Here is a 72,089-nt window from a genome sequence, read left to right as displayed (position 1 = left end):
GATCCGGGTACAAATAAAATCTAACATACTAAACATACAAATAACTAAATAACTAGAGTAATCACAACTTTGAATCAGATTAATAATGTTATAAAAAATAAATTAATGTAATAATAATTACTCTAGTTCAAAAGTTATACAGTAATAATAATTAAGGCCTCTAATGTTAACATAATTACTCCAGTTATTTGTACAGTTCTCATGATAAACCCTACCTAACTACCTAACTAACTAACTAGGGGTGAGCATAAAACCGAAAAAGCCGAACCGAAGAATTGACCGACGGTTAATTTTTTTTTTTTTAAACGAATTTTTGGTTTCAGTTCGGTTTTCCATTTTTGAAAAACTAAAAAAACCAAAGTGGTGATCAAGATTATGAAGTTGATGAATGAAGATTGGGACTAAACTTTTAGTGTTTTTTTTATAAAGAACTTTGTTGAATTTTAAACTCTACTACTCTAGCAACTTTTTATTTGTATGATTCCACATAGCACGAGGGTTGTTCAAAAAGCTCAAGGCTCAAAGCTCGCTCGATAAAAGCACGAATAAAACTAGCTATAAAAAGTTGATCTGAAACATCCTTAGATGATTTGGATCATTTTTGTAACCGAGCCAAAATTGACCCAGGCTCGGCTCGTTGGCTCGATCTTAAGCTCGTTTAACTTCAAAATCGAGCTAGAGCCTAACTAAGTTGCCTCGTTTAATTTTGAGCCCGGGCTCGAAACCACCCTGGCTCGAGTCGGGCTCGGCTCGTGAACAACCCTGGCGCCTATTTTTGTTTTTGAATTCAATATGTGGTGCTATAATTCGCTCTTACAAGCTTAAAATCATCATTTTCACTTTTATAATTTTTTTGCGATGTCTAAATGGAATTGAAAAAAAAAGAAAGAAACAGCCTATAACCGAAACCGGAAATTGAAAAACCGAAACCGAACGAAAAACCGATGACTTCGGTTTAGGTTTTGCCTAATAACCGAACCGTGCTCAGCCCTATAACTGACTAACTAACTACCTACCTTCGGGATCTCCGCCTAGCGGCATCACGAATCTTCCGTTTGCGCATCTCCTGATTGGTCTCGAAGAACCTCCTGCGCTTACACTCCTGAATCACATTCGCTCTGAAGACCTCGCGGCGGAACCTACCGACGAGGCTCTCTTCGGACTCGTCGGGAGCTACGATCACCTGCACGTTGTACGGCCGTTTGAAGAATAGTGTGTTTGAGAAGGCGAGAGATGGAAACAGTACGGAGTGGATGTCAGGAGCGTTTGTTGTTAGAGGTTTGGTGAGTGTTAGGGTTTTTAGTGAGATGGTGGTTGGTGGTGAAGAAGAGAGAGAAAGTGAGGAGAGAGAGGTTATGAGAGATGAAGAAGAAGCTGCTGCCATTGGAGCATCAGGTGGTTCTCTGCTGCAAATGCAATGGTAGTTTGGAGTTTTGACTGTGGTGTTACTTCTAGAATCTGAACCATTTAACCTTTCTATCAAATATTTTATAGTGTAAACATAATTATTTTAAGGGAAAATTGTAAATAAACCACGCCTTTAAAAATTTCTGTCAATGGTTCAATCTTTCGACTATTTTTCTTTAAATGGACCTCCATTAAAAAACACTTAACGTCGTTAAAGTTTTTTTTTCTGAATTTCAAACTGATGTTTTAGGGCTTTTGATCGGAACAAAGATACAAGTCGACTGATGTAAAACTTATGTTGAAACGGTGCTCCAAACAACCAAATAGTGTTACAATTCAGGTGTTTAAACTTCCAACTAACAAAAATGAAGCAATTTGGAGCATCGAGGTAAGATTTACATCAGTCGGCTCGTATTCGCATTCCGATCAAAAGCCCTAAAACATTAGTTTGAAATTCGGAGGAAAAAAAACTTAATGACGTTAAGTGCTTTTTGGCGAAGGTCCATTGAAAGAAAAATAGTCAAAAGATTGGACCATTGGCAGAGATTTTTTAAATGTGCGATTATTATCGTCTAAACATACAAAAGATGAGATCATTTGTTTTCAATTTGTTCAATTTGTCTTTTTAAACGTATATATAGTTTTGCTATATTTTGTAATTCTGGAGTATTAATGGAACTTAGTTTACTATTTCAATTTTTCCATCAAAATATCGATATCTTTTACTTTAAAATAGAAAGCAAAGAGGAAACAAACTACGACACTAATAAACATGCTTGATGTTTGCCTCCACCCATGTAAACTCATTGACTGCTCTGTTCGATTCTTACTTCTTGGCATAGAACTCATTGACTGCTTTGTTCGGTTCTTACGTCTTGACATACTTTAGCTTCATGTTAAAATTTTGGCTTTGTGTCGTGTTCTACCCACTAAATTGCGAACACGACTCATGGCCAAGTGGATCTAAATTTAAAAATGAGCTTTGTCTTCTGAATTGAAATTTAGTTTATATTCACTCCAGCAAATTAAAAGAAAAAAACAAGAAAATTTTGCTACAAAGAAATCTTATCAAATAGAACTTGCATACCAAAAAACCTTTTGTACTTCACATGCGTAAAACCCCCAAATCGAGTTATTCAAACAAGCATACCTTAAATGATATAAATTTCATAGCACGGCTTGTTTTGATCTGTTACCCAACACGCCCACCTCAAAACCAAATCAAGTTAACCGTTAAGCCAAAGTGCCAAACACTTGCACGAGAAAAGGCAACATAAGCAGACATAATACACCGACAGAACATGATTCATTCGTTAGGCCTAAACAACTTTCACATCTTCTAACTTAACCATCTAACATTTTACGGTTTTAAATCAAGTAAACATTTTACGGCTTCTATGACAATCATCCAACTTCTATGTACAATGATAGCACCAGTTTTCACACACTAAAAACAAATCAAGAACGCAAAACGTTATAAGAACATTTTAAGAAAAAATGAACGAAGAATTTAAAACAAACATACCAGGTAAGCAATGCAGTAATTTCTGAAATTAGAACGAGATTTTGATTTTCCCCATCGGTAGATTTGATGGAAGACTTATGCCTCTTGCCTGAATTACACTATCGGACGACTCCAATGCTCTTGATGTTTGGAGGGCCATTTCAGAATGGAGGTGAAGACACGCCATTGCCATCTGACCAAATAACTACCAGTAAGCTATGTATGTTCTCAAATGAACGGTTAATTAGGTTACTTTTTTGTACTCACCGTGTAGCATTCTTTATCGGTGTCTGATTCAGCTACTGAGAGAGCCCGTGTGCGCACCCATTCTAGCCGTCTCGATAGTTCACTGGCTCCTTCAACCAATGCAGATGCTACATAAGTTGGATTAAGAGCCAACAATATGCATGATGCTGCAAATGGCACAGATTTACGAACATATGCTTCTACGTGATGGCTTATTTCCCTGCAATTAATGCCATCAATATAAAAATCAACATACAAGTTACTGAATATGATTACAAATAGAATATTGTCCCATTTTTGTGTGCCAAATATGATTACAAGTAGAACATTACTTGCTTACTTCAACATTAATCTAAATATTTATTTGATTAACCTGACTTAAGAGATTCTATTCATACAATATCACTTTAACGACTTTCGTTCAAACCAAATTGGACCAATTTCTCTTAAGCTAACTTTTTTTAAGTTACGCATTTGACTCATCAGAGATAATGCATAACCCAAATGGGCCCATTCATAAGTAAATGGATTGAAAATACCAATTCTAAAGACACAATTTAACCGATGCAAATAGGCATTTATAATACCTGGTACTCAGCATATCCAGTAACGGGAGTGCCAAAGCCGATGCTTCAGGATGCATGGCAGAACACTTCATACAGATACCAAGCATGTGAATAAGTTTTCCAAGAACAATAAAATCCATACCAAGAAAGTCAACCCCATGACTTTTTTTGTCAAACCCCTGCATGGCTGGCAGCAAAAACGCAGCTGCAAATGGAGGAAACTTATTCTGAGACCATTCCACCCGGTTATCCTGCAACACGTCCATTGACTTAGCACTCCACCGCCTTGACTTTCCTCGTTTTACCTGGCCCGGTTTGCTCGGAAGGTCTCGTTCGTAAGTATAAGTCAAACTCAGCGGAGACACGGTTCCTGATATCTCTTTCCAAACAGTTGATCCTGCGGGCCCAATGCTACTTGGCAGGAACCATGGTTGACTTTCAGCGGTGGTCAATATTTGGGGTTTTGTGGGGTGCTTTTGTCTAGCGGTTTTTGTGTGAGCGAGTTCAAGTGCTGCATCAGTCATGACATCAAGAATCATGATCCGTTGACTCGTGTCAACATTAGGTGAATATAGTAGTTTGTTTATTGGATCTAGAGTTCCTAGTGGGCAATTGACAGTTAGGGCAATTAGGGCTTTTTGTCTTTTTTCTTCTGCAGATTCTTCTTCTCCTTCTAAAGTTGAATCTGAGCAACGAACCTGGACAAGGGTTCTGACTAGATCACTTGCTATAAATGGAAGCTCATCTGGTGCTGCTCTAATAAGCCTTTCAGCAACGTCTAAAGCTCTTTCAACCTGCAAAAAGATTATGTGTGTGTGACAATATCATATATAAATCGGCTTGAGCCATATGAAATAATATTAAGTGAAGCTGCAAAAAGACTATTAAATACAAGTCATGTAATTTTAAAGTTTGAACAAATGATACCTAAGTGGTCGTTCGTTCATTTATGTTCGCGAATGGTCGTTCATTTACATCGTTTATGTTCGTATTTACGTTCATTTATGTTCGCTTAGGCCCATTAAAATTTAGTTTAGTTTTGTGAAATTAAAATATCACACATTATACAATTTAGTCTAGTTAGATTCAAATTTTTAGGCCCGAGAGATTGATACTCACATTTACTTGTAACTAGTGTAAACCTCAGTTATCTCCATTTATATTCATTCATCTATGTTCAGTTAAATTCATTCGTTTATGTTCATATACATTCATGAACCGTTCGTTAATCCTATTAACGAACAAATATAAACAAACATGAACATGTTCATTTCCTTAACAAAGGAGCGCGAACAAGATAACATTTTCGTTTAACTATTCGTGTTCGATCCCCTGTTCGGTAAAAGTTAAACGAGCGAACATGATCATGCTGCGTTGGTGTTTGTTAGGCTCGTTTACAAGCTTATAAGATAACTTCATAAGAAAACGACTTACACCATCAGCATCATCAGACTTCCTTAATGCTCCAACAACATCAACCAACTGCGAAAAATTCTTCTTCAAATCGGTATCATCATCAGACAAATCATATGGTTGCAAGGAAGATTCACTTGATGTTTCAGACACATCATCATCATCATCAATGTTGCTTTATACATCAGAAGTGGCTTCATTATTCAATGTTGCAGGATCAATAACCTCATCAGGATCAACCAAAGTTAATTGCTTTATCTCTTTATTCATATTCTTAGTCTTTGCATCTTTATAACCCTTCTTTTGGTTTACATCCGTTTCCTTGCCATCTGATATTGCCATGTCAGCATTCGCTGAAGTGAACTCCCAATTAATATTCTCCTCTTTGCAGTCATCATCAAGATATAAAGGATTACTCGGGTCTATCACTTTTGAGAAGACTAAAGCAATACTGTTGGCCATCTTGCGAACCAAATGTGAAGGGCTTTCAAGCCTACCTGACATCATCAAACAAAAAAATGAAATGAATAGGAAACAAAAGTTAGTTGTAATTACTTATCAGTTGTTCAAAAGAGATGCATACAACTAACTCCTTGAAGAATCAAATGCATCGCATCTTTGGTAGCATCTAAATCTTCTTTATTTAGCTTTTCTAACGAAAGGCCAATTGCTGCAGTTAAATCTGAATCTCAAGTTAAGAAATCACTATAGCCTATTAACAAGTTGTTAATGTTAGAAAAGAAATTAATAAAGGATACAAGCTTGTTGCTCTATTGGTGCTGACTGGACAAAATCTCGTTTGGACCATACTGCAAGAAGACGTTTAATAGTATCCAATAGATTGCAATGACTTTGACTTTTGACTTTGAAGTCAGTATCAGGAGGACATTGAAGGATCGAAAATTGAAGAATCCATCTCAGACAACATACTGGAAACAACTTCCAGAGTAAAAATCTTTCTGTAAACATAGACCTGTAATATTATCTGTTAAATTAGCTTGCCATATAAAACATTTCGAAGGCATGTCATACCTGATGGAAGATTGGAGCTCAAAAATATGGTGAAACAACAACCAAAGAATCCAGTAAGCTTCAACATCATTAATGTTTTGAGTTGCTAGTTTATGTAAAAGCTGCTCAGATATTCTTTCTACAGCATAAGAATCTATAATTGCCTCCATTATCTTTGACCAAAACTGCAAACCAGGCTTTGACTTAAAAGCCTCGGAAACAGTCAAATCACTGTCGGGCTGCATAAAGGTTTGAACTTGGGTAACAATTCGAGGGACCATTTCGCTTAGAAGCACATCTGCATGTGTTAATTAACAAACGTCATCCTTGATCGAATTAATGCAAATAAAATTAAAGTATTCATACTTGTGAGTTGTGATACCATAACATACCTGTGGACCCTCGCCGAAAAATACGAGCAAATGCTTCCCCAATAAATAAAATAGAACCATCCAAGTCACTTGTATTGAAGTTAGTTGATTCATCATAAGAGTTTTTGTTCCACTCTTCTGCTGCTTGAATTAGTTGAATTGTTATCCTTTTGATGTATAAGCTGATAAATTATTGTCAAGATAAAATAAAATACATGATAAAGTAACAAAAATTAACATCAACTATCTTCTTTGCTGCTACAAATATGGATACTGTGATGAAAGCAAGGTTGAAGCTCCCAATCGTGCTTTATCAGGTACAGATGTAACAAGTTGTGACACTTTAGAGATTGCAGACTTATGTTGCTCAAAATTTATGTTTTCTGGTTGGTGAGAAAAATCTCTAGACAACTGAAGCACCCCATCATTTTCAAGCAAGCATAGTGCAAGCAATCTGTCATAAATATGGAAGTTAGATCTAAACACTATTGCTATGATAAATGAAACAAGATCATTGGCAATACCTCTCAGTATTTGAGCATATGCTTGTTTCAAGTCTCCCATTTGAGTGATATTGCAGATACGGAACTAAAGTTTGTACAACCTCGGATACACTGCCCTTTAAAAAGAATACATCATACAAATGTTTCTTTGCAGAAATGGGAAAACAAGTTAGCCAATTCAAAGCAACATCTGCATATCAAAACACCCAAAATCAGCATCCAAAGAAGTTATATCCTGAATAAAAACATGTAGTTCAGCTTTTATAAAATGAAAGCAACTACTGTTATATACAAAGAAAAAAAAGGAATATAGTGATTACCAACTAACAACACTCTAGACAGTGTTGGAAATGCAGTGCTTTGATAGAACACGTGCCACCAGTTATCTCTTTCATGTACTGAAGGAACTTCTGCTCCAATAACCTACGCAAATCACAAAAACAATCCATTTACCAGAATAAAACAAAAGTAGTCTAAAGGAACACACTATCCAAAGAAATGACTGATGTGACACTAACAAGTCATACAGCCCATATGACCATTTTTCATGCTATCATACGGCCCATATGATCTAACAGACTCTAGTGTGCAGACTTGATTTTACTTCATATGGTCTGAGCGCTAAGCAGTTAATGGGGAAAAATATCGGATATCGGTCAAGGACGGATATCTAGTGAGATATCGGTGGGATATCGGTAATTTTAGTATCATGTAAAATTTATATATATAGCAATTTAACACTAATAATTCAGTATAGTCTCCTACCATTAACAAATTAACCTTTTGCAAATTGCAAAACACTAACAATCGTAGCAAGTAAGAATTGTTTGAGACTTAAAACAATAACATTGAACACTAATAGTTGATAATTAAGACTTAAAACACTGATATCGGGAATATCGGTTATATATCAGTCAAATTTAGTACAATATCAGTCAATATCGTTGATATTATCAGTACCGATATTTTGACTTATATATCGCCAAGGTACCGATAACCGATATAACACTGATATATCGGTGATATCCGATATATCACTGATATATCGGCGATATCGACTGCATAGGTATAGCGTACAATTCTAGGCGTGGTGTGTGTATAGCAGCCCCCTAAATGATTGACAAAAGTATCAACTTTCAAGAGACACACACAAATCATATAAACTGTTTACATGTAGGGCTGTAAACGAGTCGAGCCGGCGTGAGTTCGAGCTCGATCTTGAAATTAAACGAGGCATCTTGGCTCAGGTTGTTTAAAATCAAGTTCTTTTAGCTAAATTTATTCGAGCTCTTATCGATCGAGCTACGAGCCACGAGTTTTTTGGACAACCCTATTTACATGTAAAACAACATAAATGTATACACTTACAGGTAGAGGTGCACAAACTGGTTTAAAACTCAAAACCAGGCTAGGTTGAAACCTGTTCGGTTTGGTCAAAAAAAGTCAAAACCGGTTTATGATCGGGTTTCAGTTCGGGTTGAAACCGGTTTCTTGACCAGGTTATGATCAGTTTCGGGTTTTGACCCGTTCTTGCTCCGTTTTGGCCGGTTTTGGTGAAGAAAATTACCAACCGGTTCCGAACCTACGGTTGTTTCTACATAATCGTATTCAAACCGGTCCGGTTTCGGTTCAATTTTCGGGTCAGTTCGAATAAACGGTTTATTTGGCCACATCTATTTACAGGACCTACTATTTAGAATAATGCAGTATCCATTTTGTATTAGCCACTAAACGAATTCACTTATATTACGAACTTGAAAACCGAAGCAATTAGTAATAACTAATAAACACAAACAAGGAGGATAGTATTACACACCTCATCTCTGTAGCGTTTGTCAATGCTACCTGCAAATATATAAAATTAAAGCCCTAGTTAACACAAATGATAATAATAATAATAATAATAATAATACTGATTAAAGCTAAGTTGAGTAATGAAATAAGGAGTTAATTGACCTGCAATTGCTTGGGAATCGAGCGGGAATATACGGAGGGCGAATAAGTAGAGTGCGTGAATGACTTGATCGACGTGTTTGGATTCGTTGATTGAAACGATGACGTTTCCGACGAACTCGAGTAGTTTGGTATTAGTGTTTGGTTCAGTTTCCTTCGTCCGTGTTCGTTCGTTGTCGTCCATGGCTTCTTCTTGGTGCTCGCCTTCTTCCTAATGCTCAGGTTTTGACAAAATTATTATTATTATTATTGCTAGCTTGTCTCAAGATCTGTGTACCTTCTAAACAGAAGAATTAAAACTTTGTTTTTAGTAGGATTGAGTTAGCTATCCAAAAGAGGTTGCAGCGCAGTTTATTGTCCGCTTACCTGCCACTTCTTTGTAAATCGTTTGGTAGGTTTCAACGAATATAAAGAAAACCATTATTATTATTATTATTACTACTACTACTACTGTTAATGTTACTATAACTATTACTTTAGTAAAGTGGAGTTTTTTCCCAAACTAGTGTCGATGAAAAAACTATTTACTAAAACGGTGTTTCTTAAAAAGTATTTACCAATATAGTGTTTTTATTTATTTTTGTATTTATTTTTCTTTTCATATATACACACTAGATTTTATCCCCCGTATTACGGGAGTTGTTTTACATTATTTATTTTTAATATTTATATATTTATATTTGGATTTTAATTTTATTTATTGTAAGAAAGTTAATAATTAATATACTTGAGGTTTGATGATAAAATTGTTCACAAATAAATGATATGCTATAATCCGGTTTAAAAGCTATTTGGGTTTGGTGATACCCATTACCCATTTATTTTCTTTTTTTTAATAAAATAGATATTGATTTTTAGTATATTCCTATTTTATAGGATTTTCATATCAAATATTTGATGAGATTAATTTTTAATATAATGAGATGCTATAACCCGTTTAAGAGTTATTTGGGTTTGGTGAGACCTTTACCAGTGAATTCAGGTCAAATGCTTGAGAAGTCTTCATTTACAAATAAAGCAATTTGATGGTTTGAGTAAATAGTTGTTTTACATTTTTTGTTTTTTAATATTTATTTTTTGGATTTTAATTTTCTTTATTGTAAGAAAGTTAATAACATACTTAGGGTATGATGATGAAAGGTTTCATAAATAAATGATATGTTATAACCCGTTTAAAAGTTATCTGGATATGGTGCCCAATGACCCGCTTATGTTTTTTACTATAAAATTGTTTATTAATTATAAATAATATCTTTTTCTTTTTAAATTGGATATTAAATTTTAGTATATCTCTATTTTATAGGATTTTTATATCAAATAATTTGTAAGATTAATTTTTAATTTAATGAGATGTTATAACCCGTTTAAGAGTTATCTGGTTTTGGTAAGACCCATACCCATGAATTTGAGTTAAATCAATGAGAGACCTCCATTTAAAAATCAAGCAATCTAGTGGCTTCCATAAAAGAAGGGAGCGACCACATCGTGACACATAGGATTTTAGGGTTTTCGTTTATATATATTATAGATTAATTAATTTTGTTAGTGTTTGTATTCTTTTCTTTTTTTAATTTTGAAGTTGTTCTCATTAACGTATCCATTATAAGTTTTTTCTTTTTTTTTTTCCTACCAAGTGATTATAACTCTTTATTTTTATTTTTAAAATTTTAATAATCCATGTCAATTATAAGAATCAACCAATGTAATTTAAAAAAAATAGAAAACATAAAAGACTAAACGAACATCAAAACTTGACCCGCTAGGCCGCTATCGATCTCAGTATCAAATATAAACAAAATAAAGATGTAAACTACGCCGAATTAATAAAACTCTTAATACCAAATAAAAATAAAAATGTCAAATAAAGTCAAGATATCTTTTTTTTTTGTCCTTTATATAAGTTTTATATATAATTCTTGTAAAAAATATTAATGAGCTATCTTAAGCTTGCAGCATGCAGAGTTCGAGCTCGACTTTTCAACTTATATTAGTTAAAGAGATAATATGAGAAGAAAATACCGAACCAATAAATTCGTTATGGTATTTATTACCCAGTTTTGTTCAAATTTCATACTAATATTTTCGATACCGGTATTGTACTGATCTGATCCCTAATTGTATACAAATATATTTATTGTTTTTTTTTACCTTGTTATGTGAATTTCTAATTTTGATAGTCTTTAATACTAATAATAATAATATATAATATGACAACTAATATTTAAAATTGTGAGACCAGCAAACCTAAAAAAAGCCATGTTTTTTAATAAAAGAAAAAAATACAGATTATTTAATATTTTATTTAAAAGTATTAAAACTAGTTTGTTTTAATAAAGTTAAATGTCATTTAAGTATATTAGGAGTGAGAAAATCAAGTTTTTATTCAAAAACATTAATTTGGTAAATACTTTTGAGAGGACACCATTTTGGTAAATATTTTTCCCCTCAACACTCTTTTGGGAAAAAATTCTAGTAAAGTGTCAAAATAGTTTGATTTTTTTTCAATTTTTTTTATATCTGGACCACTGAACGCACTGCCGTTTAGATCGTTAATTTCATATAATTTTCTCGTTAACTCAAGGATAAAATAGTCTTTTCATTACTTATTATTAAACTAATGAGTCAGTGGGCCCACACTTCATCATCTCAAACCCTAACCCTACAAATGTCGATGACACCACGAAAATCCCACACCCAACAGGCCATCACCCACCCACGGTCACCGCCTGTAACCAAGGTTGCAAAAGTTGCTAGTCAGACCTTAAACGGTTGACTGGGGAGTTGGATGTATTCGGAGTGCTTGGGAAGTACTCATAGAGTACCTGGAAATGGTAAATATAAAGAAAATTAACTTTTGGATATTATATATATGTCAGATATCATAAGTTTACAAATATTTATAACAAAATAAGTTAATATCAAAATAAATAAGATAAATATATTTTTAAATACTAAATTATTCTAAAATTTGCTAATTATTAGTTAAAAAAAGTGATATTCTTTTTTTTATTATAGAAATATGAATTATGTTTTGTTTTTTAAGTAAAAATCGACCCAAGTTGACCGATGAGATGTGATATCGGCTCAGGTTGACCACATTTTATCGATTCTTGGTAACTAGGCGGAGTTAAAGAAACTCTCATCGACGTCATATCTTGTAACGAGTACTCGGCCTTGTAGACCTACTTACAGTCGCCATCTCCTGCGATCTTAGGCAAGACAACAACCATCGCTCGTCTCCCTTATCTCCCACGATTCCATTCCTAATTTCCATTCCAAACCCTAACAATTTTAATAGAATCGGACTCACCAAATACCGTTAACCTCCACCCACTTCAAGACGTAACTGTCGAGACACGTCCGGAATTAGCCGACGAAAGAAACTTAGTTGTCATCGGAAAGAGCCAGTTCAACCTTGTTTCGACATGGCGAATGACTTTGTGGAGCATTATCCGATTTGGTTAGTTGTTACGAACCATGTGTCTGAAAAATCGACCGTTGTGCAGACTATGAAACCTGATGTTGTTGTTGGGCTATGTAGAAGCATGTAATTTTCATTGAAATCCATTTTAATGATGTTATGCACTTTTTCTAAGCAGGCAATGCACCAATTTTTGTGCACAACATGTTAGCCACGAGCCCGACCATGACCATTTGTCATCAGGGGGACATTATCAGCCAAACTCGTCACACTAACCCGTGTTTGAAATGTGGTGCTCAAATTAAGAGAAAATCAAGAGCAATTTGATTTTCGGGCAAGATGGCGGTGTCATGTTGTCTTATACGACGGACTTCTTGTGGTGGTGATGATTGGCTGTCGTAGAGGAGCATACTGGTGGGAAGATAGGATTGTTGCCTTGGTGGTGGTATAAAGGAAGTAAAAAGGACTGTTTTGTCCCTAATTTAACGTTAAAAAGTTAACGAGGTAACGATTTAGACGATATTGGCAAGAAAAGAGAAAACTCAGTGGTCCATATGCAAAAAATAAACTTTTTGGACGAAAGTCGCGTCTTTTTTCAAGCCTACAACGTCGACTTGAAAGCCATTTGTGGGTCCAAATCCTCGAGCTCGTGTGATAACCCTTCTCAGTATGTTAGATGGGGGAGGGGGGACTTCATCTTATTGAAGCTATGCATAAAGTACTTACTCGTATGTTTTTTAGTGGCCCTTTCACTAGTCCCTCGTTCGAGTACTTGTTGAGACGTAAACAACGCTCAAACTAGATGGCAATAAATGTGGTTTTGTGATATCTTATGACATCTAGTATTATCAGCAATATCGATCTATTGTAATAAATAGGTTGATTCAAAGTGTATTTCCTTTTAAAGTATCAAATATACAAAAAAGAAAGAAAAATTAGAAAGGATCAGATGGTGCATACGGTTATTTTTAATTTATAAGCCATCATATATCACTAGTTTTAGAGGCCGTGTCACACACGGGATAATTCAAATTATAAAATTATAAGAAACAAATAATTACATAGTGTATATGAAAAAAAATGTATTACATCTATGCTTGTATCTATACAATGTATACATACATTGATTTATTTATATCACAGAATTATTTTTTTAAATGAACTTAATAAAAAAATGTTCGTGCAAAAACGTACACGTAAATATTTCTTTCTATTGAAAAATACATTCTCGGTGCCATATATGTATTATTGAAAGACTTTTGGTTATTAACCAATTTCAGAAATAAAACTTCTCATACGATGGTAGTTCTAACCACTCAGTCTAAATACAAAAGGAGCGTTACCTTTATTGATATATTTATCAATTTACCACTCATTAAAGGAAAGTAGAACATTAAATTGTAACAATGAATGCTCCTTAAGAGCTATGTTTTTCTGAGTTACACCATGAAAAAGATTTTGATAAATTTCAGATGGCTTCTCGACTTTGTCATGATAACAACATAACAAAATAACATGTTAACCCATCCATTTTGTGAATATTTTGTTTTATTTGAGCATAGTTTTCCATGACATGCTTCCCATACAATGTTCTGATCAACATTGAAGAAAAAATTAATGTTGACATAAATATTTCAAAATTGATAAAAGTTAGAAGTATTAACAGGCATGAGGGTGGTATGTCGAAAGTGTTCGCAATCTTTTCTTACATTTTAATAGTTGAGGGAAAAATAGTCAGTTTTCCAAATTCTGAACCTTTTGATTATTTTAAGAAATGCGCTTAAAAATAAATTTGAAACCCGAATCATGATTAAAATTCTAACTTTCATACTTTTGACATTTTAAAATCAACACTTTGAACCCATAACAAATTTGACGATAAATCTATTTTCCATTCTCAAACTTTTAAAAATACTCAAAATTTTCATTTTTGACCCGTAACAAATTTTGACCTAAATGTAGTTAACTTGTACCAAATAATCTATTTACCAACTTTTGACCCATAATATCAAATTTAAGTTCCATAAAAAACACGAAACAATTTTCATTTGAGAAACATGATTTGTTGTTTATTTTTGAAATTCATCAAGTATTTTGAAATATGTAGTAAAACTAGCATTGTTACCCGCGCGTTGCGGCGGTTCTATCTTTGACACATTCAAAATATATAATAAAATCAACATTTGAGTAGAAAATCTAAAGTTAAAAGCGTAAGTGCTCATCGTTTGGTTCATTCATCTTCCTTTTTCTTAAGTTTGCAGAAAATGTGTATGTTTTCATTAATTTAGGGGGGTGTTTGGGATTTCGTATTTCCACCTTCTTATAACTAAGTTACAAAAGTGTAATTTAAAGCTGATTCATTACAGTATGTCAGTATATTATGAACATAATTAAAGTAAGGTTTCACTTGATTTTTGGCTTCGCGTTGGTTTTGACCAAAATTCGAATATTATGAACAATTTAAACTAAGGTAAAGTTACACTTGAATATTGGCTTTTAGCGTTGGCTTTGATCAAAATTCAAATATTATGAACATATATAATTAATTGTGTCTTAATGTTGCCAAACAACTTATGACTCTTTAGAAAGGTTATAAGTCATAAGGAGGGTAAAATAAAACACCCCTTAGTTCGGGGTGATTTTAAAAAATCAAAACTATGTTATTTTTTTATTTATAAAATCTTTGATGTAATTGTTCTATGACAATTACATTTATGTAGTTATTTTGGCCCAAACCAAGTTGTTTGATTTTTTAAAATCACCCCGAACTAAGGGGTGTTTTATTTTACCCTCTTTATGACTTATAACCTTTCTAAAGAGTCATAAGTTGTTTGGCAACATTAAGACACAATTAATTATATATGTTCATAATATTTGAATTTTTGAATTTTGATCAAAGCCAACGCTAAAAGCCAATATTCAAGTGTAACTTTACCTTAGTTTAAATTGTTCATAATATTCGAATTTTGGTCAAAACCAACGCGAAGCCAAAAATCAAGTGAAACCTTACTTTAATTATGTTCATAATATACTGGCATACTGTAATGAATCAGCTTTAAATTACACTTTTGTAACTTAGTTATAAGAAGGTGGAAATACGAAATCCCAAACACCCCCCTAAATTAATGAAAACATACACATTTTCTGCAAACTTAAGAAAAAGGAAGATGAATGAACCAAACGATGAGCACTTACGCTTTTAACTTTAGATTTTCTACTCAAATGTTGATTTTATTATATATTTTGAATGTGTCAAAGATAGAACCGCCGCAACGCGCGGGTAACCATTCTAATCTTATGACATTTAGTATTGTCATCAATATTTGATCTATTATAATAAATAGATTGATTCAAAGTGCATTTCCTTTTAAAGTATCAATATACTAAATAAGAAAGAAATATAGAAAGGATCAGATGGTGCATATGGTTATTTGTAGTTCATAAACCCTCATATATCGTTATATTCAAAATCTTTTGTAGTAACATGTTTTGATATTTCCTAAACACATTGTCATAGAACAATTACATCAAAGATTTTGTGAACAAAAAATAACATAGTTTTGATAATCATTCAAAGGGTCAATCACCTCAAAAGCAAGCGATATCAACTCGTTAGACACGTTAAGAGAAAAAGAAAAAAAAGGACATCCGGATTGTAAGAATAAATATTAATATATATATTTATTTATATGGCCATCATTATCATTTATATTATAATAGATCAAAATAATTAATTATACCTTATCGTATATTAGTTGGGTAATTGTTGATGGGTCATATTACCTCTAATTAATTAATAAAGGGTTTCCCCTTGAGTGTATATATAGAGAAAATAAATTAACATCATAACCTAATAAAAAACACACATACAATTTTTTATGTGTCCCCTCTCTCCTAAACCGAGTTCCTCTCAAGAACCCTAACACCATCCTTAACTATACATCCTAAAGGGGAACTCGATCAAGATGACAAGCATGTCGACTACGTCATACTTTGCTGCGGTTACTACTCTCCCTACTATAACAGGTTCATAGGTTTAATATTTATCATGTTTTCTATTACTTTCATGAAGAACTGGTCAACACGGACACTTAACCGAATTCACCCAGTCTCATTTTCCAAGTTCTCATAATCTAAAACCAAATAACTAAACTCATATTCACTGATTTCTCTTCTTTCATCATCCAAAAACAACACATGCCAACTTTTCATATATGGGTCATAAATCTTACACAATTCAACACCAACCTCACTTCCAAAATCTTCTACCAAACCCTTAAATTCCAACCCTTTTGAAGTTCTTAAAGAAAGCATCACAATATCCATAGCCATTTCTCATTCATCAACATCATCATCATTTTCTTGGCCCATATTAATTAAACCATCTTCCAAATTCTTCATGTGCACTCTTTTAGCTTTTTTGGTCTTGAATATCTTGTACCGTTTATGTAACTAGCAGAACCTAAACCATATGCGTAAAAAGGTTTGTTATCCAATATGTGTAGTTGTGCTTGCACTCGAAACCGCTTTAATTTTTTAGCAATGCATAAAAAGATTTGTTTAAAAGTCGCAATTTTAGGTATTAACTCTAACTTTTGTTAAATGCTAACATAAAATATAGGACAGTTTTGTCATTATTACCATGATTTCTATGACTATGATTCACTGTTTAAAGTTTTTGGACTATGTTTACAATAAATCGTAGTCAATTAAATAAATACTGGTTATGATGAAAAAACTGTCCTTCATTTTCAATCGAGTAAAGTGCTAAAATGGTGCCTGTAGTTTGGTCAATTATACGATTTTCGTCCAAAAAAAAATTATTTGTGTAACTGGACCATTAACATTTCCTACTTCCTGCTAATTACATTCAAATTGTTAATTTCGTTACTTTTTTAACGTCAAAAGTCAGAGACAAAACTGTCTTTTCATCAAAGTGCATACAATATTGTTTTTAACTCAACAATAATTTTATTATTATTATTATTATTATTATTATTATTATAATAGTGATAAGGACACTCACCACTGACCACCACTTGCCAAACCCCGTCGTCGCCCGTCACCGGCCAAACTTCCTAGGCCCGTCAGAAAACCATTCTTGAACAAAAACACTTACCCTAATCCCTAGACCGTGAAGTAATGGCTTATACGGTCTCTAGTCGACCACCACCACCGGATCCAAACCTAAAACCGCGTTGCTGATGCATAACAGATAACAGCTCACAAATAAAACTTGGACGTAATTGGCAAGAAGTGGAAAGGTCAAGTGTCCGGTTGCACGACTAAAACTTTTTAGACGAAAGTCGCATAATTGACCAAACCTCATGAACGATTTTGGCACTTTACGCTTTTCATTTTCCGTTAACATTTTTAACGGAAGTTAAAGTTGTTACCTAGCATTGTTACAAACTTAAAATCTTAGTACCCATCATGGCCATCTCCGAGAATATATATACCTCGGCCGAGTCGAAATAAAAAAGCTCATAGGTCTAACGGCTAACGAAATATATAAGTTAATTTTTTAAACGACATTAACATTATAACAATAAATATAGCAATAAAATCAAATGCATTAATAGCTAACGGTTAACCATTGATCCTTGAATTTCTCCTAATATTTTTTACCAAATGGATTTTAGTTTTGGGCCTTTTGGACCAATAACCTAAACTTTATCAAATGAATTATAAATAAAAAAAGTTTTTGGACCCAATAATTTTAAGATTATCAAAATCCCATTATTATATATAAGGTTTAGTTTTTAAAATATATATAATTTTGGCCCCTAAAAAAGGTATGCCTCGGCCGAGGGTGCGGCTCACACACTTCAAGAGCCGACCCTAGCATATGTACCTGTGAATTTTAAACCTTAGTACCGAATCTTGTTACTTAAGTGAACGAGAAAGACTAACTGCATTTTTTTTTTATTTTGAAAAATAATCTTCATTCACCAAAACAAGCCACATGCAAGCCCTCAAATCAAGAACCGCATAGAAAACCAGAAATTATAACAATATAAGAGGGGAATCGTACCAATCCTTCCATTCTATACATTTGAATCTAGATCTATTTATAATCCAAAAAAATGAACTAGCTTTAATCTTCGCGATAACATCCACCTCTTTAACTTTCTTCCTTTATAAAACCATCTCATTTCTGGCAAACCAAATACACTATAAAGTCGTTAACACAATCCTGTGAACCGTCCTCGTCAAAAGTTTCCGCAGCTTCAAACCTTTTGCTAAAGAGAGTAAATCCCTAACCTCAAACGCATAGAAAGGAAGTAACCTACACCAGCTTGCAACCCGATCCCACACCTCCAATGCAAAAATGCAAGCAGTAAATAAACGGGCCGATGATTCCGTAGAATCACCACACAACGGGCAATTTATATCTTGTAAAATCATGCATCTCTTCGTCAATTCTGCCCTAGTTGAGAGTCTATATAGTTCCGCTCGCCAAGCCAAAACATTAAAGAAATGTTGAGAGGCCTCGTTTAGAGTCTTCAAAATTAAAGAAATGGCGGCCAGGGCCGACCCAACAAGCTAAGCAAGTAAAGCTAGGGCTTTAGGCCCCTAAAATTCTGAGGCCTCGTTTAAAATAATAATAATAAAAATATTATAAACGTAAGATATATTATATTTACTTTTAATCTATGAATGTTCGTTTCCTGCGTTGCGGTGGTAAGTAGTTGGCGTTGGGCTCATGAAGACCCGTGCTCGAATCTCAGCAGCTTCATAAATGGTTTTTGCCCAAAAAATGTCCACCTTCATTACTGCTACAAATTAGTTTGTTTTTTATATTTTTTCTTTCACTAGCAATCTAGAAATCTGAAATAGCATAGCTATCAGCTATTTTTTTTCCCTTTACTTTTGATGATTATCTATTTCCTAATGCCTTCCTCATGCAATTTATTTATTTTTTGTTTTATTCTCCGAGTAATTTTCTTGCTAGCATTTGTATTATAAAGAAATAATTTTTTTTTGGTACTACACGAGTGTTTACTAAGGCATATTTGAATCAAATTTATCAACCACAACTTAAAGTTGGATTTTTTAACCAATTTACTTATATTTTGTAGTTGGGTATAAAAAGATGGGTTTAAATTGTGTTTTAGGGTTAACGGATCAATTTTTCTTAATGAATCAAATAAATTGAATAATTAAAAAGTTAATCGAATAAAGGCAATACAAAAGGCTTCATGATTTTTACTTTACTTTAGGCCTCCTAAATGATAGGGCTGCTACTAATGGCTGCGTTAAAATTATTGTTATATTATCTACCTATTCTAATAAAGTAAAATAAATGTGGACATTTGTCATGTTTTGGTTAATTCTCACAATTTTTCCCCTTCAAAACTAATATACCTAATATATGTAATAAATCAATAATTATTTACTTTTCTTTTACACTATATTTATATAATATCTATATATTTTTATAAATATAAATATTAACATATTATTTTACTATATATTTCAAAATACTTGGTGAATTTCAAAAATCAACAACAAATCATGAATCTCAAAGAAAAATTGTTTCGGGTTTTTTTGGGGAACTTAAATTTGATTTTATGGGTCAAAAGTTGGTAAATAGATTGTTTGGTACAAGTTAACTACATTTGGTCAAAATTTGTTATGGGTCAAAATGAAAATTTTGAGTATTTTTAAAAGTTTGAGAATGCAAAATAGATTTATCGTCAAATTTATTATGGGTTCAAGGTGTTGACTTTAAAATGTCAAAAGTATGAAAGTTGAAATTTTAAACATGATTCAGGTTTCAAATTTATTTTTAAGGGCATTTTTTGAAATAATCAAAATGTTCGGGATTTGGCAAACTGACTATTTTTCTCTCAACTATTAAAATTTAAGAAAAGATTGCAAACACTTTCGATATGTCACCCTCATGCTTATCAATGCTTAACTTTTATCAAATTTGAAATATTTATGTCAACATTAATTTTTCCTTCAATGATGATCAGAACGTTGTATGGGAAACATGTCATGCAAAACTATACTCAAATGAAACAAAATATTCACAAAATTGAATGGGTTAACATGTTATTTTTTATGTTATCATTATAACAAATTCAAGAAGCCCTCTGAAACTTATCAAATCTTTTTCATGGTGTAGCTCAGAAAAAAAAAATAGTTCTTGAAGAACATCCATTGTTACAATTTAATGTTCTACTTTCCTTTGACGGGTGGCAAATTGATAAATATATCAATAAAGATAACGTTATTTTTGTATTTTGGCTGAGTGATTAGAACTACTATCGTGCAAGAAGTCTTATTTCTGAAATTGGTTCATAACCAAAATTCTTTCAATTATACATATATGACACCGAGAATGAATTTTTCAATAGAAAGAAGCATTTTCGGGTACGTTTTTGCACGGGCATTTTTTTTATTAAGTTCGTTTAAAAAAATCATTTTGTGATATAAATAAAATCAATTTATGTATATATTGTATAGATACAAGCATAGATGTAATACATTTTTTCATATACGCTATGTAATTATTTGCTTACTTCTAATTTTATAATTTGAATTATCCCGTGTGTGGCACGGGCTCTAAAATTAGTTATCAATACAATATTAAAGAAATTAACAATAATTTTAAAGAATATTTTACATAACTTTCACCAAACCCCTCACATCAACTTGCCGTCACTTCTGTTTGTGGTCTCCACACCCTAACGCCGCCACTACTCTCAAAATCATCGAAATCAAGAACACCAATGTTGGATTCCGACCATCAATCGTTGGTCGTGTCCAACGATGACTTATTAACCGACATCCTTCTCCGACTCCCCGTTACCTTCATCCTTCGCTTCAAATCCATATGTAAACGCTGGCGTTGGCTTTTAACTCACCCACGTTTCACCCTCCAATACGATAATAACCTTTCAAAAACCCATGGTCTTTTTGGTCACTGAAGAAACACTAATCGACCCCGAGTAGATTATGGATAATCTGGGGGTTAAGTAATGTTTCCCACGAGGGTTATGTCCGGCAAAGAAGGATGTTCTTCAGATGACCTGCAAAACAGACACCGTGAGCTCGTCACTGAGAATGGGGGGGTTCCTCCTTGTGACCACCCTCCAGCGTGAGAATCAGACTAGATTGCTCTGAATATAAGTGTATATTGAGAGAAATAGCTAGTGAAGGTAAAATACCAGATGATCCTACCTTTCCAAGGTGTTGGAGTATTTATAGCCGAAGGTAGGTTTCCAAGCAGGTACAGCCAGCTGTATAATATTCCTGTTCTACCAACTACGGGCTGCGCACGTGCCATGCTGGTTGGTGGGTAGGCAGCGGCTGATAGTGACCAGGCCGGCTGTGTACTATTTCTTTTCCACCAACTGCAGGCTATGTGCGTGCCACGACAAGGGTTGGTGAGTAGGCAGCGGCTAATAGTGACAAACAGTACTAGAGCATGCTCTTCGTACTGTTTGTCGGTGAGCTGTCACCCTGTGATTGGTTCATGGGCTGCTTTGGTCAGATCTTGTCTATTTTGTCCATACCTTGGCAGGTATAGTACAAAAGATCTTCCAGAAGCATACGGACTGGCTCATTTGGGCGGGAGTATTCCCGCCTTGCTCATTCCTTCAGGTGACACTGAATTATTGAGTTAGTGCCTTGTGCGTGTAGCCTTGCTATTAGTGCGGGTAGCCTTCCCTAATGGCTTGTATTCGCAGCTGCGGGGACAGGCGTGGTACTTCACCATTGGGAGGCTTTCCCTGCTTGAACAGCTGGCGTACTGCGCGTAAGGTATTCATCTCTGAGCATGGTGGGTCCTGCGGAACCAGTTGGTCCTTGCGCAAACGTCCCTCTTCAAGGTGAGTCCTGTGGGTCCAACTGGGCTCTGCTGGGACCTACCTCTTCAAGTCCCCCCAGTCCAATGTTCTTCTCATGAATTGTTAATAAGTGAGGTGAACTTTGGACTTAATCAAGGGGTTTTGAAAAGGACTTAGTTTTAAGGTTGTCCGTGGGGATTCTTCCCGCGGTTTCCCTAATGTCACGCAGAAATTCCCGACTTTTCTGCTTGATCTTTGGGTATGATGCGGGTAGGTGTGTAACCTCCTCGCAAGTCAGGAGCGTTGAGTTCCACTTGTGTAGATTCTCCATGAGGTTTTGGTAGTTTTGAACATAGTGATCAATTATGTTAAAACAACCAATTCCATCTTGGAGCTTCAAACAATCTAGTTCTCGACGTTCCCGCTATGCGGGGATGTTATTCCCGTTTCCGCAAGCATGGCCCAGAAGATCCTTCTTGGTTTCAATTCCCTGCGGAGTGCTAGGTATGTGAAGGGTTTTGCCTTAACGCTGTACCCGCACTCGTCTTATAGTTACTTTACTTCCAAGGTATTCCTGGCTTCAATTCCCTGCGGGTGCTAAGTATGTGAAGGGTTTTGCCTTGACACTGTACTCGCACCTGTCTTATAGTTACTTGGTTGCCAAGGTAAGGGGTATAGTCCCGCTTACTTTTGAATCTTTTTGAATCTTTTTGAAATTCGAAGAGTTGGTGAAAGGATAAGAACAGTCCAAACTGTTGAAACGTCGTCCGACGGTTTCTTCTGACAGTTTCAGGACGTGCAGGAAGTTATGGCGACGTGACAGTACATGGTCATTCCAGACGCTTTTTCAGGCGCGTGGGCGCAATTTTTTGGGCGCGTGGGTGCGGATTTTACGGCGCGCGTCCCGTCAACAGCTGTTGCCAGCTTACTTTTTCCACGTGTCATAGTTTCATTGCACCAGCTCTTTTCTCTCTCCTCCGCATTAAATTCATCGCATTCATTGCGATGAGTATATAAAGGGGGAGAGGGTCCTTGGTAATCCACACTTTCACTTCTCTCTTCTCCTTCTAAGCGATTTCCGGCGAATACTCTTTCTGTCGAGCATTCTCCTGAAATCGTTCTTTACCTCCAAAACATGTCGTCTACTCATGATCCAGAAGCTATCGTCGAGGAGTCTGACTTGTATGTCGAGAACCCGACGTCTACGTCCGATAAGGACGATAAGAGCACTGCTGGCGAATGCCAGTGTGCTCTACCCATCGAGCTTTACCGGTACATCGTCCAGAAGTTCATGCTCGAGCCGTTCGAGCCTGAGTTTCCGGAGCCACACCAGACGGTGTACGATGCCCCCAAGGGCAAAATAGGGGTATATGCCGCCTTCTTCGTCTATGAGAATCTTAGGTTCCCATTGACGAAGTTTGTATACCGTGTTCTGGATAGACACGGTGTGCACATGACGGAGGTACACCCAATGGCGATCGCCAAGATCCGCCATTTTGAGTGGGTGTGCCTCATTCTTGGCGTGGATCCCCACGTCTACCGCCTGATGACCTTCTACTCTTGGAGGTGCATTCAAGGCTGGTACACCCTGGTCACCCGGATCAAGGGTTTGAAGATCTGCGCTACCGAGCGCAGTCTTCGGTCTTGGAAGAGAAAGTTCTTTTACATCTCTGCCCGTGTCGTCCCTATAGCGATGACATTTAAGAACGGGAGAGCTCTCCCCAGCCTTCACGCCTCCAACTACCAGGAGGCGGAATGGTTCTCCAAGATTTCCCGAATCCAGACTCCGGTTTACCGCTTTCCGGAGTCCGGGATGGTGATGCTCGGTATGAGCAGGGTGTGGAAGGATGCTGGGGCGGATGCGCCACAGATTCCCATCGTACTTGAATACGGTTTGAACTTTATCCCTTACGGTATGCTCCGTCTTCTTTGTTGATTTAAGGTTTTTTCTAACTGTTTTTCTTTTTATTTCAGAGGGAAATGACTTGCAGTCCCTCCTGCATCCGCGGGAAGCTAACGGTCCCGCTCGGTCGTGTACTCGCGCTCTTGACGAGAACGAGTTGCCCATCCTTGCGCAGACTGCGGATCGGTTTGTGGAGGCCTACCCGCCAGGCCATGAAATACTGAGCGCCACGCGGCCAGGTAAAAGACTATTTAACCCTCGCCCTCTGAATGCTGAAACCTCTGCTGGAATTCCTCTAATCTTGTCATCTTCTGATGAGGAATCCGCAGATGGTCCTTTTCTTGCGCGGAAGAAGAAGGCTGCTGGCGGGAAAGGCAAGGCGAAGGTAGCCTCCACCGCTGACCAGGTGAACCGGTCTGAGTCGGAGACCAAGAGTGAAGAGGCGGCGGGGAACCCAGGTGGTGTTGAGACCACTGCTCCGGAGGTTGAAACGGTTGTCACCTCCGAGCAGCCCAGGACGACGACGGTGACCGGTACGAAGAGGCCGGCTCCATCGGGTTCGTCCCCGCCTGTTCGCACCTTCAAGCTCAAAAAGACCCGTAAGTGTACATAACTTTAACTTCATATCTTTCCGCTATTATACTTATATATCTTGTCTTCGTGCAGGCGTGGATGCTATGGCATTCCAGAGTGGAGCAGGAGGGAGCAGCTCTGGACCCATGAAGGTAGGTTTGGTCAACCTACCCGAGGCGATGACCCAGGCGGCTACGCCTGCTTGCAGTACTGGTTCAGTTGCTCATCCCGTGGAGCCAACTGTTCCAGCTGTAACATTATCCCCGCCGGCCGTCAGTGCCATTTTCACAGAATCCATCACTGAGCCGGCGGTGATTTCTCTTGCGGGTTCTTCCGCAGCCGCGGCCACGGTTGTGAATTCACCTCCGGTGAGTTCACCTCCGTTGGTTTCCACTGCGGCAGCCTCCACCATGCCTCCTCCGGCGCCTGCGACTACGGTCAGTCCTTCAGGTACGTTTGGGGTCGGGGCGTCTAGCCAATCCTTGCCTCCTTCTCGTCTCCTTGACCTTTTGGATGGATATCCCTTAGGTTCAGGTGATGGGTTTGGTGGCTATCGGCCTGTTGTCGACCCTACAGGTGCGTAGGGTTATTTTGGCCTATATCCCTTTCATCATTTCTCTCTCTTGAACTGTTTTTTGTTTTATTGCAGTTCGTGATTCCAACGAGGTGTACGCTCCTAGGTGGAAGATCCGCCGGGGAACGACCCTCTTGACTGCTGAGGAGTGCGTCGAATGGGCACGTCACGCCGCCCCAAGCGGTGCGCTGGGGGAGGCCATGGCCAGCTACCAGGAAGGTAGGCTGTCCAACGAGCTCCGAATCCTCCTCGCCCGGATGCAGCCGCGCGTCGAGCTACTTTGTCGTGAAAACGACAAGTTAAAGACGGCGCGTAGCCTTGAAGTGGCTCAGGCGCGGGCTATCCGGGAGGAGAATGCGAAGCTTTCCGCCGTTGTTGCGGAAAAGGAGAAGGCCTTCAAGGCCCTCGAGGTTGAAGTTCAGGCCCGGCTCGAGGCCCGTTCCAAGGCTGCCCAAGCTGTTAACGAACAGCTTCGGTTGGCTAAGGAAACTGCACGGAATGCAACCGAGAGGGCCACCAAGGCTGAAGCTGTTGCTGAGCCTCTACGCATCGAGAATGAGGAACTTAATGCCAAATTAGAGAGGCTCCAGCAGGCTCATGATGCTTTGGCCATGGAAGATGCCAAGAAGCTCCAAGAGATCTTGGACCAGAGGGGGGTGCTTGACCAAACTGAGCGTAAGCTAAAAGGCGTCGAAGAGGCTGCAGCCAAAGATGTGTTGCTTGCCAACCTTACAAAGAACGAAGCCGAACGCTCCCGTAATGAAGCTCAAGCTGCCCTCCAGGAGGCTCTGGTTACCAAGGAATGGCTTCTTCGAGAAGCGTTGTCGCAGGTATGCGTAGTTTCACAATTTCTTTACGCTTTTCCTTAGAAGAGTTTTTGATATACTTCTGTTTTTTAGGTTGTGCATCGGGTGTTCACGAACACATCATATGACGATGCGATGAGCGCAGCCCTCAACGCTTCTTATGAGGATGGGGAAAAGGCCGGCTTCCTGCTTGGTCTAGGGTTTGTTGAACAAGGCATTCCGCCTTCCAACTTCCCTCTTTACAATGTGGATACTGAAGCTGCGTATGACCAAGCAGTGAATCAGTATGCCGCCTTCCCGCATCCGGTGGTGGAGAAGGTAAACGAGATTGCTGCTGCTGATGATGGGCTAGCTATCCTCAAAGCTTTCCTTGAACCACCACACTCTACTGATGGTGCGGGTCCAAGTGGGAGTGGTCCTGAAGCTTGATACTTTAGATCCCTTTCCACCACTAGAGTAGATTTTTATGTTTGTAGACTTCTAATCTTGTATGCGGGTATGTACCCAGCAATTCTTGTAATGTTTGAATGTTGATGGAATAAAAATTATTTGTTAATGCCTTGCCTTGTTTATTTCGCTCATATTTTGTTTTAACTTAGCAATTTCTTTAGTACTTAGATAAGTTAACTTTTCAACGTGGCAGATAATAAGTTAAAGTTTTGCTTCCTCTTTCGTGATTGTGCGGATAAGACCGTCACTTTCACTTAGTAGGATGGCTAAACTTTACCTATATCTGACCTGCGTGGAAGTTTTCCTCATCTTTTCCTTTGAAATTTTCTAAGTGTTTTGAATAAGTTAACCTTTCGACGTGCGGTTGCCAATAGGTCAATGTTCAGTTTCCTCTATCATGATTGTGCGGGTAGGACCGTCACTTTCATTTATTGGGATGACCAAACTTCACCTATAGCTGACCTGCGTGAAGGTTTTCCTTAGAAATTTTTACCGTTTTATGTGTTTATGCGGGTTTTGCCGCCTTCCACACGCAACGACTTACTTCTTCCCATATTTATGCGGTGAATACCGGCATATCAGCGTGGAAAGTTCATAAGTATAAAGGTAAGGCTATCAACACAATGTGAAAGGAGAATCATTTCCATTAGAAGTGGCTCTAGGCCTTTTCTTTACAAGTTTGGAATTGATCTACATGTAACATCTGCGTAATTGAGCTCCGTTCCATGTTCTTGGGATAGGAGTGCCATCGAGCCTTTCTAGCCGGTATGCGCCTTTTCCCAAAACTTCTTTGATAATGTACGGTCCTTCCCAGACCGGTGCCAGTTTTCCTGGGCGCTCTTGGTTTGAAGCCTCGTTGTTACGCAATATGTAGTCTCCTACATTGAAGTTGCAGAGTTTTACCCGCGTGTTGTAGTACTTTTGCATTTGTCGCTTGTAGTTTTCTTCACGCGCTGCGGCTAAGTCTCTGCGTTCCTCGGTTAGCATAAGGTCTAACCGTCTTTCCGCATCATTGTCTTCTGGCTGTATCAAGACCCTTGGTGAGGGCAAACCAATTTCGACTGGGACCATGGCTTCAGTGCCGTAAGTGAGGCTGAACGGGGTTTCTCCCGTACTGGCATTTTTCAGCGTTCTGTTTGCCCAAAGGACGTGTGGAACTTTGTCTACCCAGCCGGATCTGTGTTCCAGGAGTCTTTTCTTTATGCATTCGACGATGCTTTTATTTGCTCTTTCCACCTCACCGTTACCTTGCGGGTGTGCCACTGAGGTAAAGGTGTGGGTGATTTGAAGTTCTTCTAGCCACTTTTGTAGCTTCTTGTCAGCAAAGTTGGTGCCGTTATCACTCACCAAAGTCTGTGGAAGTCCAAAACGACAAATAATAAATTCCCAAATAAATTTTTTAATATGTTTTGCGGTTGTTTGGGCTAAGGGTTTTGCTTCTATCCACTTGGTGAAGTAGTCGATGGCTACCACTAGGAACTGAACGTTTCCTGCTGCTATAGGAAATGGGCCTGTCACATCGATGGCCCACTTCTGAAATGGCCATGAAGAGGTGACTGGAACAAGTTCATTCTTCGGGCGATGCGTGTTGGGTGCGTAGAGATGGCAAGACCTACACTTTCTGATGTATGCCAGCGCATCCGTATGCATCCCCGGCCAAAAGTATCCCGCGTTGTTTAGCTTAGCTACAACAGCGCGTGGACCTGCGTGTACTCCACAGATGCCTTCGTGTACTTCCCTTAGGAGGTAGTCAGCATCTTGGTTGCCCACGCATCTTAAGAGTGAGCCAAGAAAGTTACGTCTGTAAAGGATGTCATCGATGAGTTGATAGTTTAATGCTTTACAACGTATTTTTCTTGCCTGTGTTTTTGACTCTGGTAGTATACCCGCTGCAAGGTAATTTATTATTGGTGTCATCCACGTTTCTGTACCGGTTTGGATGACACAAATTTCCTTGTGCGGGACTGATGGTGCTTCAAGGAGTTCAATGCGGATGTCCTTTCCCAAATGGGTGAAGGCTAATGATGCAAGCTTGATTAACGCATCCGCATATTTGTTTTCGCTACGCTTGACGTGTATGACTTTACAATCATTAAAGTCGCGCATAAGGGTTTTTGCTTGTGCGAGGTACAGGGCCATTGTGTCGTTCACGGCCTTGTACGTTCCGTTTATCTGGTTGGCTACTAACATGGAATCCACGTGGGCTTCCAAGTTTTTCACTCCCATTTTACGCGCAATTCTCAGCCCTGCCAAGAATGCTTCATACTCGGCTTCGTTATTCGTACTTGGAAAATCCAGTCGAATAGCGTAAGTGTATTCTTGGCCTGCTGGGTTGGTTAATTTCAACCCTGCGCCTGAACCCTCGTTGCTGGCTGCTCCATCAGTGTAGAGTCGCCAGACATGATTGATGTCCTGTGCTGGGGAGGGTTGAGCCTCCTCCTGGCACTCTTTCTCCCGCGAAGCGGGGACTTCTGCAACAAAGTCGGCCAGGACCTGGCCTTTCATAGCTGGTCTTGGCTTGTACTTTATCGCATATTCCCCCAACTCAATTGCCCATTTGGCTAGACGTCTCGATAATTCGGGTTTGCCTAGAACTTTTGCGGGTTTGAAGTTGGTGAGAATGGTAATTGGGTGACCCTGGAAATATCGTCTTAGTCTGCGTGAAGCTTGTACAAGTGCTAAGACTAATTTTTCCAGGGTGGAGTACCGGGTTTCTACGTCTGTTAGGACACGGCTAACATAGTAAATAGGCATCTGGATACCTTTCCGCTCTACTAGCAGGACTGCCCCGGTTGCTCTATCTGTGGCAGAAAGATATATGATTAATTCCTCCCCCGCTTCTGGTGCTGTGAGTGTTGGGAGTTCGATCAAGCGTGACCGAATTTCCTAAAAAGCTGCTTCCGCTTCTGGTGGCCAGCGGAAGTGCGTTTTCTTTAAACAGTTTCTTAATGTTGACACGAATGGGAATGACCTATCCGCATGGTTTGACAAAAAGCGGTTAAGTGCGACTAGGAGTCCATTCAGTGTCTGGGCTTGCTTGATAGTAGTAGGTGATTCCATTTTGATAATGGCTTCGACCTTTTCAGGGTTCGCTCTAAAGCCATCTTTAGTAACAATGACTCCCAAGAACTTCCCTTCTTCCATCCCAAAGGAACACTTGCTCGGGTTGAGTTTCATGTTTATCTTCCTGAGCGTGTTGAAAGTTTCTTCGATGTCTTTCAACATCGCTTCTGGCTCAGGGCTTTTGATGACCAAATCATCCATGTAGACTTCCAAGTTTCTCCCAATTTGGGCATGAAACTCTTTGTCCATCAGGCGTTGGTATGTGGACCCTGCATTCTTAAGTCCGAATGGCATCATTTGATAACAAAATGTGCCATCGGGCGTCCGAAATGCGGTTTGTCCTGATCATCTACAGCCATGTGGATTTGATGGTACCCCTTATATACGTCAAGGAAGCATTTAAGGCGAAACGGTGCTAATGAATCCACTTTGAGGTCAATTTCGGGTAACGGGTAACAATCTTTGGGGCATGCTTTGTTTAAATCTTTGAAATCTATACACATGCGCCATTGTTTGTTAGCCTTCGGTACCATAACGGGATTTGCAACCCATGTTTGATATCTACTAACGCGTACGATGCCCGCGTCAAGGAGTTCCTTGACTTGGGTTCTACACGCGTTAGCCTGTTCCGCCCCCATTACTCTGCGCTTTTGTATGACTGGCGTAAAAGCCGGGTCACACTTGAGCTTATGCTCTGCTTTACTTCGAGGTACACCAGTCATGTCAGCTGGTGTCCACGCGAAGATGTCAGCGTTTCTCTGTAGTAAGCGTTTGAGTAAGGTGCGCGTAGGATCAGCGATTGTTGGGCCAATTGTAACAGCCTGGTCAGGGTATTTGCCATTGAGGGCCCATTTTTCTGGTTCGGTGATGGTTGGTTTAGCCATCTTTGGTTTGGGTTTAGATGAGACGGATGCGATGCATACCTGGGGGATACCGGTGATCATCGCTACACCCTCAGCAGTTGGCCATCCCATCATGCCATGGACTGAAGATACCACGGCGTTGAATCTTGCCATCCCGTCTCTCCCGAAGAGAATGTCGTATGTGTGATGTGGCTTCCTCATTACGACGAAGTCCACGTCTTCTGTGCGGGAGTATTTTCCGTCTGTGAGAATGACGGGGAAAGATAGGATACCCAGGGGTGTGTTTGTGCTGCCGTCGAACCCTTCCATTGAGGCGTAAACCGTTTCCAGGCGTTCTTTGTCTTCGTCGTCTAGCTTGTCGAAGAACTGCCTGTACATAACCGTTGATGAGGCGCCGTTGTCAGCAAGAGTGCGGGAAGTTATGTAATGCCCCAGCTGGCTTTTGATGACGATAGGGCCTTCCTTGCTGGGTCCTCCTGGCACTCGCGGGAAGCGCACCTCAGCTTCCTTCCATACGCATGGTTCTGTCGTTCGTCTTTTTCTTCCTCTGATGTTGCCATGAACCATGTGGATGCTGATGTCAATGGGTTTTCGTCCGTTGCCTTTATACCGGTTATCATTCCTTCCTCCATTCTTGATTGATGCCACAAGGTGTGCAAGTCTTCCATCCTTGACGAATGTTTCTACAATATCCTTCAAGGATGTACACTCCTATGTACTGTGACCCTTTGTCCCGTGGAAGTCACATGATTTGCTCTGATCCGCATTAGGTCGTTGCCGGATCATTGGAGCTTTTGGCCATGGGAGTTTTTCGGTGGCAAATATCTCCGTGACGCTTTTGGTGAGTGGCGTCCACCGGTGTTTTCGGCTTGAAGGGTGCGTGTTATCCCTTCCGCCAACAAGAGGGCGAGAGCTGGATGAGGTGTCAAAGTTTACCCTTGACTGCCAAATACCTAGCTTCCTCTTTTTGTTCTGCCGGGCGATCCGAACATTGTTTTCTCTGGTCCTCTGCGTGTAGAGATGTGTACTCTGGGGAAGGTCCCTACCCAGTTGCTTCTCCGTCTCGGCAAAGCGCTTGGCCGCCGTCATGATGGCATCCCATGTGGATGGCATGCCGTCCTTACCCGTCAACGTGCGGATAAGCTCTGGGTAATCGACGCCCTGGATGAAAGCGGCGCGAACAAGATCTTCACTTATGTTGCCCAGACTCAGCTTTTTGGAGTTGAAGCGAGTGATGAAGTCTAGTAAAGATTCATCTTCCTCTCTCACGCAGTTGAGGATCGTCCACTGCTCTTCAGTATATTTCCTCTATTGACTGAACTTGTGTTGAAAGTCCGCCCAGTCATAGATGTGGTGGACCGGTAAACGATCAAACCACGCCCTGGCCGCTTCAACCAGCGTCATCTGGAACATATAACACCACGTGGGTTCCGTCTAGTTACTGACGGTTGCCCCCGCTATGAATCTGTTCAAGTGATCGTCTGGGTCGGATAGACCATCATAAGTGCCGATGTTGGACATCTGTTTGGCACTTCTCGGGGAGATTGCTTCCGCAATGTCCCTTGCAAACTTGGAGGTTCCCGCATTTGCAGCAGTTGGTCTAAAGGTTTTGGAGAAGTCGCGTGGGTTTCCCCCCCGCGTTCCTTGGTTTGAAGGTTTCTCCGAAATTCCTTCTTGGTTGGAAGTCCGTTTCTTTACGCTTCCCTTTCGCCCTATGGCGAGGGTTCGCGTCAGTGTCGGATTCCTCCAGGTCCTCGTTCGAATACTCGCACTCACTGTTCAAGTTGAGCTGTTGTCGAGTGCTTCCGAACTCGTCAGCCTATTGGAGTGAACGCAAGCGTTCATCCAACTCAGCTTGGAATTCCTTCTGACGTGCTTCGGCCCACGCCTTAACTTGATCGAGTGTTTGGCGAGGGAGCCTCGTCTGTTTCTCCAACTGAGCATCAGTGAACCCCAGTGAAATATTGTTTACTGCACTTGCCCCGGCTTGGGTAACCGGGGTAGTGTTCGTAAAATTTGTGTAACCGCCGGTGTTCCCCCCAGCAGCTGGGGTTGTGGTTACCGGGGTTTCTTGGTCACTTACTGGCCTTGGGACCGGAGTAACGTTAACCATTTTTCCGAAGTTTTGAAAAACTGAATTAGTTCTAACTTTTATGCACGGATGGCGCCAATGAAGAAACACTAATCGACCCCGAGTAGATTATGGATAATCTGGGGGTTAAGTAATGTTTCCCACGAGGGTTAGGTCCGGCAAAGAAGGATGTTCTTCAGATGACCTGCAAAACAGACACCGTGAGCTCGTCACTGAGAAGGGGGGGTTCCTCCTTGTGACCACCCTCCGGCGTGAGAATCAGACTAGATTGCTCTGAATATAAGTGTATATTGAGAGAAATAGCTAGTGAAGGTTAAATACCAGATGATCCTACCGTTCCAAGGTGTTGGAGTATTTATAGCCGAAGGTAGGTTTCCAAGCAGGTACAGCCAGCTGTATAATATTCCTGTTCTACCAACTACGGGCTGCGCACGTGCCATGCTGGTTGGTGGGTAGGCAGCGGCTGATAGTGACCAGGCCGGCTGTGTACTATTCCTTTTCCACCAACTGCAGGCTATGTGCGTGCCACGACAAGGGTTGGTGAGTAGGCAGCGGCTAATAGTGACAAACAGTACTAGAGCATGCTCTTCGTACTGTTTGTCGGTGAGCTGTCACCCTGTGATTGGTTCATGGGCTGCTTTGGTCAGATCTTGTCTATTTTGTCCATACCTTGGCAGGTATAGTACAAAAGATCTTCCAGAAGCATACGGACTGGCTCATTTGGGCGGGAGTATTCCCGCCTTGCTCATTCCTTCAGGTGACACTTAATTGTTGAGTTAGTGCCTTGTGCGTGTAGCCTTGCTATTAGTGCGGGTAGCCTACCCTGATGGCTTGTATCCGCAGCTGCGGGGACAGGCGGGGTACTTCACCATTGGGAGGCTTTCCCTGCGTGAACAGCTGGCGTACTGCGCGTAAGGTCTTCATCTCTGAGCATGGTGGGTCCTGCGGAACCAGTTGGTCCTTGCGCAAACGTCCCTCTTCAAGGTGAGTCTTGCGGGTCCAACTAGGCTCTGCTGGGACCTACCTCTTCAGTCACCGTACATATATTCCATTTAATATTGAAAACAACCAAAACCCTCTTCGGTCTCGTACTCTTGAGTCCTACTTTAATCTCAGTGACGTCAGAATCGTGCAATCTTGTAACGGATTGCTTCTTTGCTGTAACGGTGTAGATATATTGCACGCAGGACATGATTATAATTATTACGTATTTAATCCCACCACCAAGCGAATGGCCACTATCCCACCGGCCCTCGGAGCCCATGGTTTTCGTAGAAGTTTTTTCTATCCCGGACGGGTTTTCGGTATGAGTCTGGCGTTTCATCCAACCGAGTGTGGGCAATTTAAAGTTGTTTGTGTTCGCGATCTAGGTCAAGAGGCGGAACAAGAAATGGTTCAGGTTCAAGTCTACTCGTCTGATACACGGAAATTGAAGATTTTGGTTGACTCGTTTCGTAAGAATGGGTATGTATTTGGAAACGGAGCTATTCACTGGCCTCCGTCTCGTGGCAATCATTTGTGGTTTAACATTGAGGCTGAGCAACTGCAAGCGTTGCCCTTGCCTGTGGAAGTTGAGACCCTTCCTTTCGAGAAAGGGAACTTTGAAACCTACTTTGGGGAATCGAGAGGTCATTTGCATTTTATTCAAGCCAAGTCTTTTTTCGAGAATGAGTTTACCTTACAAGTGAATGTGTATGAGATGTTGAGGGATCGTTCAGGGTGGTTTGTCAGGTATCGAGTAGAGCTTGATGATGTTTTGCGTGCTTACCCACCGACGATGTTGTGTGGGTATATTTTCTCGATCATTGATGTGATCAGAGGCGAAAAAGAAGAAGATACATTCATGGTGCTAAAAATTAACAACAAAAATATTTTAACATTCAATGTGCTTGACAAGAGTTTTAAGAATATACACGATTTCACCGGACATGAATATTTATCAAGTTTTCATCGTTACACTGAAGCCTTAACTTCTTTCTAGAAGTAATTTAGGATTGTTTATGTTTTCTTATTATAAGGTGTTTAAATGTATGCTTTTTAAAAAATGGGTTTTTAAATTATGCAATTCACGTGTCGTCGTCTATTATCAGTATGCTTTTGTTTGTAATTGCAATGTAATGCCTAAATATAGTGGTTTATGTACAAACTTGTTACTTTCAAGTAAACTGTTAGCATGTGTTTGCATTATATCTACACGAAAAACATGTAAGTTCTATGATGACATATCTAATGGAAATAATCCATGAAATACTATCAACCATTGTCCAAAAGTCATAAACAAGAACAAGTAAACGAATTAGAAGCATCAATTATGTGTAATATTTAGGGTGTAATATAGACTTTATAGGGCCACCTTATGTGAGAAAATAAGTTTATATAGATTTCTACTCTCGCCTTAGAGTCTGGTTAAAAGCATTTATTCATTGAAAGCCTCAGTGTTGTATGCACCACGATAGCCTTTCTGATCTATAGGTCTAATTCTGTTGTTGAGCGTTTATATTACTAATGTCATTGCCATTTACAAACATTTAGCACACCCCAATCTTCACGAAAAAGGTCTTGTCCAGGCTCAGATTTTGATATGCATGTTATGGATTAGGGGTGTGCATCATTCGTTTTGCAACTTTAAAAGAAGAATTAGACGGTGTTTGTTTATGGTTCAAAAAAATATAACCTTACGCAATCTATGTTCATAATTACGCAGCCACGCATACATGAACACGCAACCATCTATGTCTAGTCATGCAACCTTTACATACTACACAACAATGTTTTTGAAAAATCATTTCTAAAGCATAGAAATACTATGTTCAAAGTAAAGATGGAAAAAATCTTAATTTTATGATACAATTTTTTTAATAAAACATTATAGTATATAAAAGCTAAACCGCTTAATAATGACGAAGCTAACCCAAAAGTTAATACTTGTGGTTTTTCCTCTTTTCATCATTTTTTGTGCCATTCATAATTTTGCCGTCGTCATTGATTTACCTTTTTACATTGAATAAAGGACGGGAATACGAGTGTGGAACTCATTGTAATTTTTATAGGTTTGAGACATGCATTGTATTAGGTGATACCCATCGAATTACAAAAATTTCAATCCATAATTTAACGGGATAACTATAAACATATATATACACAACACTTGTGAAGAAACTTAGTAACTTGACTGGTAATCAGCAACCCGTATCCAATGAGTAAGAAATACAATTTTACAATCGAGTATACGACTATAATTATCAAAACTTGTCTTATAACCGATACCCAAACCATTGTAAACATTTGGAACCAAAACCAAATGTTCTTTTAAACCTGCCATGACACATTAGTTACAACCATATTACACAAAACAACCCAATTTATCTTTATCAATCTTTCATCCAAAACCAACCCAAACCATGTTGAAATCAACCATTACTCCAATCCTATCAACCCTCCACTAGGAATGGCAACGGGGCGGGTTTGGGGCGGGTTTTGCTTAACCCGAACCCGAACCCGAAACCAAAAACCATCCCCGTACCCGCCCCATTACCCGTCGGGTTTAAATCGGGGATTCCCCGTTTGGTTTTTTGTACCCCCCCGACCCGCCCCGTCCCCGAACCCGAAAACCCGAAACCGATCCGACCCGACCCGAAATTGGTTCATCACATAACTGAACATTTATCGAAATAAACTTCTGCATCACACAAATGAAAGCTGAAACAATGTGTTACAAAGGAAATAAAACCAAGTCTACATGGCCGAAAAATCATGCCAAATACACAAACTACAAACTTGCGACCAAATCTAAATACCAAATCAAACCAAATCATCCAAAGTCGTCGTGCCACTTTCTTTAGTACCTACCTACATTAAGAATATTTATCAATAAATCAACCAAGTTAAAAGAATAAAAGCTATGTTACAAAAATAGTAAATTTTATAAATATTATTACCTCTTCCACATCCATTTCATATTCAATGGTGCGGCAATATGCCTCGGTCTCTTCCGAACAAGTTTCTATATTTAATAGTAATAACATAAGCATATATTCATGATTATGAAGATAAATAACATGAGTAATAATGTAATATTCAATATAGCGTTACCTCGAATCTCATTCAACAACCAACTTTGAGCACACATTAAAGCCTCCAAAGTTTTTGGGTGAAGTCGACTTCGGTGAGGACTTATTAATCTTCCACTTGTACTGAACGCAGATTCAGAGGCAACGGTGGAAACTGGAATTGCCAATACATCTTTTGCCATCCTTTGAAGTGTCGGATACTTACCTCCATTTGTCTTCCACCAAAGCAACAAATCCAGTTCTACTTCATCAGGCAAAAGATTTTCTTTCAAGTAGTTATCTAACTCTGCCATATCATTCAAGTCATCATTCACCTTAGCTTTGGATTTAATGTCAGATAGGAATTTTTGGAATCCACCAGAAGAACACTCTGACAACCCCGAACTGAATAAAGATGAACTAGAACCACCACCTATAAATTAATGTGAATCAAGATAAATCAAATATTAGCAATTTATATTTATACTCATTAAATATTAATATGATTATACCTTCATAGTAGTTTTTACCACGTGAGTTGGTAGATTCATATTCTTTAAAAAAAGCTCGGACAAAATCCTCAAGAGATTTAAACTCTTCCTTTGCCATTTCTTCACCGTATAAGGCAGGCATAAGCAACTCTACGTATTTTAGCTTGTAACGTGGATCTAAAACCGCAGCCATCCCCATAATCCCATGAATTACAGACCAATATTTATCAAACTTGATACTCATTTTATACGCCATTAGACTAATGTCAACAATAGAAGACTTAGTCCACTCCCGCATAGAAAAACGAATCTCACATATCAAAGGGAAAAAGACATTAGCAGTAGGATACTTGTTACCAGAAAACAAAAGAGTTACCCGATAGAATAGTTGTAGCTTGTTACATATCTCAGTTGCTAAGTCCCAATCAAGGTCCGTAGGCAAACTAGTATACCTGGGCTCTCTTTGCTTTAATCGCGTGAAAACATGTCTATAAGGTATAGCAACACTAAGCATCAAATAAGTAGAGTTCCAGCGAGTCTTGCAATCAACGATCAGTTTCTTTGTGTATTCCATTTCAAGTTGATTGGCTGCATCCTCAAATTTTTGCTCTCTTTTTCCTGATGCAGACCAAAATAAAACACTATCTCTAATTCTTTCAATCCCATCCTCAATAACAGACAAACCATCTTGAACAATCAAATTGAGAATGTGCGCGCAACAACGCATATGAAACAACTCTCCTTTCCTCATGAGTGATCTCAATGGAAGCTTCTGTAGTAACTTGTTGATAATTGCATCATTTGTGGTACAATTATCAACGGTAAGAGTAGACACTTTTCTATCAATATTCCAATCACATAGACAATCATATAGCGTATCTGCAAGAACATCAGCTGTATGTGGTGCAGGCACATAAATAAACCTATATAAAATTTATGCATCAATATAAGTGTAAAATACATTTAAAGTTTTAAACTAACTTTATATTAGACTTGTACAATATATATGCTTTACCTCATGATTCGGCTTTTCAAGTTCCAAGAGTCATCTATAAAGTGTGCAGTGACGGCCATAAACCCTTTTCTTTGATGGTTAGCTGTCCACATATCAGTAGTTATTGCCACTCTACTTGTGATCCTCCCTAATAGTTTCTTAGTTTTCACCCTTTCATATTCATAAATTTTTAAAATGTCGCTCTTGATGGTATTTCGACTCGGAACCTTAAACAAAGGTTGAAGACCTTGAACAAACTTTCTAAAACCATGATGGTCCACCGTTGTAAGAGGATACTCGTGCACAATAATCATCTCCGCGAGATCTCTCCTTGAGTTGTCTGGATTAAACGTGTAGTTGGAGAGATATGATGAACTACCATCAACTTTCTTTTGCTCCATAATCAAGATGCTTTGTCGTATATCTTTAACAGTTCGTCTTGGACAACGTTCAAAATGATCTCGTAAATGCGATGTGCCGTTTTTGCTTGAACCTCCTAGCTTTTTCTTACAATAGTTACATTCCGCCTTATCTTCACCGTTCACTTTCATTAATTTAAAATGGTTCCACACGGCAGATCTTTTCCTTTTACCACCGACATTTTGACCATCTTCAAAAGTATCATCAAGGTTAGACTCATCGTGGGTAGTAAAGTTAGTTGGTGGTGGTTCATTAGAATCATGTACCCCTTCACTGCTTCCTTGAGGAGTAGAATAAGTAGGAGTGTTTGAAGCAACGGGAGTAGGAGTACAAGTGTCTGAAGCAAATTTATCACCTTGTGATGCCATATAGTTGTAGATGCAACTGAAATAGAATGGCACATAGAAGACTTTAAGCAAAAGCCAACTACAGGCTGCTAGAAGATAACAAATTAAAGACATAGTAAAGAGAATTAAAGAAGATTATACAATATGGACCAGTGGCTCGTGATTGCTAGTGCATGATAGATTGATAGGTCAATGTATACCAGCTACACTACAAATTAAGAGGCTCGACTGCTTTCTTCTATTATAGAATTTATAGAGGAATCAATGAGATTATACTTCATATGAACAGGTGGTAGGATGAGAAAGCGGTGGAATGAAACAGAGACCGAGAGGCCATAGAGTAAGAATATGAATATAATTGAGGATAATATTAATATTAATATAGTCTATTATCATGGAAAGAGGAAACCCCTAAAACAAATTAGATTCCCCAAATCAATTATCATGTCAATCATCAATCGCAAAGAGAACGGTGTATCATACGATATGCAACAACAACAAAATTAGGTCAATTTCAAATGAAAAACCCTAAAAAAGGAGAAAACATACTTCGGTGTGTGTGTGATAGTGGGGAAGAAAAGAATGGTGTGTGTGTGTGATTAAAGAGTGAGATTACATACTTCGGCTGGGATCAAAACGAGGAGGAGGAGGGTGGTCCGGTGGTGCAGACGGCGATTGAGTGGATGGTGATGGTGGTGCAGACGGCGATTGAGTGAATCGGGGGCGGACTGGCGGTGGCGGAGTCTGGATGAGTGGATGTCTGGATGTAGGTTTAGGTTTTTAATATATATATATATATATATATATTATTTATATTTATATTTATATATTATATCGGGGCGGGTCAGGGCGGGGGTACCTGAACCCAAACCCGAACCCGAACCCGAAACAATCCCCGAAACAATCTCCGAAACCCGACCCGAAACCGAAAAAACAAAACCCGACCCGACCCGAAATAAGCCGGTTTTCGGGTTTCCCCGTCGGATTCGGGGATTTTTGCCATCCCTACCCTCCACTCCAAAACCAAACCAAACCAAACCAAACCACCTTCTCACCCTCAAACCATCCACTTTTCTATACCACACAACCTCAATGCACACCAACTGTTCGACGAAATGCCTCAACCACCAACACACCCAAAACCCCATCATACAAACTCCCACCAGCCTCAGCTTACATCCACCTCCCATTCTGCCGCAAACGCTGCCACTACTGCGACTTCCCCATACTCGCTCTCGGCTCATCAACCCCACAAACCCTAGACGATGACCCAAGAATATTAAACTACGTAAACCTTCTAATCCGTGAAATTGAAGCCACAAGATTAAATTTTGACCAATACCCACCTCTTAAAACTGTCTTCTTTGGTGGGGGTACGCCGTCATTGGTCCCACGAAGACTGGTTTCCAAGATTCTTGAAACACTGAGGTTAAAGGTTGGTGTGTGTTCAGATGCTGAGGTGTCAATGGAAATGGACCCTGGGACATTTGATGGTGAGAAGATGAGTGAGTTTATGGAGTTGGGTGTGAACCGGGTGTCGTTAGGTGTTCAGGCGTTTCAAGATGAGTTGTTGAAGGCTTGCGGGAGGGCTCATGGAGTTGCGGAGGTTCGTGAGGCAATTGAGATTGTTCGGGCGTGTGGGGTTAGGAATTGGAGTTTGGATCTTATTGCGTCGCTTCCGAATCAGACTGAGGAAATGTGGGAGGAGAGTTTGAGGCTTGCGGTTGATGCACAGCCGAATGTCTCGGTTTACGACTTGCAGATTGAAAAAGATACAAAATTTGGATCACTGTAAGTGCTTTTTTGTTTAATCTTTGTTTTTTGCTCATATGGTTTATAAACTTAACAAGTATGGTTTTAGCTAGAGTTGGCAAATTTTGGCACGTTCACCTATGAATCGGTTGATTTAAGTTATGTTTTATATCTGCATGATCAAATGAGGTAAGTTAATTAAAATGAACTAAAACAAAACCAATGGGTCAAACGGGTTGAAAGTTATTCAAACTGTAGTGAATGCATAAAATCTCACAAATCGAGTGTGTCAAAAAATGGTGTGATTATTATTATAATAATATGGTCTTTGTGATCATGTTGGATACAAAACTATATATAAGAATAGAAAATCAGTTAAAAATATTTTGTTCTTTTAGTCAGTAGAACGTTCAGTGAACCATTCATTTATGTTCTTTTGTTTACTAAACGGGCGCACAAAACAAAATATGAACACATGTTTCTTCGTTAATTTATGTTCGTGAACTTTATTTACGTTCGTTCATTTAAGTTCGTTATGTTCATTCATTTAAATTCGTTAAGTTTGCTTGTTTATATAATCAGGTCTATTTTTTAGGCCCATTGCAATGCAGTGTAGTTTAAGAACCGAAATATCACGCATTACGTTTTGGTCTAGTTTTCTTTTTTTTTAGGACCAACAGATTGACATTTACGTTTACTTTTAGTTTATGTTTGTTTATGTATGCTCATCTTTGTTCAGTTATGTTCGTTCGTTTATGTTCGTCTACATTCTTGAACTGTCTGTTAATACTATTAACAAATGAACGTAAACGAGCACCAACACATTTATTTTTTAACTAATGAGCACGAACAAGAAAATTCTGGTTGTTTAGTTGTTTGTGATCCATCGTGTTTCCAGTTAAAGTAAAATGAACCCGTTTATGCTTTGGCCTGAACACTGACGGACCCATTACCTGACCCGCCCGTTTTCCATATCTATCTGTTACCCAATTGAGTTTTTACAAATACGAAAACGGGCACACAATGATTTGCAGGTACACTCCAGGTGAGTTCCCACTACCTTCCGACGCCCAATCTGCAAAATTCTACCGAATGGCTTCAAAAAAGCTCGGTGAGGCTAATTACAACCATTATGAAGTCAGCAGCTACAGCAAAAGCGGTTTTGAGTGCAAGCACAACTACACATATTGGATAAACAAACCTTTTTATGCATACGGTTTAGGTTCCGCTAGTTACATAAACGGTACAAGATATTCAAGACCAAAAAAGCTAAAAGAGTACACAAATTATGTGAAGAATTTGGAAGATGGTTTAATTAATATGGGCCAAGAAAATGATGATGATGTTGATGAATGGGAAATGGCTATGGACATTGTGATGCTTTCTTAAAGAACTTCAAAAGGGTTGGAATTCAAGAGTTTTGTAGAAGATTTTGGAAGTGAGGTTGGTGTTGAATTGTGTAGGGTTTACGAGCCTTATATGAAAAGCGGGCATGTGTTGTTTTTGGATGATGAAAGAAGAGAATCAGTGAAGATGAGTTTAGTTCATTGGTTTTAGATGATGAGAAATTGGAAAATGAGATTGGGTTTATTCGGTTAATTGATCCGGATGGTTTCTTGTTGTCGAACGAGTTGATATCGCTTGCTTTTGGGGTGATTGACCCTTGAATGATTATCCAAAATATGTTCATTGTTCAATAATCTTTGATGTAATTGTTCTATGAAAGTATGTGTTTTTAGGAATTATCAATACATGTTACAACAAAAAGAGTCTCTTAAATTGGAATATGATGATATTTTATGAATTAAAAAGAACCTTATGCACCATTTGATCATTTTCAACATTTCTTTCTTATGTCACATATGTGATGCTTTAAAAGGAAATACACTTTGAATCGACCTGCTTATGAGTAAATAGATCGATATTGTTGACGCATGCAAAATGTCACATCACAAAAGAACACTTATTGTCATCTAGCTTGAGTGGTGTTTGTGTCTCAACAAGTACTCAAACGACGGATATGTGGAAGGACCTTTAAGAAACATATGAGAAAGTACTTTATGCATAGCTTTAGTAAGATGAAGTCCATCCCAACCGACATATTGAGAAGGGTTATCACACGAGCTGGAGGATTTGGATCCACTAATGGCTTTTAAGTCGACATTGTGGGGTCTACCACTAGACCCACAACATACTTTGATAGGCTCACGAAACCCTAGCCATGGTTCGTTTTTTTATTACATAACGATATAAGCATTCTAGTAGTATTCCACATAGACAACCCTGGCTTAGGTTGTTGGACGTGATGACTGTCGTTCGAGTCATGCAGGTTTTGATTGTTCCTTTCTTGCCATAGAGTTCACCAATTTAGATGCCATAGAGCTTGGTTTCATTGCTCTTTGTTAACCTTGTCTAGGAGCCAAACTTTGTGTAGTTTCACCTAATCACATTATTGAACACAAAAACATTATAAAGTACACATATCCATTGGCACATATTGGGCATAGTAGTTACCTTGTTGTATAAAACCACCCCTGAAGCAAACTGTAGATTAATTAATAGTCAAGAAACTGGACAAGGCTTGGTTAATGCTGCAAATCGAATGGTGTAAACGAATTAACCGAACAGAACATATAACTGACCGGTTTTTATCACTCTTAACGAAAAGTTCAGGGGCTGCATATTTATAAACAAACTGTTTTAAAACTCTTTAATAAAATTTGTGGGTATGCAGGTTTGTACGTTTAAAAAGCAGACGATTCAGGGGCAATCTGGTCAAGTCCATTAAAAAAATAGTTCATGAAGAGCAGTTTTGTACATTAAATAACTGTTATCTGCATATTTAAAAACAACAGGGGCAGGGGCAATTTGCTCAAATCCATTAAAGGAACAACTTATTTTTAAAAGTTCTCGGTTTTGGTTAAGGCTGCTAACCAAACGACACACACCCCTAACACATAGCATACATATCAGAATCTGAGCCCGGGTGGGACCTTTTTTGTGAAGACTGAGGTGCGTTAACGCTTGTAAATGGCAATAGCATTAGTAATATAACCGCTCAACAACAAAACCTAGACCTATAGATCAGAAAGGCTATCGTGGCGCATACAACACTGAGACTTTCAATGAATAAATGCTTTTAACCAGACTCTAAGGCGAGAGTAGAAATCTATATAAACTTATTTTCTCACATAAGGTGGCCCTATAAAGTCTATATTACACCCTAAATATTACACATAATTGATGCTTCTAATTCGTTTACTTGTTCTTGTTTATGACTTTTGGACAATGGTTGATAGTATTTCATGGTTTTGTTCCATTGGATATGTCATCATTGAAATTACATGTTTTTTTGTTTAGATAAAATGCAAACATATGTTTACAGTTTACTTGAAAGTAACAAGTTTGTACATTAACAGTGACCCGACTGCAAAAAGATCCTGGTCCGCAGCTACTGGTCACACATCCAAACACAGAAACAACAATATAAATGAATCCGAACATAACAACATTACCGTAGATTTAGGTATTACATTGCTTAGATATACAAACAAAAGCATACTGATAACCAATGGTTTCAAAACATACATTTAAACACCTTATAATAAGACAACATTAACAATCGTAATTGACTTTTAGAAAGAAGTTAAGGCTTCAGTGTAACGATGAAACCTTGATGAATATCCAAAGCGATATCCGGTGAAATCGTGTATATGCTTAAAACTCTTGTCAAGCACATTGAGTGTTACAATATTTTTGTGGTTAATTTTTAGCACCATGAATGTATCTTCTTCTTTTCGCCTCTGATCACATCAACGACCGAGAAATCATACCCACACAAAACATCATCAAGCTAGCTCTACTCGATACTTGACAAACCACCCTCAACATCTCATACACATTCAGATGTAAGGCAAACTCATTACCACTGAATAAAATGCAAATGATTCCCCAAAGTAGGTTGCAACTGCTCAGCCTCCATTTCCCGGTATCAGAGGAGTACACATGAGTTTGAAGCATCTCTTGCTCCTGCGAACATAAACAATTTTGAAGTGATCAAACTCGGTTGGATTGGATGAAACGCCAGACTCATAACAAGAACCTGTCTGGGATAAAACCATGGACTCTGACGGCCATTCGCTTAGTGGTGGGATTAAATACGTAATCATTTAGATCACGTCCTGTGTGAAATATGTCTACATCGTTACAGCAATCCGTTACAAGATTGCACAATTCTGACGTCACCAAGAGGGTTTTGGGTGTTTTCAATATTAAATGGAATATATGTACGGTGACCAAAAAGACCAGGGGTTTTTGAAAGCTTATTATCGTATTGGCGGGTGAAACGTGGGTGAGTTAAAAGCCAACGCCAGTGTTTACATACGGATTTGAAGCGAAGGATGGAGGTTAGAAGGTCATCGTTTGTCACACTCCAACCGACGGCGGAATACGTCGAGGTGAGACAGTGATTGTTCATAGCACATGATACTACGTGTTACAATAGTCGTTAAATTTAATTTAATATCAAGCAATACAGAGATACAATGAATTGTTTTATAGTCATCTAGGTCCAATCATGCAATCCTATATCTTGCATCAAGTAATCTTCAACAAACAAATTTCCAATACCTGAAAAACATGCGAGAGTGTCAACTAAATATAGTTGGTGAGAACATAGGTTTTAATAAAATAAGTTTTAAGTTGAAAGCAATCCATATGTGTTAAGTTACTTTGTATACTTTGTGATTACAACCAAACCTCTGACACGTTTAGCGAGTCGTCTAATCCACGATTAGACTATTATGTTTAATGTTTAACGATCGTCGGATTCTGAACACACAAGCCTCTACCTAAGGCCTGCGTGGGCGGGTCGGGCCAATAGATCTATCATCATACTACCACGGGCTTTAACAAGTTAATGGTTGTACATGCGATTAAGTATACACTTGTAATAATCACACAATGAATATCATGAATAAAGCTTGAATCGAATAACATGTAAAACAAATTGATTATGCATGTTTCCACCCTGAAGTATAAAACGTTTAAAAGCATTTAAAATGGGCTATGAACTCACCTTCGTTGATGAATTGAGACTTGTAACGCTTTTGTTTAGAGCCCTAATGATCAAGAAAGTTGTTAGAATGTGACCCTATTTCGGTGGAATAGAATCTCTGACCTCAGGTTCCCAGGAAAAGGTAAGTGGGTCCATTCACGCCCAGACACGCCACTTGGTTTTTCCTTAGGCCGTAGCCTTGGTGACAGAACCCTTGGTTGAATATCTATAGACTTGGTGTTTGTTTGGAAGTACAATTGGATTTTAGGGTTTCAAGTGATACTTTATGGTTTAGGGTTTTAGATTATCTTTTCTAGAAAAGAATAGGTTGTTTACTATTCAAGACATGAATTTTTAAAAAATAGTAAACCTTTGAGTTAGATTACGAAAATTTTATAGCTTGTAACCGTATGAGTTTTTTAACATATATATTTTTTATAAGATTTAAGTGTTTATAAAAAAATATATAAAATTCATAGACTACCGAGGGGTCTGATTCTGAGTCAGTTTAGTAGAAAAATCACTAAAAATCGATACTTTAACAAATTGAGGAGATTCCAGATAGATAATTTTTATAATTAGAAGGTCTACAATATATCCAAAAATTGGGTCATAATTCGTAAACATGAGTGAGTTATGACATTCGTTTTGAGGCTAAAGTTATGTGTTAGGATTTTCAGCAAGACCCTTTGTTAAAGAAAAATAATAAAAACATTTTTAAAGTTTATAAAATTTTACACCAAAAATTACAGAGATACTAGACATATAAAGAACCAATTTAGGCTTTTGAAATTCGTGATTTGGATATATTATGACCGAGATCTAAGCGTTGAAATAAAAGGTTTTTCTGCAGAATGAAAGAACAAAACATTAAACGGAAAATAGAACTTACTAGGAAGGATACGAGTTGTGAATCTTTGAGAGGATGATGATCACGAATTTTCAACCTTGGGGCTTTGGAATATACAGGTTTGGAATGAATTTTTGGGGTGCTAGGGAGTTCTATTTATAGGGGTGTTTAGAGAAGAGATTATGATGAATTAGAGATAGAATTTGACTAGGACTTGAATTCAAATTTGGATAAGGCTAATCTTGGAGATCAAGAATAGAATATTCTAGAAGGTTATTCTTAATTTGAATTTAAGAATATAAATAAAATTACTTTAGGATAAAATTGACAATGACAAATATTAAATCTAGGCATTCCTGGTTAAACGTGTCACGTTAACGATTAACCATGTATAACTAAATGTACATAGAAACATGTAATTGTGCATATGAAAATAATATTAATAACTAGAAATAAATAATATATGATTCCATAATAATATAGATGGTGAACTAATACATGGACCTTATTAAATACGAGTATAAAAGACTAGTGATTTCATGCATGAAAATGCATAGGTGTTACATCGTTGGACACAACCAACGATTCATGATCGGAATCTGACATGGAGCTAGATGCAGGTGATGTTAGGGTTTCCATGTATAGGCACGACGAAGTGGGCCGGGCCAGAGGGCTCAAATCATAAATATACGATGATAATTTGGGTCTTGGGACTTGTGTTTATTGGTTCGGTTAATGATTTATTTGGGAGTAAATAGTCATTTTCATCATTGTGGTTTGACAAATAATACGATTCTAGTCCAAAAAGTTTATTTTTTTACACATGGACCATCTACGTTTACTAATTCTTGCCAATTACATTCAAATCACTAACCCTATTAAATTTAATCGTTAAGTCAGGGATAGACATGCCTTTTCACTCTTTCTTTATTATATGAGTAAAGTGCCAAAATCGTCCCTGAAGTTTGGTCATATTTGCGAATTTAGTCCAAAAATATTTTTTTTATCAATTAGACCCTCGATGTTTCCCAACCGTTGCCAATTTCGTCCAAATTGTTAACACGGTCTAAATTCAATGTTAACTCGATGGTGTTACTGTCCTTTTACATGTTTGTTTACATTATTATTATTATTATTATTATTATTATTATTATTATGTGTTTGTTCGATGAATATATAACATCTCACGATTCCTATGTTTGAATCCAATATAGTATCCGTATGTTTATTCTTCTTTATTTTTAGTCATATAAAGGGTTTAGCTCAGTGTAATAATAATAATGTAAACAAACATGTGAAAGGACAGTAACACCCATGAGTTAACGTTGAATTAAGACCGAGTTAACAATTTGGACGAAATTGGCAACGGTTAGGAAAAATCGAGGGTCTAAATGCAAAATATATATATTTTTAGACGAAATTCGCAAATATGACCAAACCTCAGGGACGATTTTGGCACTTTACTCATATAATAAAGAAATAGTGAAAAGACTTGTCTATCCCTGACTTAACGATTAAATTTAACGGGGTTAGTGATTTTGATGTAATTGGGAAGAATTGAAAAACATGGATGGTCCGCATGCAAAAAATAAATTTTTTGGACTAAATTCGCATTATTTGTCAAACCACAATGACAAAAATGACACTTTACTCTTTATTTGATTTGTTTGGTTATATGATTTTCTTACCTTTAATTGAAAATCAAACCTAACCTGATTTAGAAAAGTAATAATCGAAACGTAATTGATCTAAATTCAATTTGGTTAAAACTGAACAAACTGATTCAAACAGTATTAATCAAATTCGACCTATTTTTTTGCATTTCGAAGTTTGGATCGCCGTTTCAACATAAAACCAATTCAAACCGTTTGGAGTCCGTACAACATCAAATAATTCATACAAATACAACACATATGTCTTAATGGCAAAAGTAAAAGACCATACACGTTAAATAGTATTAAACAAATGACAATAAATAAACCAGGAAACTCTTAAACTTAATAAAGCATCCAAAATAACAAATAATCTTAAAATACTAATGAAATTTAGTATGTTGGTCTCTGGATCTAATATGGATTATGAATATGGACTGTAAATAAAACATAGGCATTAAATAGATTAGGTAATGGCTAATATATTGATGTGTGGGTTAAATAATGTGTGTTAGGTAAGTTATATCGTGTATTTTATGTGTTTATATGTCTTGGACACAATTACTTTGAGTGGTTTTACGTTTACAAGTGAGTGGAGCTTACAGGGGCTTAAAGGAGCTAAATTGGAACATATGAGATGGAATGGAAATGAAGATTTTATTGCATGGAATGATAGAGAATTTGAAGACGAAGACGTGGCCAAAAACGATACGTAAAACGGAGTTATAACGAAGAAGTTACGGGCAAATTAGTGCGAGGGGGCAGTCACCGTAAGGCAGTGAGCTTGGACAGTAGGCTACGGTCGCCTGGGCGGAAAAACACGATTTTTTGGTATTTTCTTCCATATTTAAGCCCGGTTCAACCCTAGGACGGCTATGCTTCATACCCTAACAAACTTGGACGATTTTGAGGCCTCTTTCCACCATCCTAACACCTCTCAATCATCATAATCTTTCATGCCATCATCCATTGAAGAATCAAGAAAGCTTATGAAGATGACTATGCAAGGCTAATCCGCTCGTGACCATCTCCGGGTGTAGGGTTAAATTGTTTATTGGATTATTGGTATTCTAAACCTAACTTTTAGATTTTGTTTGGGTTTTTGAAAGTGTTTTTGGGGTAATCAATGAGATTTTCAGTTTGTCAGTTAATGATTTTGGTCATCAACAATTAGGATTGAGTTCTTAGTGTCATTGGCCTAGTTATCTTTAACCATAATACTTAGTTGATACTTCATTACCTAAGATTAACAATCAATTAGATTATTGTTTAGCCGTGTCAATCATTTGGATTAAGTTCTAACGATCAATATAGTCAAAATTATAGTCTTTTGGTTTATTGAGTCAAATAAAGATTATAATGCAATAGGTTTAATCATCTATCCAATTTACTTCAAAACCTGAAACCTAGAGATTGGTTACCTTTTCATAATTGTTTACAAATCAACTTAATAGTGTTTTCGTTTAAAAAATATTTGAAACCGTTTGACATCGTTTGTCCGTTTAGTATAATGAGTTGTTAAGAATTAAACTTGATTAGCACTTTCCACTAATTCTCTGTGGATTTGACACCTTACTTGCCCTTGCTAGTAAAGGTATTTTAAAAATGTTTTTGATTGACCTTTCGACATCGATCATATATAAGTAATTAATATGGTCTAAATTTTAATTGATTAATTCGGTTAAACCGAATAAATAGAACAAACCGCATACAAATAAAACCATATCCGCCAATCGATCCGAAACTCGAATTCTGAATTTGGTTTTTAGTTATAATCGAATTATGAATTCAGATCGATTTTTCCGGTTATGGGTATAATTCGGTTATGGTTTTTCTGAACATCAGACCCGTAGATGATACCATTCTGAATGGAGTTTATGGGGGTTGGGTGTGAATAGGGTCCCTTTAGGGGTTCAAGCATTTCAAGATGAGTTGTTGAAGACTTGTGGGATGTCTCATGGTGTTAATGAGGTTCCTGAGGCAATTGAGCTATTGGGTCATGTGGGGTTGGGAATTGGACTTTGGATCTTATTGCTTCATTTCCAAATCAAACTCAACAAATGTGGGAAGAGAGTTTTGAGGCTCACCGGCGAAGCGCAACCAAATCATGTCTGGGTTTGTGACTTGCAAATTGAAAAGACACCAAGTTTGTATCACTGTAAGTTATTATCTTGCAAAATGCTTGGTTTTTATATATACAGATATGTGCCTATGTATATATGTAATCATGTTGATACATAACTGGTATTCAAGTATTCAACTAGGTGAATGGTTCATGGTTTTTAAAATCCGGATCAAACCCTTATTTATCTTAACCTTAGGTTAGTTTATTCACTCTATTTTCGGTTTTGGGGTCATAATCATTATGCAGGAGAAATGGCTGAGTGGTTGAAAACGTAGCATTGGAACTGCTATGTAGGCTTTTACTTACCGAGGGTTCGAATCCCTCTCTTTTCCTTACCTTCACCTAATTTACTGATCTTACTAACCTCAAAAGATCAAATATCAATGGATACAACTATTCCAACAGCTAGACCTTTCTTTGATATGGATTCTCTAATAGATTCTCTATTTCTAATGGCTGTGGTACGGAAAATACTGTCAAAGAAAAGAGTAGACAAGCAATGAAAACAGAAAATAGACTGTGAACGAAGTAATAGAACCGAGCGTTCAATGAATTATTTGACGGGAAGATCGTGCATTTTCGTTTATTTAATGAACCAGCAAGTATATTGTTTATTTTGTTAAATTAACAAGAACTCGTGTTTCTTTGTTAATTTATGTTCATGAACATTCGTGTATGTTTGTTCGTTTATGATTGTTTAAGTTCACTCATTTGTATAATCATTTTATTGTTTAAACCCATTACAATTAGTCTAGTTTTATTAAATTGGTTAGGCCCAACAGATTGATATTCACGTTTACTTTTAATGCATGCTTGTTTATGCACATTCATCTATGTTCATTTATGTACGTTCTTGACTTCTTGAACCGTCCATTATCTTACACTATTAACGAACAAACCTAAACGAACACGTTCATTTTCTTAACGAACGAACACGAACACGAACAATAAAGCCTTGTTCGTTTAGTTCTTTGTGTCCGATCGTTTGTTCGGTCAAAGTTAAACGAACGAACATAAACACGTCTGTGGTGCTTGTTTACACCCTACTTGCAAGCAGCACAACCCGTTTATGTGTCGGCCCTAACACTGACCAACCCATTACCTGACCCCACCCGTTTTTCCTATCTTTCCATTACCCAAATTAGTTTTCACAAAACTAAAACACAATATTTGCAGGTGCACAAAACTAAAAACACACAATGAAGGTGAACTGACTATGGATATTATGATGCTTTCTATAAGAACTTCAAAAGTGTTGAAATTTAAGGGTTTTATAGAAGATTTTGGAAGTGAGGTTGGTGTTGAATTGTGTAAGGTTTATGAACCTTATATGAAAAGTGCGCATGTGTTGTTTTTTGGATAATGAAAGAAGAGAAATTAGTGGAGATGAGTTTAGTTCATTTGTTTTAGACGAGAAACTGGAAATGAGGCTGGATTTATTAGGTTAAGTGATCCTGATGGCGCTTTTTTCTTCTTTTTTTTTAGGTTATCACACGAGTTGATATTGCTTGCTTTTGTTTTGGGGTGATTGATCCTTGAAATGACTGCAAAATGTGTTTTTTTGTTCAAGAAATCTTTGATGCAGTGGTTCTATGAGAGTATGTGTTTTTAGGAAATATCAAAACATGTTACTACAAAAATATTTTGAATGTAATGATATATGAGAGCTTATGAATTAAAAATAACCTTATGCACCATATGATCCACTCTAATATTTCTTTCTTGTTCGTATATTTGATACTTTAAAAGGAAATACACTTTGAGACAACCTATTTATTAGTAATAGATTGATTTTGTTGACAATACTAAATGTAATAAGATATCACAAAACCACACTTATTGTCATCTAGTTTGAGAATTGTTTACGTCTTAAAAGGTACTCGAATGAGGGATTAGTAAAAGGGCCTCTAAGAACATGCGTGTAAGTACTTTATTCATAGCTTCAGTAAGATGAAGTCCATCCCAACTTATATATTGAGAGGGGTCATCACACGAGCTCAATGATTGGGACCCCACAAATGGCTTTTAAGTTGACGTTATAGGGTCCACCACTAGACCCACAACATACCTTGAAAAGCTCCAGAAACCCTAGCCTTGGTCCGTTTTTTATTACATAACGATAAGCATTCCAATAATCGACATAGACAATAACTGCTTTCGGGTATTTTCTTCTTAAGTTTTGGATGTTGGCTTGTAGAAACGGTGTTATGGATGTAGCTTTGGTTGTTGGACGCGGCTCACGCATCCTATGTCATCACGGGCAGACGTCGGTGAAAGGGTACAAAGACAGGGATAAGCAACCGGTGGTAGGGAGGCTTTGTACTGCAACGTATTTTGCACCTTTGTCGAGCAGTGTCTATCAAAACAACAAATATAAATCGTCAGTCTATATCTATAAATTTACAAGAAAGTTGGTTAAACACCAATATTAATATTATTGACAATCTTGACCCAAACCATTTCAAATGGGTCAATTTGAGTTGTTTTAAAAATTAATTGGTTGGTTTGGGTTAGAGATTTTAACTAAATTGGTCAAAATGGGTTATTTGAAATTCCATCTTGTTATTTTCGGGTCAAAATTGGTCGACAAATTCAAATAAATGGGTCGATGTGGTTAGTATCCTAAGGAATGTTGTAGGTTTCGGATCGGAGCGGGTTTCCGCACGAGACAGGTTTCGGCACGAAACGGGTTTCAAATTGGAACGGGTTCAGTACAGGTTTCAAAGCAAACACAGTTTTCACATGGTACGGGTTGGGTTTTGGTTTCTTTTGTTTCATTTTGGTCGATTCTTGACTCGTTTTTGTTTTTTTTTTGTTTCATTTTTGTCTTTTTTTTTCAGTTTCGTTTCTATTCAGTTTCAATTTTTTTTGTTTTGTTTTGATCGATTTTTTTTATTTCGATTGATTTGGTTCGGTTTTGGCTTTTTTTTCGGTTTCAGTTCGACTTATCGGTGATTTTTTTTAATGGAACGAGGACAACGAGGAAACATTTTAGTTTTTTTTACTTTTTTTATATTTGATTTATATTTTTGTGTTATTATTGTTTTTTTATTATATTTTTTGAATGTTTTTTAGGGGTTTTTAATCTTAATAGAAAACCCCTTAGAAAAAAAATAAAATAATAATAAAAAAAATCATAACTCAAAATATAAATAAAAAACAAAAAATCTGAAAAAGCTAAAATGTTTCCGCCGTTATCCTCATTTAAAAATAACAATAAAAAAAAACATGAAAACCCGTTCCGACCTTAACCTGTTCCGATCCTAACCAAAACAACCTTTTTTTCTAGTTGACTCGTTCTTCACCCATTCTGACCCAAACCTATTTCGAGCCATGACTCGTTTCAACCCATGACCCGTTCGACCCAACTCAACCCATTTACCCCACCTCTTTAAAATCAATAATATGTTACATATGTAGCGGTTTTGCCATATAGGACCACACGATGCCCAAACTTTTGGCAAAACCGAAAAATGAAATTCCTATTGTTGCGAGTAATTAGTAAAGAGTATTAAAGATTATGGCCAAGAAAGCTAGGTGGTCACGTACAAGGTGTGACATGTATTTTCTAGCTTGCTCGATCAATTCTTTTCTAAGCATATGTTATTTGGTTTTAGTATTTTTACACATACTAGAAAGTCACACGACTATGTAAGCATATTATTGTTCCTCAGTCCTATTCAACATGTTTCAGGTTTGGTTTTGAGTTTGACATTATGTATATATATTTAACTTACCAGGTGTGCTTATGATGCATATTTCAGGTTACGTACCCCCAGACTTAAGTAGTCGTATGATTGATCGGATTAGATGCTACTTATTTATAAAAAGAGTTTTTCTCGATCAAACTTGCACCGGTTTTGATATATAACTTGTTGTGTTGGACAAAAACTTGAAATTAGAATCATGACATTTAAGGTGAGATGTAAAGAAAGCATTAACACCCTTATTTGTTTCGTATTGTTTAATACTAGAATCATGATATTCAATTCATAATCACAATGGGTAATAGTACTAGTCGTAATAAAATTATTTACATTTATTTTTATCATTTAGTTGTGCAACTAATTTTTGAAACTGACTATTTTGATTTTTTTTTAAATAAAGAATTTATAATCCGAACTAAATCTAAGTATCTAACAAAGTGATTATTGTATGCTTACGTTTACATGCTTACAAATATATTAAGGGTGTGATAATTTTGGCATCACGTAAGAAAACGATACAAACCTAACACAAAATTTATGTATTTTCAGTTTAATTACCTCAACTTGGTTTTAGATTCACCCCGTAAACACATTTAGTTTAATAAGTCAGGTTCAGATGGATTCATTTGTTTTCTAGTTTTGAATTCATGCCTTTTTTTGCATGTATATTAATATTTTATTGTTCCAAAATGTGTTGTCCCGGACACGCAAACCGGCCAGGCTATCGCCCCAGGTCCATCACATGAGAGGCAAATCAGCCTCACCCAAGGCGATTGGCACTTAGAATCTATTCGAACTCACGACCTCTAGTTTATTGTTCCAAGTCTTAAACCCGCTTAACCAACTGAGCTACAGGACGGGGACATATTAATATTTTATGTTACTCACTTAATGTGATTTGATTTTTACATCGTTTAAATTTAAAAAGGAGTATACGGATTTGTAGTTTAAACATAATTACGCTCTTCATATTAATATTTGTATTTTTACATAGGTAAAAAACTCAAAAAAATACTCATTTAATGGTTAATGGCTAGTAGGTTTGGACATTAAAAAAGCTAACAAGATATAAATAATATATAGTAATTATAGTAAGTTTCTACTCTAATAAATATTTACCTCTAAGAACTCTGTCACACTCTGAATAGCAAGCTGTAGAATTGTTTCTCTACTCACAATAGACCCAAGACTGTAAGCATAGTCATTGACTCCAATTTCACCAACCCAAATTAACGCATCCTTAAACACATTCCTACACTCTACCGGAGTTGATATTGCACTTTTACATTTATACCCCTCCAATGTTTTCTCAAACCATGTTAACTGAGTTTGTAATGACTGAGGTGTTATATCTAATGAAAGGTTGTTTTTGACAAAGAATTCATATGGGATTGCGGTGGACCCCGCGACCGCATAGTTGATACTTTCCGAGGTTTTGTTGTTTTGGTTGTTAAGGTAGGGTGGGAGGAATGGTAATTTGAGTGATTCGGCTATGAAGTCGATTACTAAACGGCCGTCTGAATAGCGGTTGGTTGGGTAGTGGAAGTAAGTGCGACCGTATGGGGGGTTAGAGACGTATCGAAAGTTGCTAGGGCCGGTGGTGGAGTTGGTGTTGCCAGTGTCGGTGTATGAGGCTCCGAAGGCGTAAATTTTGTCGAATGGTGGAGAAATGTTGCCGGAGGTGAGAGTAACAAGGAGAAGTAGGACGGTGGTGGTGGCGGCTGCGACGACGAAAATTGGCATGGTTAACTAGTACTTACTTCTTAGTAACGTTTTTAATGTTTGAAGAAGTGTTTAGGCAACAACTTCTTGCCGTGTTATATTTATATACTTGGAAGTTGAATATAAAGACTATTTTACCCTCTAGAGAGATACATGCCAAAGTTGAGTTTGAATATAATTGGTTCATTGTCGTGGTCGTCTCCAAAAACCCCTTAAAATTTTAGGGTCTGGGACGACTAAAATAAGCAGGCTTCTAAAATTGAATTCTCAATTATGTAATAGATAATTTAACAATTTTATCAATAAGATTGACGTTCAAAAACCCAAAACAAACAAATAATAATAAGCATGTTACTAAAATGACTCATATGAAAATAAAACTAATTGTAGGAATTGAACCCGTAATCTTCGTTTTCATAGTTTAGAAAACTTTCTATTCAACCAAAAAGTTATTTTGTAGGCTTTTGTATTAAAAATAAAACTCTATATAAATATAAATTATTTTAACAATTATGAGCCTTCGGAAAAGTGGGCTTGGGTCCATCGTACTCCTTATACTCTCCTTGGGCCGGGCCTCTGATTGTGTACGTCAAATAGGTTATGGTTGATAGTATATTATATTTCATAAGATAAGAAAATAAGTTATCAATTATTAATTATCATGCATTTAAAAAAAATAAAATATGAATTATCATCTATTTGAGTATTTGACTATTTTCGGAAGGGTTCATCGCTTCATTGATGGCAATTCTCGAGACAGATAATATTAAGAATATCTTTCTGTTTAACATAGAATATTTAATAGCTTGACCCTGAAATTCATTGTTCTTGTATGATAAGTATGACATTATAGTATTATTATTGAGTTTGAATCAAATCGAGCTTAAGATTTCTTGTTCAAGACTAGATTGGAGATTTGGAGCTAATTACAATAGATGAGTTTGAATTTGTATTTCACATGTATGAGTTTTTGCTATCGCTTAGAAACTTTTTTGCTTTTTATTTATATTTTGAGTTATGATTTTTTTTATTAATTTTTTGAAATTTTTGAAACAAAATACAGTAGAATAAGTAGGTATAAAAGAAAATTTTAGTCCAATTTGAAAACAAAAGTGAAAAGATCAAGCTGAAAGTTGGCAAGCATGCAACAAACAGGTGATCGTTTTCAGCTTTCAAGCTTAACGAATTATCAAACAATATTATGATATTATCTTACTATACTGATATACTGATAAACAAAAATAGTGATGTTTAGTTGTCATAATCACACTCAATCCTAGCATAAAATTCTTTCTTAATCTTTTAATATATTTTCTCCTTAATCCATACTATCCATGGGTAATAGGTGAAAATGATTTGACCCATGAGTTACAACATTTTCTATATATTTCAAGAAATTATGCGCAAATTAATGATCATTTACAACAATTTAATTCCTAAAATATAATTATGTTCAATGTATACCTTATTAATGCAATTAACTCCATGATTAAGTATATTTATTCCAATTAATAACCACATTGTCAAATGTATTTCTTTCTTTTTAAGTTTCTGTTTCATTTAAATCTATTTATTCAAATTAATGCAATTAACTTTATGATTAAGTCTATTTATTCCAATTAATAATCACCTTGTCAATGATTTAATTTACTCTTGAGGAAAGAAGAAGAGCCGATGAATGGTGATCAAACCGAATGTTCTTTAAATTTTATTTATTTATTTATTAAGAAATGACATGAAAAATGCTATAAAAATATAGATATCTCTGAAAATTATTTATAAAAAACACTCTAAAAGAAAAAAGAAAAAAACGTTCTTTAGAACAATTAGGAACATTTAAAAAAAAATTAAATAAGCTGTTTACAAAGAGATTTTCGGAAACTTAATGTGATACAGTTTAAAGATGGTATGTATTTGTAAACTTAGTTTTCAATTAATATTACAAAATCTTTTACTAATATGTGTTTTTTATTTTTTTTCAGGTCTAATGTTTCATTTATGTTATATTATTTCTTATTCATTGCATTGTTTATTTATAAATTATTTTCTTTTTATGTTATAGACATAGTTTAACATCTTTTGTAACATCTGAGGGTAAAAAGCTTATGTCAAATATTTGTGTTGACTGAATGCGTAGTTTATATTTTATATTATTTGTTGATATGTTTTCCACCCGTGTGTAACACGAGTTATTATCATAGTTTTCAATATATTTCAAGAAATTATGCGCGCATTAATGATCATTTACAACAATTTAATTCCTAAAATATAATTATGTTCAATGCATACCTTATTTTTTATTAAAAAAATTAAAATTTTTTTAACAATAAGGGCTCGTTAATTCAACATTTTTAGAATTTTGCAATCATGTTTTTATGAAAATTTGTAATCCAATTTGTTTTGTTTTTGGAAACCATCAATTTTGTATTTTTTTTATTTCATAAATATATATTACACACTCAATTTCAACAAAAGAAATATGATCATATACAAAAATAACTTGGCAGTTACTTTCATATGACATGTACAAATCATTATATGTACTTATAATTCTTTGGTTTTATTATTGTTGTGAATCTATTTGAATTCATTTTTACTGCTTCTTTAAACTCATAGCAGTATTGAGCTCATAACAATATTTAATCATTTTCTATGTTTTCTATATGAATGTAAGTATGAGATTATGTATGCTTTATTGTTTGTATTATATATTTAATTTCTTTTTTACCTTTAATTTTGTGTCTATATTTCAAACAATTGACTTTATTAGTTTTTTTTATTTGACAAATCTCGTGTATTGCACGGGTACTACAAAAGCTAGTATTAATATATATATATATATATATATATATATATATATATATATATATTAAAAAAGAGATTCAATATCCTTACAAAGTTACTATTTAATATTTTAGTAGTTTATTAATTATAGTCACTAAATAACTAGCCATAATTCTGTAAATAAAAATGATGATTTTTATTTCTTTTATTTTACTATTTGTTTAAACTAATTAAAATACTTAACAAAATATATTTTTAAACACTAAATTTGGGGAAGTGTCGACTTTACATGTTTTATTTTTCGGTTAATTTCTTAAACTTTGCGTTCATATTTTCTATAGTTCGTTTTACAATGACCAAAACTTTTTTCATGATTTAAAAATATCCCATCGTCGCAAGGTTTTATATCCGTGTTTCAACGTTTGATACATTGTCTTTAAAATATTTTTTTTGGCTTACTAATATATGTATACGGATTTGTGTTGGTACCACTGATACTAACCGAATTTGTGTTAGTTCGCAGTTGTAACGTGCCGATTTTTTTGGTTCTACATAGATATAGTTTGTTGCATTTTGGCATTGACGGGTTTATTTCTTTTGTTTAGTTTCAATGTCGTAACTTGATACAGACTGACTTTGCGTCGACTTGCAACGAGTTTATAGTTTAACTAATTTTTTACTTATGTTTTTTTTTCGATTTAACGGTCCCGTCGCGAAGCGCGGGGTCCTAAATCCTAGTTATATAGGAGTATATTAAGAAGTTTTAATTTTGAGATATATGTGATATTTATAAATTAACTAGGTTAGCTAACCGTGTAGCATACGAATTATAATAAATAAATTTATTTAAACAATAACGCAATGTGTAATGCAAAAAATATGTTCAACAGATGTAAGGATGTATTATAAGGTATAATAAATTACACATTACACAATATGAAATTAAAAAGTTAGAAAATTCATAAATCTCTAATATGTCTTTGTACACAATATTTGTAGCTTTCTTTGTAACTTTAATTTCTATATCAAAACTTAATAGTTTCACATTATTTCTGCTTTTAACTCTAAATAATGCAACACATAACTGACCATGAGTTAAAATAATTTATTTCAAAAACAAACCAACCATAAATAATGATTGACCGTAGCTTTCGTTAATCTTCATTGCAAAGCAAAAATAAAGTGAAAATTTTATTCTTGTAATTAATCATTTTATCTAAAGGTATAGGATTTTGTTATTTTTTTAAGAATAAAAGTGTGAGTTCCAATATTACTTCCGGATATGATTTAGGCTTCTATAGCACAGTTATCATATTGTGTATTCACATACAGTTTAGTTTCATTGCATAGACCAATTTTCTAGTTAATATTTTAAGTAGCATCACTTCAGCACCGGCTTTTATGACTAACATATTACTTGACAACCTTAAATTATGAGGCCATTTAAAACATCAAGGAACTAATACTTTCTTGTAACGTATCATTTTATGTCTGATAGATGCCACCGAAAGAATGGTAATATTTTTCATCTCCTAGAAACATAGATAGCAAACGTTTGCTAATTTCTTGAACGGACTCGTTTTTCGGTGCAAGTATAACTCACTCATTAAAGAAATCTATATTTTTGAAATCTTCAATAATAGAGAGATATACAGAGTCATTTTATCATATGATTAATAGTGTGCTAATGTCTAACATTTTTATTCCAAAGATAAGAAGTAGTCTTATCGACCTGAAAAGCTAAAATATGTAGTCTAGTGTTTATATTTTTGTGGATTTTTAAGATGCTGAACTTTAGTATAAATGATGAGTTGATTAAATAGTCAATTCAAAAAAGTTGTAAATGGCTACTTTCTTAAACAAACCCGTGGACTGAAACTTATTCTAATCATAAACTGTTTTGACCTGAACCATGTTTGATACTTTAACCGGTTAAAGAAACTCGCTCGTTTAAGTTAACATAAACACTGAGAATACATCAACAGTGAATATGTCTTTTCAGTGTTTGCAAGAATTCTTTCGTAATTTAGTAAATAATCATATATATTTAATAAGTTAAAGTTTATTAAAATATTAATTTTAAACTAATCTGGCCACTTCATCCAATAATATAATTTCTTATAAAACCTTAATTAATATAGCATATTTACTTTAAAACCTTATTTTTTATATCATTATTCAAAATTAACGTGAAAATTTGTTACTTATAAAACCTAATATTAATATTTAATACACTATATTTATATAAAACATAATTACATATTTATGCTGATATTAATTTTTAAATCAGGAAAAAATTATTAAAAGGAGAAAATAAAAAATTAAAAAGAAAAAAAAAACGAAATACAAAATTATTAGTAAGAAAAATGAAATGTTAAATGAATTAAATATGAGATGGGGAAGGAAATTTTATAAGAACCACTTTGATGATTACACTTGAAAAGTTTTGTTTATTATACGGTATACATTTTGATATGCTTGTCAGTATACATGTGGCCTGGAAAATGCTTTGTACAATGAATGCTGGCCCGACAATAGCATGGTGTCGTACAATTGGTATCATGAGTTTATATTCAATAACCAAGCCTACTTATGATGTTTTTGTTTGGTAGTTTCGTTATATGCATTCGATATGGTGATTGAAATTCAAAGGCATATATTTTGAAAATAAATAAATAAATAAAATACAATACTGGTTTGGTTACTGATTAGCCTATGTGTTGAGGCAAGCGAGCGACCGGCTTCAGCGAGTGGCACGAGCCACGTTGGCCAGGAACACCACAACACCCTCGCTTCATCACTCGGCGTAAGCGGGCACCGTGACGCCGGGCGAGCGTGCTGGCTAAAGGAAGAAAATTGATGGGTTGACTCGCGAATGAATGAATTCAGTGGGCACGAATGACAACAGGGTGAATTCACCGGAGGCGCAACCGACAAGAGTTGAAGGGTTAGGTCCAGTCAGCATTACATGACACAATATGATTAGATGAATTCACATGCCGGTTTGAACGACAACAAATGCAATAATTCCTTTTTAAATAAAGATACTAAATTTTGTTTTGTTTCCTATGTCTGAATTAATCATTACTTGATATTAATAATCTTGGTTTACTTTAATTATTTCTGCTAAGTTTCAATTGCTTAAGAAGTATTTTAGGAAGGCATTTAAATCGATATATTCTACATATAGAGTTGTCCTTATTTATATATGTTTATGTTTAATAAACAAAACTATTTTTTATAAGTTGTTTATCAATGGTTTCATTGTAAAAATTTTAATAAACAAAACTATTTTTTATAAGTTGTTTATCAATGGCTCATTGTAAAAATTATATTTCTTACATACAATTACGTATGTTATATACATAAAAAACATTAAACTAATTTGTTTTTAAGATTTTTTTTAAAACTATTTTGAATTGTTTGTCTACAATGCATACATGTGTTAAGTTCAATAGCTTAATTTACCCCTATGAATATAAGCCATCTCACATATGTACACTATACATACATGTATATAAAATGATACTATTACGACACTCTAAATTAGTTATTATGAGTGCAAAAACAATAATATAAATAATTTAACTTTTTTACTTGTGGTTCTTATACTCTAAATGATCTTATGTATAGATGCGTAGATTATTATATATATATTAAAAGAAAACCATTAAACTAATTTGTTTGTGTTTTTATTATAACATGTGTATATGTATGTAAATGAAAAATCAAGTTAAACTTACTCATATAGTTTTTGAATTTCAGGATGAGAAACAATAAAAAAAAATTACCTTTTTTTTTGTTTTTGTTTTTTTAAACATATGAAACCTTGAGGTTTCACAAATATGGTTATTTCTATCGAAATCGTTAACCTCTTCTACTTTTTAACGTTAAATCAGTGATAAAAATGACCCTTTTTTGTTTCTTTTATATATTAATCAATTTTTAAACACCACCTAGTATGTTTATGAGTATGACATACTTTCCTTTTTGATACTCCTAATACCTAAACAAGTAATAACATTTGTATAAGATAATTAGATAACCACACAACATGCTCAATGCCACTTAGTTACCCGAAATGGTTTTGAAAATAATATGATTAATTGTTAATGAAGAATGTGCACTCTAATGTCTAGGGTTTACGAATTATTAATCAATGAAAGTTGACATTTAAAGATTACAGTTATTAAAAGAGATCTCACATAGTCACTTATGCTAACGAATTAAAATGGTTGATTTGAAAAAGATATTGTAAAATATTTAGCTCTAAGACTTCCCTAAAAGAGTTATATTTTTTTGAATGGCAGCATTGTATACACAACAAAGGCCTAGTATATATTAATTTGTAATTTTACCTAACTCTTGTCCCTCACATTATTACTAGTCATTTCTGTACAAGTTTTGTTGTTATAAGTACAAGTCCTTTGAGCATTCCCAACCTATCCCTCATTCATATCATTATAATTACACAAAAAAATATTATATTTCTCTCTCATACTCAATTAAATAATACTTTTTTATACGTTTATCATTACAGTTTTTTCTCTCTTTACTCATAACCAATTCAACAAATATTTTTGTACATAAAAAAAAAGTTTTCCAAAAGTTATAAAAAATCACTGCATTTTCTCTCTCCACCTATAATTTACTTTTACAACCCCATCCTATAATTTACGAACCCCCCTCACATAATTTTAGAGAATATGATGTGAATGCTCTTACTACATGGTTTTCCTATTACACCTATCAACACATTAGTCAAACGTTAAATGTTTTGCAAAACACACCCTCTTAGAGCATTTTCATTCAGTTCTTCAAAATTTTGTGAGGGGAGTTTGTAAATTATAGGGTGGGGTTTTGAGTGGTTGTCAGTGTAAATTATAGGGTGGAGAAAGAAAAGATAGTGATTTTTTGTAAATTTGAAGAAAAGTTAGTGATTTTTTGTAAATTATAGGATGGAGAGAGAAAACTGTAATGATTAAAGTAAAAAAAATATTATTTAATTAAAGATACGAGGGAAATGTATTGTTTTTAGTGTAATTATAGAGATGAGGATGGTGAATTGATTTAGAACGCTCTTATTAGGGTGTTTGGGATTCTTTATTTAACCTCCTTAGAGCATTCTCATTCAATTCTCCATCTATATATCTATAATTACATTAAAAACACTATCTTTTCTCTCTCATTTTCAATTAAATAATATTTTTTTATACTTTTATCATTACATTTTCTCTCTCATTCACTCACAAACACTTTAAAAAACATTAAAAAATTATAGAGATGAACAATGCGCTTCTCCAAATTTAACCATAAATAGTAACATTTTCTTTCTCCTCTCACAACCATTTTTAACCATCTCTAAAAAATGAAGAACCCTCTCACATAATTTAGAGAATCCATTGGGAATGCTCTTAGAGCTAGGGATGAGCTTGGTACCGTACCGGTACCGGTACCGAAAATACCTGTACCGAAAATCGCCAAATCTTGGTACCGGTACCGGTACCGAAATATTCGGTTCGTTACTGGTACCAGGACGGTACCGGTATCGAAGGTAAAAATTTGGGAAATACCGGTACCGTACCGATCATGAAACTTAAAACTTTGGTACCGATTCGGTACCGACGGTACCAAATCGGTACCGGTACCGGTTCGATACCGGTACCAAGTACAAAATGCTCCTCTACTTAGAGCATTCTCAGTCCGTCCCCCATCCCTATATCTATAATTACTTTAAATAAAACTACATTTCTCTATTCTGTTCAATTAAATAATACTTTTTGATACATTTATCATTACAGTTTTCTCCCTCTTCTACTCATAACCAATTCAACAAATACTAAAAAATAAATAGATGCAAATAAAGTTTCTCCAGATTTACAAAAATCACTACATTTTCTCTCTCCATCATATAATTTACACTCAAAATCACATTCTATCATTTGCAAATTTCACTCACATACTTTTAGAGGATGGGTTAAGAATGCTCCTATAACTTATATAAGTTATAAAATGGTAACTTATAACTTATCCACTCATAACCTTTAACTTTTTCGAACACCTAATACCTAATGTGTCATAAGGAGATAAAATAAGCAATCCCAAACACCCCTAAATAATGTTGGTGGATTGCATTAGTCCTGTTAATATTTATTATAATTTTAATAAGTCAAAATAATTGTTTTAAGTTCAGTCCTGTTTTTGGAAGTAAACAAGCGTGCGTGATATAATGTTTTTACATCTTCAGTTTTTTTTCTTTCTTTATTTTTTTTAACGGCCAACGAATACTTCAAATAGGCTACTGGCTAAATTCACCACATCATTATACACTCGCCTTCCAATCCAAGAAAAAACCCTCACCTAAGGCCAACACCATTGAATACTCGCCCGAAGGCACGACAATGGGGTGAGACAAACCCTGTTCAGTTTAAGAATCCAACTAGTGAACACCATCTACTCGTCTAGTCCCCGTCATCACCTGATGCTACTGAAACTAAATGATGAGGCAAAAATCGAACCTGCGATACATAACGATCTTCATCCCACTTCACTTATTTGAATTCTATTAAACCCAAATGTTAAAAAAATGAATAATTAATGATGCAATATCTAAAAAGATAAATGTTTACCAATCTTACTGTCCGCTTCAGTTGTATAAGAACGGTTCGTGACGTAAATCACAAACCAAACCGTTTCCCAGGGTTATTTTTTGAAACAGGCCGACTGAAGGTAATTGAAAAAATCAGTTGGTATTAAGGTGCTGTTTGTTTTTCAGAGGTAAAATGTCAGAAGACTGCGAAACCACATTTGCCAACATCTGTAGCAGAAGAGGTGGACCAAAACTCTGCAGTCTGCAACAAGAAGACTGTTTGTTTTTTAACATCTGCAGACTGCTAAAATAAGCTGAAATTTAAATAAACTGAAATATAAATAAAAAAGGTCTTCAACATCAAAATTTAAATTTAACAAATAAGCTGAAATTTACAGATTTGGGTTTTATATAATAGTTCAAACTTTCAAAATGCTCTCCATTTACTGCAAATTTAACAAACATCATAAGTGTCCTAAACCCTAGCCTTCTGTAATTAGTTCTTATGAGTAACAAACTCTAAGCAAGAAACCCTTGAAAAGCCTAAATGTCAAATATTATCAATCATAAATTGTTGAGTCTAATTAACAGACTATTCTTCAAAATGAAGCTATAAAAATGTATTTTCATAATCTGTTAACTGCATATGATGGTGATGATGACTGAGATGGGCATCAATTAAGCATTGTTAATAAACCAAATTAAGCAAACTTAACTAAACAACCGAACATACCACGGAAAAATTTGGTGTTATTAAGCACATAGATCATAGATGATTAACATCACAACCATTAAAATTAAAATATTACTTACCAGGTATAATTAAAAGGAACTTCTATGAAGATGAGATGATGATTTGTGCTGCTCCAACAAAAGGTAAAAAAAAGAAGAATAAATAATAACTTGTTTGAATCAATCGGATCTAAGCTAAAATGAAAAGAATAGAAAGAAAGCATACCTTCAAGAAGATGCCGGCTTGGTGAGTGGAGCGGACGGCGGCCGGCGGTGTGGAGGTAGCCGGCTTGGTGAGTGGAGCGGACGGCGGCCGGCGGTGTGGAGGTAGCCGGCTTGGTGAGTGGAGCGGACGGCGGCAGTGGAGAGGAGGAGGAGTGGTTAGGGTTAGGAGGAGGATGATGATCGGTCTGGGAGAAGAGGTTAAAGAAGTAATAATACCAACACTTCTGGGAGAAGAGGGCGCGCAGACGTTTTTTAATGAAACGTCTTCGAAAAAACAAACACACTGCAGAGCCCAACGTCTGCGCGCCTTCTTCTCAGTGCAGACAAAAGAGGTGGAGAAGTGCTTCTGAGGAAAAACAAACAGCACCTAACTGAATATGCATCAAAATTCAATTGGAAAATCAATTGATATTAATTGAAATAGTGTCAAAATTCAATAGAAAAATTAACACATATCAAAATAATGGGAATCGGGTGAATGGAATCCAAATGTGTATCGAATAAACGAGGAAAGCAAACTAGTTTGTGAGTTCCCTCCCGTCGCTGATTGAAGTATGAAAGCATGAATCGAACTAGTGTATCGAATAAACAAGAATCGAGTGTGTATCAGTATCAATAGTGTGTTGCCACCGAAGTGAGAAATCAAACTTGAGTTCCCTCTCGCTGCCGAATGTAGCCCGAATTTTTGGCACTAACTGAATCGTGAATCGTTATGATCAAAGCTTATGGAAGCGTCAGATGAATTCTATCGTTTATGATATCTACGTTGCGTTCATTTAATTTGGTTGGGAAAATAAGAAAGAAAAATTGTTTTTTTAAAAAGAGTATTTTTGTCATTACGTAAACTTTTAACGATGAAGGAGATATATGCAAATTTGTTTTGAGTTGGCTAAGCAAATTAGAAAAATTTTAGAAAAGGACACATGCAATTCTTCATTTTATATAGATTGGAATAAAAATGAGTCCGGGGTTTTGTAGTTTAAGCATAATCGTTTTATTACCTTTTTTATTTTTGCTGCAATTTTGTAAATTAAAAGTTTTTATATGCACAACATAAAAAATTCCCATTAAACACTTTTGTTGTGTTAAACCTCAAAAATGCCACGTATGGCGGTATGAGTTAATACGTTGACACGATTTTCAGGTTCCTAACCATCGGATTCATATAAACTTTTGTGCTCAATCCGTTTAGACAAGTTGTACATATCCAATACTACCATAATAGCAAGAAAATATTTGTTTTCTATTTATAGTTGTAGATGATGAGGCGGTGGTGGATGAAATTTGTTATGAAGCTTTAAATGCTTCTCAACTCCTGGATCCAACTATCTGATTCCCAAAAGAGTCCATTTTAGTGAGACAACTCTCAAAATAGTCAATTTTTTTTATTATTTTTAAGAATTTGTATTTGGAAGACACATTGGGAGAAGATATAAATTTTAAGGGAGTAGACCAAAGATTTAAAAAAATGTAGGGAGCAGACCAAATATGGGAAAACGTTGATAGAAAAGTCCAAATTTTTTCAAAATATTGAGGGAGCATGCCATATTTTTTCTTCTCAAAATACATTCTCTCAAGACTATTTTTTTATATTTCCTACCTGAGCCGTACATATTTTCAAATTCTAGAAAAATGGGTTTTTTAAAATTCGTCTTGTAAGACGCATTTCAGAGACATTTGTTATTAGGAGAGGAGATTATTATATTTCTTCAAAATAATCTTCTTCCATCCTTCATCTTACACACACACACACACACACACACACTTATACCATACATACATATATGTATGTATGGTATAAGTGTGTGTGTGTAACATGAAGGATAGATGAAGAAGAAGAAGAAGAAGAAGATTATTTTGAAGAAATCCAATAATCTCGTCTCATAAGAACAAATGTCTCTAAAATGCGCCTTCCAAGGCGAATTTTTTTTAAAAGACCAACTAAGTAACGCCAGGTACTCCGTACCACGACCCCCATTGGCTAAAGGTAGCCCGAGCCGGCCACGAATCCGGACAGACGGAGCCCTTAGCGGTCCACCTATTGAGGGATTCCCCGGATAAAACCCGACCCCTACGCCCGCCAAACGGCACGACAGCGAGGAGCCGGTAAAACCGGGTGAGATCTGGACTTGAACCCTGGCCCCCTCATATCTTCCATATAAATTGGTGACAGTGAGGTTTGAATCCCCTACCTCTCACTAGTAAAGCCAGTGCTCTACCATTGAGCCACATCCAATTTATCCCAAGACGAATTTTAAAAAGCCAATTTTCCTAGAATTTGAAAATATGTACGGCCCAGGTAGGAAATATAAAAAAACAATCTCACAAATTGTCTTTTGAGAAGAAAAGTTAAGAAAAAATATGAACTTTTCCATCAATATTTTCCTATATTTGGTCTGCTCCCTACATATCTTTAAATCTTTGACCTGCTCTCTCATAATACATATTTTTTTCTAATGTGTCTCCCAAATACAAATTCTTGAAAATAATCAACAAAAAAGTGCATTTTGAGACTTCTTTATCTAAAAATAGCTAATTTAGAAAATTTCCCTCGTGATTGTTTGTGTCAAATTTTATATAGATTTTCCCATTGGGTTACAAATCTTATCACCTTATCTTAATGAAATGAAATAAGTTATAAAATAACTTTTTTATAACTATTTTGTAACATTAAAAAAAGGCAATTTAAATTTAAATTTAAATTAAAAAAGAAATAAAAGAACACCACAAGTCTAATCAAGTTAAGCTACTTATCTTAACCAATTACTGGACTCCCTCAACGACCTACTTATTTATATTTTGGATTGGTAGTCGAGCCCATTGTCTCTTCAGCGGATAAACATGATGATCGACACCAAAAGATGAAGAAAAATTGTCAAGAGTGTTCTCATTTCTCAAAGTACGAATAAGCATGCCAAAGCGGTTTTTATTGCAAATTAAAAAGTATAAATGGCTCATAATGTTGTTTAGTTAAAAAAAAATAATAATAAACGAACAACAACCAATAGTTGTAAGAAATTAGTTAGACCCTAAAGTAGATATGACTCTAAAAGGACTCCACACATAAAATAGTGAGAACGGGCTCGTTTAGGAGATGGATAAACTAGTGACGATTGACGAAGATGGGATGTGTACTGTTATTAGCAATAATAAAGGGGCAAGGTTTGCTAGAATTGTAATGTTCTAGCTAGTGACTCATACCCTTTAACAATCATCTTTCATGTGCTTGGATCATGTAAAAACAAACTTCGGTGTCAAGGTAAAAGAACAAATAAGTTTTGTGACATGATTGGTAGTTAAATTGTAACCAAAATTCTTTTCATACAATAATAGTTTTTAACCAAACTTCGCCTTAGGTTGGGGTGTGACAATTTAAAAAAAAAACTTTTCATATAATAATAGTTTTGAGCTACACCATAAAAATGATTTTTATAATTTTCAAGGGGCTTCTCAACTTGGCTATAATGACAACACATAAAAATAATAAGTTAACCTATTCAATTTTGTGAATGTTTTGCTTCAGTTGAGCATAATTTTGTATGACATGTTTCACACACTACATTTTAATCATCATTAAAGGAAAAGTCAATGCTGACACAAATGTTTCAAATTTAATAAAAGTTAGAAGCATTGATAAGCCTGGAGGTAGCATGTCGAAAGTGTTCGCCGTCTTTTCTTAAATTTTAATAGTTATAGGAAAAATAGTCAATTAGCCAAATCCCGAATCTTTTCATTATTTCCAAAAATGTCATTGAATTTAAATTCGAAACCTAAAACACGTTTAAAATTCTAACTTTTATTTTTTTGACATTTTCAAGTGAAAACTTTGAACCCATAACAAATTTGACATTTTAAAAATACTCATGTTACCCCTTTTTGACCCGTAACAAATTTTGAGCCAAATGTAATTAACTTGTATTACACAATCTATTTACCAACTTTTGACCCGTAACAAACAAATTTAAGTCCCACAAAAAACTTGAAACAATCATTGATAAAAAAAACCGAGAAACTAACTATAATAAACTTTATTATATATGAGACTGAAGTGTCACACCCCAACCTAAGGCGAAAATGCCGGGGCGTGATCCGATTGCTCACAGCTCGAAGATACTATCATACATAAAAGGTGACAATATCTAATTAATTATTTTTAGACAAGATTACACACAATTTTCAAATATAACGAACAATTTAAATACTTGAATGGAAACTCAAATAATGATTTTCTTATTTATATCTTAAGGTCTTGTCTAAGTGTCCAACTTCAATCTTCAATAACAAGCTACCTGCATATACGTAGAAAATGGAGTTTGTCAACAACACATGTTGAGTGAGATGATCACCAATTTTGACACAACAATAATATATATAATAGATAAATGATAAGTTTTAAATGCGCAAACCAATCTATGTGGTAATAATCAATCAAACCTTAACAAACCAAAATCAAGTTGTACTAGTGTGCCAATGAATTGTTGCCAAGTGAATCGGGCATTGATTACAATGACTCAAATTGTCGGTTTACCTTGGCCAAGCGAATCGGGCTCCGGTTACTAAGACGGTCGTATGATCATACTAATGATAACCCTATACAAAGGGGATATGTTGGACCTCTCCAAATGTTGTCAAGTAAACAATTAAACATGTCGCAATTAGCAATAGCATTCAATTGATATTCACACAATGATTATGTTTGCGAGTTTGTGTATATATATAGGACAGAAAATATGAGTAAGTACGCATATGTCCCCAAAACGTTTGAAAATAGTGTATAAAAAGGGGAATGATCAAACTAACCTTAGATTAATGACAAGCGACTAATAAATGCTATTACACGAGCTAACGAATAAGCGAGTCGTCCACTACATGTCAAATGTTATAAACAATCAGAATATGAATCTGTGAGATATGATAATACAATTAAAATCAAACTCGTGGTCGCTGGAATCAATCCAAACGGACGTTTAGAACTCAAGTTATGTTTTATTTAAGATTTAAGCGAGCTGGTACTTACCAGAATCTGAACAGTGAGTCGGGAGTCGGGTTTTGGTCAGTAGCTTTAAAATTTCGTTTCGAGAATAAAAGTCTTCTGGACCAAACGTTGAATCTGACCAGAAGTGTGAGAAAACGATAAGTCAAAGTTGTTGACTGTTTTACCCTTTATCGGGTTTTAAAGCAATTGACCAGTCAATACCCTTCAATCTCAGAAATTGATTGAAGTTTATCGACTAGGGAATGTTTAAGAACGAAAACTCAGTTTACAACTTACCCGAAAAGTGAACGAACAAAGAGATATATCGAGTCAAAGGTCCTTAAACTTGCAAAGTCAACAGGTTCTAAACGGTTCTTCAACAAAAAACAACAAAACTGAACGAATCTGAGATGGCAAAAGATGGTGATGGCTGAGGGATGATGTTTAGGGTTTGTGTAAAGTTTTGTGGCTGGTGAATGAGGTTAGTTTATATAGAAAAAGCATAAGCGAACTAATTATGGGCTTTTGGCCCGTTTAAGCAAGTAAATACGATTTTAATGATAAAATCAACGAAATAAACACAGAGATTCGTTCTTGGGCAGAAAGAAACGAACTAGGACTTGTGTTTGACTACAATACGTTTACTTGGTCCTTAATCTACTCAAACGTGCCTAAAATACTTGATTTTATACCATAAACGTGCTAATAAACGAAAATGAACTAGGATTCTGCCAGCCAGGCCACCGCGCTGCGCGGCCAACAGGTGGGCTAGCCACCGCGCAGCGCCCTGGGTGTCCAAGAGGCAGGTTTCACAAATTGACAACTTTAGTCCCTTTAGTTTGTATCATGATCATTTAATGAACTTTTGTTGAGATAATTGAGAATAAACACTATATAAAACATGAGGGACTTAAATTGAACATATGAAAACTTGATCATTCATAAATACAAAGCATCATTATGGTTTAGGATCCGAATAAAGTTCGTAACATGATAAAATGAAACCGATACGACAACGGTAAAACCCGAAATGTTACATGAAGAATATATATTATTACATTTTAACATATACATAGTTTAATAAATTAATTGAAAAAATA

At 36.1% G+C, this 72,089-nt stretch overlaps 2 protein-coding genes and 3 pseudogenes across 5 annotated transcripts in view; 2 read left to right on the top strand and 3 right to left on the bottom strand.

Moving 5' to 3' along the window:
* LOC143635661 (uncharacterized) overlaps nucleotides 1–1,384 on the bottom strand; it is a 3,194-nt gene extending 1,810 nt beyond the window's left edge. Inside the window, exon 1 of the mRNA XM_077103434.1 lies at nucleotides 1,017–1,384. Within this exon, the coding sequence (XP_076959549.1) occupies nucleotides 1,017–1,384 (368 nt within the window). The remainder of the gene's footprint in view (nucleotides 1–1,016) is intronic.
* A 1,566-nt stretch (nucleotides 1,385–2,950) lies between these two features.
* Nucleotides 2,951–9,158, bottom strand: LOC143635637 (uncharacterized; annotated as a pseudogene). The gene is made up of 13 exons (XR_013154098.1): nucleotides 8,978–9,158; nucleotides 8,838–8,866; nucleotides 7,342–7,444; nucleotides 7,043–7,211; nucleotides 6,793–6,972; nucleotides 6,540–6,700; nucleotides 6,169–6,445; nucleotides 5,895–6,109; nucleotides 5,720–5,818; nucleotides 5,158–5,633; nucleotides 3,745–4,517; nucleotides 3,179–3,377; nucleotides 2,951–3,104 (listed from the first exon to the last, which is right to left on the bottom strand). The product of XR_013154098.1 is annotated as an uncharacterized LOC143635637 (transcript).
* Nucleotides 9,159–33,750: 24,592 nt separating this feature from the next.
* LOC143635635 (F-box protein At5g07610-like) lies at nucleotides 33,751–34,500 on the top strand. Its single transcript, XM_077103416.1, has one exon. It carries the CDS (start codon nucleotides 33,751–33,753, stop codon nucleotides 34,498–34,500), a length of 750 nt encoding a protein of 249 aa, XP_076959531.1.
* Nucleotides 34,501–39,862: 5,362 nt separating this feature from the next.
* LOC143635634 (uncharacterized) lies at nucleotides 39,863–42,328 on the top strand (annotated as a pseudogene). Its single transcript, XR_013154097.1, has 2 exons — nucleotides 39,863–40,611; nucleotides 41,607–42,328. The product of XR_013154097.1 is annotated as an uncharacterized LOC143635634 (transcript).
* A 217-nt stretch (nucleotides 42,329–42,545) lies between these two features.
* LOC143635633 (GDSL esterase/lipase At3g48460 pseudogene) lies at nucleotides 42,546–55,705 on the bottom strand (annotated as a pseudogene). The gene is made up of 3 exons (XR_013154096.1): nucleotides 55,082–55,705; nucleotides 52,247–52,611; nucleotides 42,546–42,696 (listed from the first exon to the last, which is right to left on the bottom strand). The product of XR_013154096.1 is annotated as a GDSL esterase/lipase At3g48460 pseudogene (transcript).
* Nucleotides 55,706–72,089: the final 16,384 nt, after the last annotated feature.

The sequence above is a fragment of the Bidens hawaiensis genome, unplaced genomic scaffold (assembly GCF_021521415.1).
Source record: "Bidens hawaiensis isolate Kalapana, Puna unplaced genomic scaffold, B.hawaiensis_p1.1 tig00007641_1, whole genome shotgun sequence".
NCBI lineage: Eukaryota > Viridiplantae > Streptophyta > Magnoliopsida > Asterales > Asteraceae > Bidens > Bidens hawaiensis.
Note: the sequence above shows the minus strand (reverse complement) of the source record. Positions and strands in the feature narration are given on the sequence as shown.

Excerpts from the sequence above, each read along its gene's own strand:
- LOC143635635 (XM_077103416.1), top strand. The coding sequence starts at position 33,751 with ATGGCCACTATCCCACCGGCCCTCGGAGCCCATGGTTTTCGTAGAAGT.